The sequence below is a fragment of the Hevea brasiliensis genome, chromosome 10 (assembly GCF_030052815.1).
Source record: "Hevea brasiliensis isolate MT/VB/25A 57/8 chromosome 10, ASM3005281v1, whole genome shotgun sequence".
Taxonomy (NCBI): Eukaryota; Viridiplantae; Streptophyta; class Magnoliopsida; order Malpighiales; family Euphorbiaceae; genus Hevea; species Hevea brasiliensis.
In genome coordinates, this window is record NC_079502.1 from 7768498 (window position 1) to 7840586 (window position 72089).

Below are 72089 nucleotides of genomic sequence, written 5' to 3' on the forward strand. Positions count from 1 at the left end.
TTAATAATATTATAAAGCTATTGCAAAATGAATTGTAATTTTCTAATCACCCATGAATATTTTATTCAAGAATTTTACTCGATTCCATAAGTTTCCAACAGCTAACATATTCTTAATTCAACCCAATTCAATATTCACATATTTAAACCTCCATCCTCAAGCATCAACCAATCATATAAAATTTAAATATCATAATTTTCAAATAATCTTATATGCCCATATGCTAAAAATCTAACTAAAATCCATCTATATTTTTCAAAAATATTCTACAATCACTCAAAAAATTCAACAAATACCATAAAATATCTCCAAATAATTTTACTTTCATCATATATTTTTCTTAGAATTTTTCTCCAATTTTTCCTATTTAAGAAACATTGTATTTATGCTCCACAGACAGAGAAATAATGAAAATAGTCTTACCCAAAGTTTATCTGTGTCTCAAAAATTCCAAAAATTTATGAGGAAGCCTCTGGAAGTTGAATAATCTCCATAGCCCACTGGAGCCACCACCGGAACCACCGTGCATGGTGGCCGGCCGCCGGTCGCCGGCGACATTTGCCGAATCTGATCATACCACCATGTTCCTCTCCTCTTCCTCAGTCCATAGGTGGTCTCGGATCGTCGATCCAACGGACGGATCGTCCTAGATCTGACGAAAAAGCTTGAAAAACCCGAAACTTCTCTCCTCCATATCTCACTCATCCGACCTCCATTTGCTGCAAAATTGGTATCAAAAGAAAGCTCTCGGAACAAGCTTTCCAACGCCACCTGAATCGCCTCGATCAGACGTCGGATGAAGCCGGAATCGAGCCGGAAAGTCACTGCCCACTGTGCTCGCGTTTTCTCTCTCTTCTCCCTCTCTTGCCTCCGTTTCTGACGGTGCTACCGGCCGGCTGGTGGCTCGCCGACGTCGCCCGAAGCCGCTTGGTCACCGGTCAGTGGTGGTTGACCCCTCACCGATCGGAAAGTGTAGAGAAAGGGAGAGAAGAGATGAGAGAAAGAGAGATGCGTGAGGGAGAGAAGGGGGGGGGGGTCTGCTGGTTCTGTTTGTTTTTTTTTTTTTTTAATTCTGGGTTGTTACATTCTTCCCCCCTTAAGAAAAATTCGTCCTCAAATTTTCGAATAAACAAGAGATAAGGAAAAGAAGATTATTAGAACAAGCACAATCATTACTCCTCCAGCTATGCAGAGATTGGTAAAACATTTATTCTTCAAACTTTTCATATAGTATATATGACATTCTATTGCTCTCTGATTCTATTATAGTGTCCTATTTGTCATCATCTCTATCTAGAGATGCTCTTATCTCTTGGCTATCCATTGACCATTCTTCTGACATCTCAGGTATTCATTATAACTTCATTACTCTCGACTTGATATATGATAACTTTAATTAACTTTGGCGCTTACCTCACTTTTATTACGCCCTAATGTGTCTCTTGGTGATTTCAGTCCTCATCCCTTTGTTTCAATAATCTCTGTTTTCCCTAATGACATAACTTATGTTCCTTGTTCCATGGTATCCTATGAGTAGCTTTCCTGTAGCACCTAATCTAGGCATCTTGTTCGAGATCTTCACTCTTCTTATGACCTCAGTGGTCAATACCTATAAATCTTCTCACTCCAATGGTATTTCAAATTTTTAATCTCTTTTGTGTCATTACTAAGGTACTTAGACCAACCTCTGTTCATCTTATGTAACTAGTCAGGTAGAGTCTCGTCCAAGGGCCAAGTGTATTATTTATCAATATTGGAAAGTGAAATGGGTCTCTCCTTCTAGGTAACAAAAGTGTTTATATTCCCTGATAACTCAATCCATGCGACTTTATCAATTCTCACTCCTCCTCTAGAATGAGAATATCTAGACTTTTTTTTTTTCTAAAACTTCTTAGTATGTGGCCTACTTCTGACACATTGGCACTTAGATTGAGGCTCTACTACTTCTTTAATCTATCATCTCATGATAACTTGTTTTAAACATCTCTTAGTGTGTTCCTAGCATACCTATTCTTTCTTATCCTCATCATTATAACTGGCTCTATCGAGCTTTCTTCCTGTCCTTTGCATCTTATCCACTTCCCTTTTCCTACTTCTGGTATTGTTGATATCTTTTCAACCTGCTGTACTTATTCCTTAATTTTAGTCTTATCTCACCCTCACACCTTTTCCTTCAAAGATGTCTATCCCATCATCAACTTTAACTTTCTTTTTATTTCTTAGTCTTATCTTGATTATTAGTTTCATTACTTCGAGAATTCTAACCTTACGATTTACTCCTACCCGCACATTCTTCACCTTGTGTAACACTTATAATTACCCACCAGCAATAATTTCATCTATTGTAACTCATCCACAATTAGTATTTCCTCCAGCTCATAGTTTAAAACAGTTGCAAGCCTTAGTAGCTAACTCAATTTAACTTCTGTCATTACTCTGATCGTCCTTTCATACTTAACATTAGGTATGCACTTATTGTCATTCTCATATCAGGAAATTGTGTATGAATTGGTGCCTACCAAACTCTCAAATAACTAGGTCTCCTTGACTCAGTCTCTGTTCCTTATATAACCCTCTAGAACCAATAGCACAAGCTAAACTTGAAAAGAAAGAAAAATATCCTCTTATATTCAACTACGCCGATTGTCCATATAATAACGTTTAACCTATGTTTGTTGGTCTTTCTCTTCAAATTTCATCATCTCTTAGCACAATTGTGCTCTACCTGTAAGGTATCATATGCATGAACCCTTTACCGTACCATTGTCCTTCCTGAAATAATATTTTATAATCTATTAACTTTACTTATACTCGACCTATGATTCATATCTATCATCGTTTATATTGTTCCCTTAACTTTTGTTGAATCCTGAAAGATTTCTCTCGCTAATAGATTCTTCCAACACTAACTCCACCCTTATCTATGGTCATTAATTTGATCCTTGAACTTTTTAGTGATTTAGAACCACCCAGACTTGTCACTTTTCATTCTACCCCTACTGTTGTCCTGTCTTTATTGCTTCACTACAAAGTGATTCTGTTGATCACACTAAAAATGTTTGCCTGACATTCATAACGAACCTCTAACTACCTTCTCACTATCTCAAAAGTCTAACCTAAAGCCTATGTGTTATTGTCTGTCATTCTTTTCCTCTCATCATACCTATTTGATCCCTTAGATTGACTTTTATTCAGCTTACTACTTACTAACTCCTTTGTCTCTGCCTAATTAGATAGTCCGCAATACCACTGCACACCTTCTAGCTTTTGCTCATTATTATTGTATTCCTCGCCTAATCTTCTTGATACTGTTAACAAGTTAAAAGAATCTTGCCCCATTGCTATCCACTTCACTTTAGGAATAAGGAATAGATAAAGTATGATCCGATCATGTAACTCCAAGCTCTATATTTTAGCCCCTGGCACTACCTCAATTACATCATGCTATGAGTATCACATTACTAGATTCCATATCTCCATCACTATTCTCACTAATGTGGTCCCATTTTGGGTTCTTTGTCCTTGTCATTTACCTTGCCAAGAATAACACTTAGCCTACCCTATATCTTAACTTTGTTCCTTTTATTATGCGCCCTTCAAGTTGTCCTTTCATTTATTTCTTTTTTCTTACCCAAAATAGCACTTGGCTATTCTATCCCTGGTTCCATTCTTCTTCCTAACGTGACAGCTGTACTTGCTAACTATATCTTTCAAAGTCTCTAACGCGTTATCACATATCTGTGCTACTCAGATTTGGTCCTTTGACCACTCTAGCTAGTACTTCCACTGGCATTTAAATTATATTGCATCTGCAATCAATTGTCCAAACTTTCATTCTATACTTTCTCTATCCATTGGCTTTCTGTGATTTATCTTCGCTAATTTATTACTCTTAATACTGTTATAATTAGATTATACTATTGTTTTGAATAATATGAAGTTAGAAAGGAACTCAGCAAATTACAGTCATACTTTTATTGTATGATCTCTATTCTTATCATTTAGCTTACTTAATACCCTTACTACCTCGAGAACTGATTCTGCAGCATTTTATTTATTTGTTATTATTATTATCATTATTATTATTATTATTTTATTTTGTTTATTTTGTTTATTTATTTATTTTTCTATGTTTACTCAATTCTCCAAAACTTAAGATTCCGGGCACTCAAACCTGTCATCCAATTCAAAGGATTTACATCCATCATAATCTTGATTATAAATGATTCCTATAATGGAACTTGTATCCTCTCCAGGATACCCAAGCCAGCTACTCTCTGCCACACTCTACAGTCCCATCTGAGACACTATTCCATAAGTCATCATTATCAGTAATAACCTTCGATCCCTTCTGAAAAGATAGGACTATACCCTAACTTGCTGCAACAAAGGTACTACATTTACCACCTTGCCAAAACCACGTCAAGTTAATGACTCTCTTATCATATCATAGCTCTATAAATCATCAATTCATAGTTTCGACTTTCTCTAGGTAGTAGGGTTGTACTTTACACCTTACTGATACACACAAGGTATACTATTCTCACTCTATAAGTGTCACCTTTACTTTGCAACTAATCCAAAACCTCTAGTCTGATGGCAACTCTTGATGTAACTCTAGCTCATGCTAGGGTAATTGAGTCACTGACTCTAGTTATCACCCAACTGTGACCTTTCAATATTCTAACTCTAGACCCCTAACCAGGAGTTCCCAACTCCTCTGCAGATATAGAACTCTGTTCTGGCATAACTGTACCAAAATAGAAGCCATCTCAAACACCCTCATTATGGAGCACCACGGGGATGCTCGTAGCTCTACACAATAATCTCATGTCGGTATTGTAATCTACAGCTTGCAAAGCAGACATCGAGAACATTGTATAGTTGCTACGATACGTCCTGACAGACTAGGTCTCTTAATCTCTTATCTCTCTTGAATCTTCTATTATCATAAACTTATTCTGACTGGGTCATCCACTGATGACTGCCAGTAGTGGTATCCTCATCCTTATCTAGGGCAACTGTACTTTCAAGACTCACCTTTATGTACTCGTGCCTTGCACGAAATGGGCACACCATTTAAACCCATACTGAAAAAAATATAGTATTTATTGGAGTACGTGCTTCCATGGTAGATCTCAATAAGTTTGCTAAATCTATTTCATGTTTCTATGTACTCCACGAAAATCAAGACACTAACTGAGGTACTCTTATATTTCCCGAGGTATAACACAGAATCTAGAAACAAAGAATTACAGAAAAAGACGAAACAGAATCCTATACTCCGCATATAACATCCTAACAAGACTCCTTTTACACTCCCAATTATATTATTTCCCATGAATCTAGAGCCTAAGCTCTGATACCACATTTGTCACGACCCAACCTATAGGCCGGACTGGCACTAGGACCTGGGCCGGCATAAAGCCCTCGAAGCCTATAGTAAGTCTTACTATTCTCAAATCCATAACCAAGACCCAAAACTTAGGCCCAACAAGTAAATAAAATAAAATATTTTTATTCGGGTCAACCCAACCCGACAGCCATCAAAATCTGAAATAAGGGGAGCCTCGCTCAACCCTGTTACCACCACTTACAAATTGTTTAATTACCACATAAATCTTCATTTATTAATCTCAAAATTTTAAATTAATAAGATTTCTAATAAGGTTCACACTATTACTAACACATGAGGAGTTCTAAATTTCAAATGTTGAAAAATAATAAAACAATTAAACAACAGATGTTAAACCTGCAAGGAAGAAAGCAGGTTGCTCTGTAAAAGAACTCCTCCTGTAGCCTGAAAAAATAGGTGAACAGGAGTGAGCGTTTGACTCAGAGAGTAAAATATCAATTTTAACCATAATCTCTATAACTATCTAAAACTAATGCACCCTGTAGAGTGAAATGCAACATCAGTAATAATTTCACATCATAACATCAAAAAGGTAATTTGGAGCACTCACACACCCAGTAATATCAATCATAATATATGGAAGCTGATCCCCTATACAGCTCTCTTAAATCTAATCCCTGTCAGCGAAGAACTCAAGCCAGACTTTCGCTTAATAAACCAAATTGGGTTCCCAGCGAAGAACTCAAGCCGTGTCTACCCCGAAGGACTGGGTCCCAGCGAAGATCTCAAGCCGTGTCTACCCATCCTATCTATAGTCAACACCACATCACACGCACGCCAATGCACGCACACTGCTCCAAATTACCACAACAACATCTATGGCACTTTAACAGTTATGAATGCAACATAAAACGTGCCTAGAGTTTAACTATATAGATACATACATATAAGTGATGTATGGGCATGCTTGAACATATAATAATAGTGAAATTACAATTAAAATTAATATTTTACTCACAGTACACCGATGACTATTGTGGCTGCTAGATGTAGGAAAATAGCTGACATCGATCACCTAATAATTAAATTATAAATTTATTAGTACTAAGTCAAAATAAAACTCTAAAGAGGCAATAGACAGCCTAATTTATGCCGAAAATCCGGCAGAGTTTTCCCTATACCTGGGACCTACCCAACCTGCGAAAAGGCTCAAATAACACTTCTAAATTCAACTCATATCTCATCATCATTATATGGCCCCTCCTGGGCCCTCCAAACCAAGCAATACTCAAAATCTGAAAAATTACGTTTTAGTCCCTATAATTGACATTTTGTAAAATTCCACTTAAACATGCTCTAAAAATTCTAAAATTTTGTCCCGCGGTCCTTAATAATATTATAAGACTATTGCAAAATGAATTGTAATTTTCTAATCACCCATGAATATTTTATTCAAGAATTTTACTCAGTTCCACAAGTTTCCAACAGCTAATATATTCTTAATTCAACCCAATTCAATATTCACATATTTAAACCTCCATCCTCAAGCTTCAACCAATCATATAAAATTTAAATATCATAATTTTCAAATAATCTTATATGCCCATATGCTAAAAATCTAATTAAAATCCATCTATATTTTTCAAAAATATTCTACAATCACTCAAAAAATTCAACAAACACCATAAAATATCTCCAAATAATTTTACTTTCATCATATATTTTTCTTAGAATTTTTATCCAATTTTTCCTGTTTAAGAAACACTGTATTTATGCTCCACAGATAGAGAAATAATGAAAATAGTCTTACCTGAAGTTTATCTGTGTCTCAAAAATTTCAAAAATTTATGAGGAAGCCTCTGGAAGTTGAATAATCTCCATAGCCCACCGGAGCCACCGCCGGAACCACCGCGCACGGTGCCCAACCGCCGGTCGCCGGCGACATTTTCCGGATCTGATTATACCACCATGTTCCTCTCCTCTTCCTCAGTCCATAGGTGGTCTCGGATCGTCGATCCAACGGTCGGATCGTCTTAGATCTGACGAAAAAGCTTGAAAAACCTGAAACTTCTCTCCTCCATATCTCACTCATCCGACCTCCATTTGCTGCAAAATTGGCATCAAAAGAAAGCTCTCGGAACAAGCTTTCCAACGCCACCTGAATCGCCTCGATCGGACGTCGAATGAAGCCGGAATCGCGCTAGAAATCCGCTGTCCACTGTGCGCGCATTTTCTCTCTCTTCTCCCTCTCTTGCCGCCGTTTCTGACGGTGCTATCAGCCAGCTAGTGGCTCGCTGGCGTCGCCCGAAGCCGCTTGGTCGCCGGTCAGTGGTGGTTGACCCCTCACCGGTCGGAAAGTGTAGAGAAAGGGAGAGAAGAGATGAGAGAAAGAGAGATGCGTGAGGGAGAGAAGGGAGGGTCTGTTGGTTTTGTTTGTTTTTTTTTTTTTTTTTTTTTAAATTCTGGGTTGTTACATTAAGTCTCTCCTCCTTTATTCATCTCTTTCGTCCTCTTTCTCTTTATTCCTGTTTCCCTCTCTCTCTACTTCAGTCTCCCTCCTTTATCTTTTTCTATTGGGTCTCTCTCTATTTCTGTGAGAAAGACAAAGATAAAGACAAAAGAACTAGAAATGATTATAATATTTAAGGACTTATTTATAAATCAAAGTGTAAAGTATACTTAAATATCAAATATACTTGTAAACTTTTAGTATTCAGTGTCCGAATTTTTCTTTTTTGACACTTAAAGGACATGTAATTTCAGTCTTTGCTACTTAAGAGATATGTGTTTTTAGCTTTTTACACTTGAGTCCCAAAATAATAATAATAATAATAATAATAATAATAATAATAATAATAATAATAATAAAATTACTAATGTGGCACTGACTTATCATGCCACATCAACACCACATTTGCCATGTCATCACAATGTCAAGCATGCCTACTACATCAACAAATATTTAACACTGTTAGTCATTTTGCTCCGTAAGTACTAACAGTGTTAGGCCACAAGTCATTACGTGGAAAAAGGAAAAAAAATCTCAGGCCAAGTATTTAAGTGCACTTTTCCGTTAATTTAATTAGTTTAATGGTACTAGAGTTATCTTTAAGGCCATAAGATATTAAATTGAAGTCATTAGGCAATTATATATAAAATCGAAAAAAAAAAAAGAAATCCAGCATGTGGAGACCAAATGTATATCATTAATTGACCTCTAAGTTGTCCACAATTCATAATAAGAAATTATGGACGGGCATTCTCATCAGAATCTTGCATGAAACTGCCAATAGTATAAACAAATATCAAAGCAAGAAGGCTTAATTACTTTCATTGTATAAAAAAAAAAGCAAAAAAAAAGCTTGATTAATTACCTACGAGTCTCTAAACCTACATTGTACGTTTTTTATTATTAATTTAAAGCCCCAAATCTTTCCTCTTAAAGACTTTCCTCTTAAAGACAGTTGCAAGGCTTAGTTGTTGTTGTTGTAGCTGCTCAAGTTCCAAAGGAGATACTATTTCTAATAACTAGAAGGTTGCATTGTTGTAACAATAGATTGAAAAGGGGTCTGATAAGGCAAAATTAACTTGCAGTGCATATAACATAAGGAAATTTCTTGTATGCACTTGATGGTATACACCCATTTAAGGCTAATTACTAGATATACTAAGAGCACTAAAAAATAGTGCTCCCTTAGATATAATAAAATAATTTTTCTTTATTTATAGAAATGTGAGACCTATGTTTATAGAGAGAGGGTGCATGTGCATCAGGTGTACCTAATAATCTCTCCTCATCTAATCAGAAATTGATAGGTAATTTAAAATCATGGTGAGCCTAACTAAAAACATGGTATGACCTATTATATATAGGAAATTTTTTGTACGCACCAAATGTATTGATGTCCCAAAATATGTCCAAGAGGGGGGTGAATTGGACTCTAAAAATAATTTTCGGTTCTTGCTCAAAACCTTTGAAAATTACAGCTAGGTTCAACTCAATTGACTAATGTGAAATATGAACAATACAACTCTATTGACAAGTTGATTCAAAGTTAGACTATATGTAATCAGTATACTGATCCAACAGATTATATTAGCATTTAGTAGAAATTTCAGTATTCTGAATGTGTTCAAAACACAACAAACAGAGCAGTACACCAGATATACTAACTGACAGCAGATCAAACAACAAGCAGATTAAATCAGATATCAGCAGATTTAGCAGTAAACTAATTTTCTCAGTTTGCAACAAGGTTAACAGCAAATGGCCTCAACTTTCATATCAGCAAAAGCATATCAATCATAAAGTTAAAATGCATAAATGTAAAGAGCAAGGGTTGAGAAAATGAACACTGAAATTTTATAGTGGTTTGGCTCAACTAGCCTACATCCACTATCTCAAAGATCCCACTTTGAGTCTTCACTTCACTATTCTTCTCTTTTAAAGGCAAGAGACAAAAAGCCTTTTACAAATCTTCTCACCAAAACTTTTACAAGTAGCTTCATACTTCTACCAAGTGTTATCCCAAACACTTTATCACAATCAAGCTTCAATAGGTGCTTGAATGACCTCTCATAAATGATAATAATGTGTTTAAAACTCACTCTCACTCAATACAACAGAATCTATAAAGAAGAGATGAGTAAATAAGCTAATGATGAGCAATAAAAACACTTTGAGCACTTTGAATGAAAGTTTTTATGATTTTGAACAGTGGAGAGACTTTCATTAAGTGCAAAATGGCCAAGGGTAGGTGTATTTATAGCTTTTGAACGTTTTTTACCGTTTGAAAACTCATTTGAACGTTACAATTACGAATTTTAAGAAAATAGCCGTTATTTTGTCTTTTTCTGCGATGTTGTGCAGAGTTGAGACAGTTAGCATACTGTAGAAAATAGCAAACTAATTAGCATACTAAACAAGTAGCAAACCAGTTAGCATACCAGGAAAACTTTTCTGCATAACTTTCAAAACTATAAAACTTTACACCAAATCATAGTCAAATATTTTTAGGCCAATAATGATATTTAAAAGAGAAAATCTTTTGAGGGATTGAAAATAAGCATCATTGACTTTTACTCCTCAATTCTTTTCACATTCAATCCTAAAAGTTAAACTTAACTAGTTAAACTTAACTTTTATACTATATGTACCTTCAATTCTGATTTTCAATGCAGCCTTGGAAAGTAACATTTTCTTCTTTTATCTCCTTTGATTCGTCCTGTGTTATCTTTAGAATGTCACCCTTTCTTCAAAAGCACAAATCCATCATAAAATCCTTGTGTCTTTTTCTTTGTTCTTTGAGAAGCACAACACTTAAAACAATGTTAGTTTGATTCTAGTTGAGTTTTGGTATCATCAAAATCTATGCTCTTTTGAGCTTGTGGGGTCAACAATCTCCCCCTTTTTGATGATGACAAAACTCAATTGAATCACCATGTAAATATTAACAAGTGTGTGTATATATATGAATGTATATGTGAGAATAACTCCCCCTATGTATGTGCTTATATCAACAATTAATCACAAATAACTCCCCCTTAATAATTTCAATGAAATATTCATAAGCATTTTCTTAAGGAGTCAAGTGTGACTAAAGATACTAACTAAATATGCACAATATGCACACTAATCACAAACTATATATCATTCACAAGTTATATCAACAATATGCACACTATAAAGTTATATCAACAATATACTAATCACAAACTATATCAACCACAAGTAATCACAAACTATATCAACCATAAGTTGTACCATCAAGATTACTCATTCATTTTCTCTCCCTTTTTGTCAGCATCAAAAGATAATGGGAGAAATCATGCACATGTGTATAAATCAAAATTCAGTTTAAGTGCATTGAATAAACAGTCAAAACAGTAACTGATATAGCAAACTAATTAAAGTTCAGAAAAACTAAAAGTAGCAAACTAAGTAGCAAATTAAGAGATAGACTGTTAGACAAAATTCAATCAGTAAACATGCAGTATGGTTGTTTATCCTTTCAGCCTAGAGCTTCTTCTGATTTGCCTTGGAGCAGCCATCTTCACCTTTTTTGGCTTGACAGGTTTATCACTCAAGGTTTAAAGAATTTCAGCAGCCATTTCAGTTCCTGATGTTAAGGGAATAACAGGCTACTGCTAACTCGATTGCAGCAGAGTACAGATTCTCACAACTTTTTGCCAGTTTTAGTCTTTTTGCCAGATGGTTTACCAGTTTTCTCTTTCTGCTTGCTTCTTTGTTCCTTTTGAGCTGTTTTTGCCTTTTCTTTTTCAGGTGCAGCAGGAGCAGGAGTCTGTGGTTCTGTCTCAGATTCTGAGTCACTCATATCCTTCCCTTTTCCTTCTTTGCTACCTCCATTACCATTTCCATCATCAGAATCATCTTTATCTTTTTCAGTTTCCTCTTCTTCCTCTTCTTTCTTCTCTTCCTTTTTCTCTTCTTCTTCTTCTTCTGTTTCTTTTTCTTCCTCTTCCTCTTCTTCTTCTTCTTCCTCTTCTTCCTTTTCCTCTTCTGTTTCCTGTTCTTCCTCTTCTTCCTTCTCTTCCTCTTTTTCTTCTTCTTTCTCTTTTTGAGGAACAGAACCAGTAGCAGCCTTACTGGTTTCTCCAGCTTCAGTACTTGAAATACCCAGATGAACTTTGATTTTAAATAATTCTTCCACAATTTTATACATCAACATCAAAGTGCCATCAATTTTAGAATCAAGGGCATTCATAAGAACAGTTTGAAATCCTCTAAATTTCTGTATTTTTTTAAGTTCAATTTCAACAAATTCCCTCAAGTTGTTCATTTCTTCCAGAATTCCTTCAACATTAACAGTACCGCTTGCACTATCCTTGGAACTAGCACCTTGTTCAAATCTAAGTTTTCTTCCATCGTCATCTTTTTGCAGACTTGTAATTGGGATCATATTTATCCTAAGTTTCTTAGTTTCCAGAGGTATCCCAAAGTCTCTAAACAGACCATTAAGAAGATGAGCATAGGTTAGCTTGTAAGGTGGTTTCCACTTCATAATTTGCTTCAGCATAAAGTAGGCAAGATTAAATTCAATTTGATTCACAATATGACAAATTATGCAGAGATCAAGAGTACTTAAATAGTTTGGACTGCCAGTTCTAGGATTTAGCACATAGATGACAAAGCTATGAAGAATTTTGATGTGTTGGTGAGCATGGGTAATGCTAGTCTTATCTTTTACTTCCCCTTTAAACACTTCAGCCTCAAAATCTCTTTTATTAAATCCACCAACAGCAAAAACTTTTTTGTGAGAACAAATTTTATTCCCACTGTTTGGAATTCCTAGGGCTTTGGCTAATCTGTCTACTGTCACTTCATAGACTTTTCCTTTCATTTTCACCTTAAAAGATTCATCTCTATCAGAATCATCAACTCTTAAATTCTTATAGAATTCTTGAACTAAATCCACATATACTCCTTCAGTGACAGAGCACAATTTGTCCCATTTTTTATATTCAAACAGAGATTGTAAAGGAACAGAGATTTTAGTAAAAGCAGGCCAGTGGATGTACCTTGGTTCATGAATGGCCCTTTCCATATGCATAACTAGAGCTTTTGAAGTCTTTTTCTTTTTGGTTCCTTTTTCTTGGACAGGCTCACTAGTTCTTTTCTTGGGCTTTTCTTTTGATTTTCCAATTACTAGAGGAGCGTCTTTTTGAGGAGGAGGAGATGCAGGAACACTTGAATTAGTGGAGTCCGAAGATGATGAATATGTAGAGATTTTTGCTTTGCCTTTTCCTTTTGCCCGCGCCATGACCAACCCAGAAGAAAATTAGGCCGAAGGGATAGAGAAATCTAGGTTCACGAATTTAACAATGTGAGCAGCCAATATATAATCGTTCGAAGCACATCAACATATTTCTAGCATAATGTAGCACAATGTCATATGAAAAAAAAAACTGACAGTAAGAAATATTCGGGTTCTTAAGAATCAATGGCAACCGATTCATGGCTTTGCTATATAGCACATTTTTACGCAATGTTAATGCTTCAAAATAAGAAAATTTAACAGCTCATTGCGAAAGCAAAACAAACAGAACAGTCACAAAAAAATGTAAAAACACGATTCTATTAATGTTTTAGATTCAATACCTAAGACTTGTAGAGACAGAGAATGCGAATCAATACCAAATGCGTCAGAAAATTTTAATCCAACGAGAATCACTTTGAATGGCTTCTTTTGGCAGATTTAGAGAAATAACAAGGAATGAATAGAAAAATTTTCGGGGATTTTCTAACTTGGAATAACCGATTTGATTCACAGCCAATGGGTTTCGGAAATTTTTAAGGAAGATGAAAAGAGACGATGGTTTGGAAGGTTGCGAGCGAAATGGGTTAGCAAGTGGAGCGAAGACGCGTTCGTTCGGGTTTTGGGAGGTGAAGCGACGAAGAGAGAAGAAATTTTGAACTTTAAATCTGAAAAGACATAAATGGAGACATTTGCAGAGAAACGGGTACCGTGTACCAGTGGAGAAGCAGAGAGAAGATTGATGGTTCTGAAAAAATTTTGAGTCCCGCGCTAGTTTATATGTCAAAAGTCTATTTTGCCCTTAAAGCACATAGAGATGCAATGTTCTAAATAGAGGGGTATTTAAGTAATATACTCTTTAAACATGCAGAATAGGAGCTCGGAAAGTAAAAATAATTTTTTGAGTATTAGTACAATCAGACCTGACTTCCAGTTTGCCAACGAAAAGTTAGGAGCAGTGGTAAAGCATTTAGCAATCAAGACAATTAGCAAACAAATTAGTATGCCACTGTGATCAAATTCTGCAGAATACTGTTCATATCATATCAGACCCAAAATTTTTCAAATTGCACCAAAAATATCAGAACACATTTTTAACACTACAAACCAACATATATCACTTCATTTTCATTTAGAAACATGAGAATGCATCAAAACTTAATTAAGAGCATCAATCATACCAAGTTCTCTTCTTATTTTGTAAAAAATTTCCTCATTAAGTGGCTTTGTAAAAATGTCAGCAAGCTGTTTTTCAGAAGGGACAAATTCAATTTGAATATCGCCATTTTGAATATGATCCCTAATAAAATGATGTCTAATTTCAATATGCTTGCTTCTAGATGTTGGACAGGATTTTTTGATAGGTTTATAGCACTAGTATTGTCACATCTTATGGGAATGTGATCAAATTTAATTTCAAAATCTTCAAGCTGTTGTTTCATCCACAAAATCTGTGCAACACAACTTCCAGCTGCAATATATACAGCTTCTGCAGTAGAAAGTGCAACAGAGGTTTGCTTTTTACTGTGCCATGAAACTAATACATGACCTAGAAATTGACAAGTTCCAGAAGTGCTTTTTCTGTCCAGTCTACTACCAGCAAAATCTGAATCACTATAACTAATAAGATCAAATGATTCACATTTTGGATACCATAAGCCAATGTTGTGAGTGCCAATGAGGTACTTAAAAATTCTCTTAACTGCTACAAGATGAGATTCTTTTGGAAATGATTGAAATCTTACACATAAACATACACTAAAATGAATATCTGGTCTAGATGCTGTCAAGTAGAGTAAAGAACCAATCATACCTCTATAGAGTTTGTTATCTATCTCTTTACCTTTTTCATCTCTCTCCAATTTAACTATGGAGCTCATGGGAGTTCCAATACTTTTCATATCTTCCATTTTGAACTTCTTTAGCATATCATTTATGTACTTAGACTGATTTATAAAAATTCCATCTTTCATTTGCTTAATTTGCAATCCATGGAAGAAAGTAAGTTCACCCATCATACTCATTTCAAATTCACTTTTCATCATATTGGAAAATTTTTTACAAAGAGAATGATTAGTAGCACCAAAAATGATATCATCTACATAGATTTGCACAATAAGCATGTCTTTTCCTGGTTTCTTAATGAAAAGAGTAGTATCCACTTTTCCTCTTTTAAAATCATTTTGAAGCAAAAATTTACTAAGTCTTTCATACCATGCTCTAGGAGCTTGCTTCATACCATGCTCTAGGAGCTTGCTTTAAACCATAAAGAGCTTTAGTAAGCTTATAAACATGATTTAGAAAATGAGGGTCTTCAAAACCAGAAGGTTGAGCCACATAAACTTCTTCATCAATATATCCATTTAAGAAAGCACTTTTAACATCCATTTGATAAAGCATGAAATTCTTAAAACATGCAAATGCACATAACATCCTAATAGCTTCAATTCTAGCAACCGAAGCAAAGGTTTCATTAAAATCAATACCTTCCTTTTGGTTGTATCCTTGAGCTACTAGTCTAGCTTTATTTCTAATTACATGTCCTTTTTCATCCATCTTATTCCTAAATACCCATTTAGTTCCAATAACAGAATGCTTTTTAGGTTTAGGAACAAGTGTCCACACTTTATTTCTTTCAAATTGATTTAATTCCTCTTGCATAGCAACAAGCCAATTTTCATCATTTTGAGCATCATCATATGTTTTGGGTTCAAATTGAGAAACAAAAGCAACATTACCAAAATATCTTCTAAGTTGAGCTCTTGTCATCATTCTTTGTGATGGACTATCAAGAATGTCATCTTTGGTATGATTTCTATGGTACCTCCATTCTTGTGGAATATCTTGATGTTGAGATTCCTCAATTTGTAGTTCTTCCACATTTGGTTGGGAGTTATCTTGAATTTCAACATTTGTGGAGCAAGGAAGTTCTTCTTCTTTGTCATTTTGATCATCCTCCACTAATTCTTTTGAATCAATCTCATCTTTATTTGAATTCTTTGAATTTAGAATCTGCTCAATTTCATCATCACAAGAATCTTTCCTTTGCAAGGAAGTGTTAGCATCATCAAAAAGTATATGCATTGATTCTTCCATGGTCAATGTTTTTCTATTGAAAATTCTATATGCTTTGCTATTTGTTGAATAGCCTAGAAATATTCCTTCACAAGATTTAGCATCAAATTTCTTGATATTGCTGTCTTTGTTATTCAAAATATAACATTTGCAACCAAAGACATGAAAATATGCAATATTGGGTTTTCTTCCTTTCCATAGTTCATAAGGAGTTTTCTTTAAAATAGCTCTAATGGAAACTCTGTTCAAAATGTAGCATCTTTGTATTCTGACACGCTTAAATATTTTAGTAAACTGTTTTCATTCAGCATTATTCTTGCCATTTCTTGCAAAGATCTGTTTTTCCTTTCAACAACTCCATTTTGTTGTGGAGTTCTAGGAGCTGAAAATGTATAATAAATACCATTTTGAGAGCAAAAATTTTCAAACAAATTATTTTCAAATTCTTTTCCATGATCACTCCTCAAAGATGTAATGCAATATCCTTTTTCATTTTGAGTTCTTTTGCAAAAAGCTTCACATATATCAAAGGTTTCATCTTTATGAGCAAGAAAGAAAGTCCATGTGAATCTTGAAAAATCATCAATAATTACAAATGTATATGCCTTGCCTCCTAGACTTCTAGGTGTGATTGGACCAAAAAGATCAAGATGTAATAATTCCAATGGTCTAGATGTAGTTACAACATTTTTTGATTTAAAAGATGATTTTGTATGCTTACCAAGTGCACATGCTTTGCATTGAAATGCTTTTTCAAATCTTAACTTTGGAAGTCCTCTAACAAGGTTCCTTCTAGAGAGTTTAGCAAGTGTACTCATGCTAGCATGTCCTAATTTTCTATGCCATAACCATGCACTATCATCTGAAGTCATAAAACATGTTTCACAATTTTCTTCAAGACTTATTAAATCAAGTAGGTAAATATTATCTATTCTAGCACCAGCAAACATAACATTATTTCCATGAATCTCACAATGTGTAGAAGTAAAAATGACTTTAAAACCATTATCACATAGTTGACTAACACTTAAAAGATTATACTTTAATCCTTGAACTAATGCAACATTTTCAATGCAAGGATTTTTACCAATAGTTCCACATCCAATAATTTTAGCTTTACTTTTATCACCACATTTGACATAACCTTCTTCTTTTAAAGTAAGAGATGAAAACTTGCCTTTATTTCCTGTCATGTGCCTAGAGCAGCCATTATCAATGTATCAATGTTCATTTCCAGATACTCCTTAGCGGACACTGAAATCGCTTAATCGTTCTTAGGTACCCAAGCAACTTTGGGTCCTTGTGTGTTAGTAATATTAGGTAGGGTTCCTTTAGGCACCCATATTTTTTTTGCCTTAAAGGTTCCTTTCCTAATAGGACAAGCATTAATCATATGACCTTTATTATTATAATAAAAGCATGTAATACTTGGTTGAGAAAAGGAAGTAGCTTTAACAAAAAATTGTCTGTATTTTTCATATTTCATAAATCCATCATAACCAATTCCAAATTTTTCATTTGTGGATCTTTGATTCCCAAGAAGTATATCAAGTGTTTCTTTTCCTTTTGTAAATTTAATTAAATCTTTTGTCAAAGATTCAACTTTTGCTTCAAGAATTCTGTTTTTCTCAAGAAGTTGTTCACACACTTCTTTTGATCTTTGTAGCTCATCATTAACTTCCTTAAATAATTTCATTTGTGATTTGTAAAATTCATTTTCCTTTGAAGCCATACTCAAGGAAATATTTTTTGATCTTAAAACACAATTTTCATGAACTAAAATTTTGCATTTCTTTTTAAAAGTTCTATATTTATCATATGGTTTTACAAATGCAAGTTCTAATTCATCAACATTAGAAAGTTCAAGATTTACCTCATTTTCACTATCTTCGATGTGTGAGCTTTCACCTTTTTCTTTAATTTCCATCATACAAGTGTTTGCAGCTTCTTTGTCACTTGTTTCATCATTTGATGAAGAGTCACTATCACTCCATGTTGCTGCCATTGCCTTTTTGCTTTTATCCTTTCTAAACTTGTTTTTCTTTTTCAATGTAGGACACTTTGGCTTGATGTGGCCAGGTTTGTTACACTCATAACAAACTATTTAACTTGAATGATTTAGAGTCTTTGGAGCATATTTCTTTGTGAACTTCTTGTATTTGCTTCCACCTTTTCTAAATGCTCTTTTGAATCTTTTGACTATCATTGCCATATCTTCATCATCATCACTTGAAGCACTTGAATCATCACTTGAACTATTTTTAAAAGCAACACTTTTCTTTTTCTCATTTACATTTTCGGATATGAAGGCTATACCTTTCTTTTTCTTTTGATCACCCTCTTTCTTATCTTTCTTATAGATCATCTCATGTGCAATGAGAGAACCAATTAGCTCATCATAGGTGTATTTTCTGAAATCCTTGGTGTCTTGAATAACAGTAGTCTTTGCTTCCCATGACTTTGGAAGAGAACTCAAAATTTTCTTTACAAGTTCTTGTTCCTCAAATCTCTTTCCAAGAGCTTTAAGAAGATTGACAAGATCTGTAAATCTGGTACTCATTTCAGTAATAGTTTCACCAGGTTTCATCTCAAATAACTCACAATCACGGATGAGGAGGTTTGCCTTTGACTCTTTCACCACATCAGTTCCTTCATATGTGACTTCTAGTTTGTCCCATATTTCTTTTGCAGTTTGACATCCTGAAATACGATTATACTCATTAATATCAAGAGCACAATGAAGAATGTTAATAGCCTTGGCATTTGTAGAAATTTTCTTCCAATTATCATCAAATTCAACTTCAGCTTTAGGAATTTGTACAGTTCCTTCACTGATTTTATAAGGAATATAAGGACCATCTTTAATTATTCTCCAAGCATCAATGTCAACAGATTCTATAAAGTTTCTCATTCTAGTTTTCCAAAAGAAGTAATCTGTGCCATTAAAAAGTGGTGGTCTAGTGATGGAATAACCTTCAGCTAAGGGGGCAGGTATACCAGCTGAGTTTCTAGATGAACTAGCCATGTGTATGGATCACTCTAAGGGGTTTAATCCTCAAGCAAGAGAGACAAGCTCTGATACCAAATTGATGTCCCAAAATATGTCCAAGAGGGGGGTGAATTGGACTCTAAAAACAATTTTCGGTTCTTGCTTAAAACCTTTGAAAATTGCAGCTAGGTTCAACTCAATTGACTAATGTGAAATATGAATAATACAGCTCTATTGATAAGTTGATTCAAAGTTAGGCTATATGTAATCAGTATATTGATCCAACATATTATATTAGCATTTGGTAGAAATTTTAGTATTCTGAATATGTTCAAAACACAGCAAACAGAGCAGTACACCAGATATACTAACTAACAGCAGATCAAACAACAAGCAGATTAAATCAGATATCAGCAGATTTAGCAGTAAACTAATTTTCTCAGTTTGCAACAAGGTTAACAGCAAATGGCCTCAACTTTCATATCAGCAAAAGCATATCAATCATAAAGTTAAAATGCATAAATGTAAAGAGCAAGGGTTGAGAAAATGAACACTGAAATTTTATAGTGGTTCGGCTCAACTAGCCTACATCCACTCTCTCAAAGATCCCACTTTGAGTCTTCACTTCACTATTCTTCTCTTTTAAAGGTAAGAGACAAAAAGCCTTTTACAAATCTTCTCACCAAAGCTTTTACAAGTAGTTTCACACTTCTACCAAGTGTTATTCCAAACACTTTATCACAATCAAGCTTCAATAGGTGCTTGAATGACCTCTCATAAATGATAATAATGTGTTTAAAACTCACTCTCACTCAATACAACAGAATCTATAAAGAAGAGATGAGTAAATAAGCCAATGATGAGCAATAAAAACACATTGAGCACTTTGAATGAAAGCTTTTATGATTTTGAACAGTGGAGAGATTTTCATTAAGTGTAAAATGGCCAAGGGTAGGTGTATTTATAGCTTTGGAACGTTTTTGACCGTTTGAGAACTCATTTGAACTTTACAATTACAAATTCAAAAAAATAGCCGTTATTTTGTCTTTTTCTGTGATGTTGTGCAGAGTTGAGACAGTTAGCATATTGGAGAAAATAGCAAACTAGTTAGCATACTAAACAAGTAGCAAACCAATTAGCATACCAGGAAAACTTTTCTGCATAACTTTCAAAACTAAAAAACTTTACACCAAATCATAGTCAAATACTTTTAGGCCAATAATGATATTTAAAAGAGATAATCTTTTGAGGGATTGAAAATAAGCATCATTGACTTTTACTCCTCAATTCTTTTCACAAGCAATCCTAAAAGTTAAACTTAACTAGTTAAACTTAACTTCTATACTATATGTACCTTCAATTCTGATTTTCAATGCAGCCTTGGAAGGTAACCTTTTCTTCTTTTATCTCATTTGATTCGTCCTGTGTTATCTTTAGAATGTCACCCTTTCTTTAAAAGCACGAATCTATCATAAAATCCTTGTGTCTTTTTCTTTGTTCTTTGAGAAGCACAACACTTAAAACAATGTTAGTTTGATTCTAGTTGAGTTTTAATATCATCAAAATCTATGCTCCTTTGAGCTTGTGGGGTTAACATGTATAAATTAATTTATACACCCAGCCAATAAAAAATTATAATCTTATATATAATAGATCTTACCATGTATTTAGTTAGGGCACACCATGATTTTAAATTACTTATCAATTTTTAATTAGATGGGTGTATACTAGTTACTAAAGCATGTGATAAGCAAGTATACATTGTGCATAAGAATTGTAAAACCCAAAGGAACATAACTAACCTGGATGATCCAATGTGCACAAGCTAAGAATCTTGCAACACCCAATGCAAATACATAATGAGCTGTAAATGGTTCAATCATCTAATAGCCATTACGAGAAGATCACAACAAATTTAGTTCATGTAGTTTCAATAAACTGCTGTCAAATTCATAGTGAAAAATTGGAGTGGATACAAAAACCTTAAGTTGAGGCAGAAGTAAGACAGATTCCCAGAACACACAAAAAGCCCAGAGAATCTGCTAATGCTTAAATCTGGTGTATGCGGGTGGATTAACACAGCGACAATAGCAGAAGGCACAACCTATAGCAAGAATATTGAACAACACTTGCTGAGACAAAACAAATAAGTATGATAATGGAATAATTAATAATGCTTTTACCATGTAGTATAAGGGCATGTTGTCAAGTTCATTGATGTAGGTTGACTTCAACTTGAATTGTATCATGCATATAATCCATGCTGTTGAAATCAATGTGGCAAAATCTAGCACTGTATGGATGTCCGCTTCCAATATGGCGCTACAAACCAATCTTATAGCTAAAAATAAAGCTGTAAGTTGTTGGCTCTTAAGTGAAAGACCTGTACCAAGTTCAATACAATGGCTGCATGGTTATTGGAACAACCAAGACAATGCAATATTGCCCATAAATAAGGGATTATCACCCAAAAAAAAAAAAAAAAACCCTCACGGCTTGAGAAATTTTAAAATCAACTATTGTTTTATATGTTTAATATGTAGTATAATACAGTGTGATAAAGAATAATTAATAAAATAAAATAATACATATAATGATAAATTACAAGTCAGTTTTTATATTTTTTTGTGAAATAATTTAGTTTTATTACGTTAACAGAATGATCATTTTATTCAAATGGCAGCCGATTTGAAACAATTACATGTCAATCAAATTTTGTTTTCTTAACAGAATGGCCCTAATTCAAATTTTATATTCAAGTAATTATTTATTTTAATATAAAATTGTAAAATAAATATAATTAAATATTTAACTATTTAATTATTTAAATATAAAACACTAAATAATTAGAAAATGATATGCTTTTCTGAGAAGTTCAAAATAGTTAATAAAGATGTTCTTCTAAATACTATTTTTTTTTAAATTACGATTATTTTATTTATAGTGATATTTCAATAAAAAAAATTTATAAAAAATAAACTTGAATTTTCGAGAAAAAATTATACCAGAAAATTTATTTTCATTTGATTTAATGTAATTTATTTCATAGATATATCGTTAAAGTTATAATCTATTTATAATTTATAAATATTTCCAAGAAAATTATATTTTCATTGAATTTTTTATTTTATTTATAAAATTTATAAATTATAATTAAATTCTTTATTTTATATTTAGTAAAAAAATATATTAAATAATTAAATATATTTTTATTTAATAAATGATTGTCAGTATTGTCACGACCCAACCTATGGGCGGACCAAGACTAGGACACAGGCGACCTAAAGCCCCAGGGCGTAGTAAGCCTAACTATTCACTTAACCCAACTCTAAGGCCCATTTAGGAGCAATTTCAAGAAATCAACCGGACAGAGTTCGGCCATAAAATGGACCTACCAACGGGGAGTTTTTGACTCACCCGACCTGTAAACACAGTTAATACTTAATTGGGGAGCTCAGCTCACCCTCCACATACTCATCAGCATAAAAATAAATGGGAGCTCAGCTCCCTCATCCAATCCATCAAACATGCATAGAATATTAAGTTTACAAGTCCAAAATAATAATTTAGTTTACAGACCCATATCAAATAAACATTTCTAACACATGCGGAAATTTTAGAAATTTATAGAATTACACAAGCATGAATAAATAACCTGCGAGGGAGAAAGCAGGTTAGCCTCAAAAATATCCTCCTGTGGCCTGGAAAAATATTGAACAGGAATGAGCGTTCGACTCAGAGAGTAAAATATCAATTTTAACCATAATCTCTATAACTATCTAAAACTAATGTACCCTGTAGAGTGAAATGCAACATCAGCAATAAATCCACATCATAACAGTAAAAAGGTAATTTGGAGCACTCACGCACCCAGCAATATCAATCATATATATATGGGAGCTGATCCCTATCTGATTCTCTTAATTCCAAGCTGTGCGTGAAGAACTCAGCTCGGACTTCCACTTAATAACCAAATCGGGGTCCCAGCGAAGAACTCAAGCCGTGTCTACCCCGAAGGACTGGGTCCCAGCGAAGATCTCAAGCCGTGTCTACCCGTCCTGTCCATAGTCCACACCACATCACAAGCACGCCAACGCACGCACACTGCTCCAAATTATCACAACAGCATACATGGCACTCTCACAGTTATGAATGCAACATAAATTGTGCCTAAGGTTTATCTACATAGATATATGCATATAAGTGATGCATGGGCATGCTTGAACATATAATAATAGTGAAATTACAATTAAAATTAATATTTTACTCACAGACTTGACAACGGTCACTGTGGCGGCTGGGCGGAGGAAGAAGGCTGTCCCGGCTCACCTGACAATTACATTACAATTATTTAATACAAATGACTCAACACAAATAAAAAAAAGATCAAGTACGTCCTAAGTCGTGCCGAAAATCCGGCAGAGTCTCCCCTATACCTAGGACCTACCCAACCTGCAAAATGGCTCAAAACACACTTCTATATTCACAACCCATATATCCGCAACTCAATCACATCACACAGGCCCTCCTGAGCCATCAAATCAGTCATCCATCACAATATGTAAAATTTCAATTTAGTCCTTATAATTGATCATTTTTGCAAAAACTACCCAAACAAGCTCTAAAAATTCTAAAACTTTGCCCCGCGGTCCTTAGCAATATTACTAGGCTATTGCAAAAAGAATCATAATTTTCTGAGCTACCACGAATATTTTATGGATTTTTAATCCTATTTAAGCACTAGAAAATTATGAAAAAGCAAGGTTCGGGTTTACCTTTGCCGATTCTGACTCCGGGGACGCGCTCGGGACATCTGACAATGGGGGGTAGCCAAAACCTCGGTCCAATTCGGAGACTTTTCCGGTAACGGGTCTATGTGGCCGGAAATTCACAGACTCGGTCAACTGTCGAATTTCCGCGAATTGAGAATACTTACACGAAGCCCACAACACGGCGGTTAGTACATAAATTTTTCAGAATTTTCTAAGCTCATTTAATGCTTGGAAAAACACTACGAAATTCCGTGGGACCCACCGAAAAACGGTGTCGGAAAATTTTGAAATTTATATCCCCGCGAAGCTCTCGACGAGTGGAGCGCTCTGGTACTCTCGGTTTTCTCGTGGGGTTCACGGTTTGCGAGAAATCTAGCCCGAAAGTCAAAATGGGCTAAAACTTCCCGGGCAAAAATTGGACAAACCGCTCGTTGAATTTTGGTGTTCTTGGTGTCTATGGAAAGCTCTCGACGACTAGATGAGTTTAGACACAAGACCCGGTCCGATTGGTGGCCGGATCGGTCGGATTTTGGCCGGAAAGATGAAAGGTCGTGCGCGCGCTGCGCGTCGCTTCTGGAGCCATTTTTCGGCATTCCAGGCGGCGGCCGGCCGTGGGGGAGGGCTACGGCGGCGCGCCGGAGAGGTGGGGTGGCAGGGGAGGCGATGGCGCGACAAGGGGAGGAGGGAGGAGAGAGAAAAAAAGAGAGAAAGGGAGAGGGGTCGGACGCACGCGAGGAGGGGGAGAAAAAAAAGAAGACCGGTCCGATTTGACTGGTCCGATTCGATTCGGCCGGTTCGATTTAAGATACAAAATTTTGAATTTTTACTCTGCCTCGGGACCGAAAATGAGGTTCAAAAATTCCGAAAAAATTTCAGAAAACTCAAAAAAATTTGTAGACTCCAAATATATTTTTAGTTTTGCCACGTGGTCTTTAAATAAATTTTTAAAAATCATCAAAGTTTATATTTTCGGAAAATCGAACCCGATTTTTAAAATCCGAAAAAATCTCAAATAATTTCTTAAAATTTAAATAAAATTAAAACATCAATATTTGCCCAAAAATAATATATTTAAAAATCAGGGGTGTTACATTCTTCCCTCCTTACAGAAAATTCGTCCTCAAATTTTATACAAGGCAGAATAAAGTACATGATTACACATTGAACAGATAAGGGTACTTACTACGCATGTCCCGTTCTGACTCCCAGGTGCACTCTTCCACTGACTGACTCCTCCACAAAACCTTAACCATAGGGATCTGTTTTGATCTTAGCTGTCTCACTTGATAGTCCACTATGGCTACAGGTTGCTCCTCAAATGTCAAGTTCTCTTTTAGCTCTATTACCTCCGGCTGTAGTACATGAGAAAGATCTAGAATGTATTTCCTGAGCATGGAGATGTGAAATACGGGATAAACGTGAGAAAGGTTGGGTGGTAGCTCCAACCGGTAGGCAACTGCTCCAACTCTATCAGTAACCTCAAAAGGTCCAATATACCGAGGTGCCAACTTGCCCTTCTTTCCAAATCTCATCACTCCCTTCATCGGAGAAATCTTCAGGAATACATAGTCGCCTACTGGAAACTCCACATCCCTCCGTCTGGGGTCTGCATAACTCTTCTGCCTACTGAAAGCTATTTTCAATCGTTCCCTGATTAAAGGAACTACTTCTGAAGTGTACTGCACTAGATCTACATCATGCACCTTCGCTTCTCCCATTTCCGTCCAACACAGAGGAGACCTACACTTCCTTCCATATAATGCCTCATAGGGTGCCATCCCTATGCTGGAATGGTAACTGTTGTTGTAGGCAAACTCCACCAAAGCTAGCTGATCATCCCATTGACCTCCAAAATCCAAAACACTCATGCGAAGCATGTCCTCCAGTGTTTGGATTGTCCTTTCGGACTGTCCGTCTGTCTGAGGGTGAAAAGCCGTACTAAAGTTCAACTGTGTGCCAAGTGCCTCCTGCAACTTCCTCCAAAACTGAGAAGTGAACTGGGGCCCTCTGTCAGATATTATGGAAGCCGAAACTCCATGCAATCTGACTATTTCTCGAATGTAGAGTCGGGCGTACTGTGCCACAGAGTACGTAGTCTTCACAGGCAAGAAGTGAGCTGATTTGGTTAGACGGTCTACAATTACCCATATCGAATCATATCCTCGCGTGGTACGAGGCAACCCAGTCACAAAATCCATAGTAATCATTTCCCACTTCCATTCTGGGATAGGGAGCTCTTGCAGCTTCCCTGACGGTCTCTGATGTTCAAACTTCACCTTCTGACAAGTCAAGCACTTGGACACAAAGTCTGCTATGTCTCTCTTCATGCCATTCCACCAGTAGCTATCTTTCACATCATGGTACATCTTGGTGGAACCTGGGTGGACATTGTACAGTGTATAGTGTGCCTCTTGCATGATTTCATTTCTGAGATTGTCCACATCGGGCACACATATCCTAGAACCCTGTACTAGGGCGCCATCATTGGCAAATCCAAACTCACCACCTTCACCTTGTTGTACTCTTTCTATGATTTTCATCAATTGTTGGTCTCTGTGCTGGGAAACTCTAACTCTGTCTCGCAAGTCTGGCCTCACTGAAAAATGAGCCAATAATACCCCCTCATCAGAAAGATCTAGGATTAAACCTTGATCCATTAACTCATGTACTTCCCGAATCAACGGTCTTTTCTCTGCTGAAATGTGTGCCAAACTGCCAGAAGATTTTCTGCTCAAAGCATCTGCTACTACATTGGCCTTCTCAGGGTGGTACTGGATAGTGCAATAATAATCTTTCAGAAGCTCCATCCATCTCCTCTGTCTCAAGTTTAAATCCCTCTGTTGGAAGATGTACTTCAAACTCTTGTGGTCTGTGTATATCTCGCACACTTCACCATACAGGTAGTGTCTCCAGATTTTTAGTGCAAAGACTACAGCCGCCATTTCCAAATCATGGGTGGGGTAGTTCTGCTCATGCCTCTTCAGCTGTCTTGAAGCATAAGCCACTACTTTTCCATTCTGCATCAAAACACACCCTAGGCCAACTCGAGGTGTCACAAGACACCTGTATCCTTCACCACTCATAGGTAGTGTCAACACAGGGGCGGTGGTTAGACACTCCTTAAGCTTCTGGAAGCTCCTCTCACAGTCATCTGTCCAAATGAATGGAACATTCTTCCGAGTTAACTTAGTTAAGGGAGCCGCTATCCTGGAAAAATCTTGCACAAAACGCCTATAGTAGCTAAACCTAAAACTTAGCACCTCGTTGATTTGTAGGCCTAAGCCAATCGATTCTGACTTCAATTTTCTTAGGATCCACTTGAATGCCGTCACTAGAAACCACGTGTCCCAAGAATGAGATGCTTTCTAGCTAAAATTCACATTTTGAAAATTTGGCATATAGCTGGTGCTCCCTCAAAGTCTGCAACACCATTCTCAAGTGCCACACGTGTTCTTCCTCGGTCCGAGAGTATACCAAAATGTCATCTATGAATACGATGACAAAACGGTCCAAAAATGGCTTGAACACCCTGTTCATCAAGTCCATGAAGGCTGCTGGTGCATTAGTGAGTCTAAAAGACATCACCAAGAACTCATAATGACTATATCTTGTCCTGAATGCCGTTTTGGACACGTCCTCATTCCTGATTCTCAACTGATGGTAGCCTGATCGCAGGTCTATCTTGGAAAAGAATCTAGCCCCTTGAAGCTGATCAAACAGATCGTCGATCCGAGGAAGTGGATACTTGTTCTTCACAGTCACCTTATTCAGCTGTCTGTAGTCAATACACAACCTCAATGACCCATCCTTCTTTCTCACGAATAGAACAGGAGCGCCCCAAGGTGAAGTGCTCGGACGTATGAAACCTTTATCCAACAGCTCTTGTAGTTGCTCCTTTAACTCTTTCAATTCTGCTGGGGCCATCCTATAAGGTGGCATTGATATGGGGCTTATACCCGGAACAACATCAATGTAGAACTCTATTCCCCTTTCTGGTGGCAACCCTGGAAGCTCTTCAGGGAAGACATCCATGAATTCTCTGACAACAGGAACATTTTCCACGTTGACACCTTCTACAGATGTATCTCTCACCAATGCCAAATACCATTGGCATCCACGCCTCAACATTTTTCTAGCACTAATTGCTGACACCAAGTTATATGGAGCCACGCTCCTCTCACCATCAAAGCTAAACTCTTCCACACCAGGTATGTGGAAATGCACCTTTTTGTTCCTGTGGTCTAAAGTGGCATAATGAGTTGCCAACCAGTCCATTCCCAAAATTACTTCAAAATCAATCACTGGTAGAGGAACCAAGTCTGCTGGGAGGATCTTTCCATCCACCACTACTGGGCTACCCGGAAAAACCATATCTACATCTATGTTGTCACTAAGTGGGGTAGCTACCGACAAAGGACATTCTAAGGTTGTAGGGTTTTTACCCAACCTCATGGCAAACACAGGGGAGACAAATGAGTGCGTAGCACCCGGATCTATCAAAACACGAGCCTCATAGGAACAGACCAGAAGAATACCTGCCACAACTACATTTGAAGCTTGAGCATCCTGGTGGGTCAGGGTGAAAACCCGAGCTTGACCCCTACCCTGAGTGGCAGAATCCTGATACTGACTTCTATCTCCTGATCTGCCTCCAAATCCACGGCCCCCTTGTCCTCGGCTCTGTTGGCATCAATCGATCGTCGCCATGCCGGAAGCACCTGATACAATCGAGGAACATTTGTAATCGAACCTTGTGACCCCATCGTGGCTCACCAACACGGGCATTCCCTAGCAAAGTGACCAGTTGGCCACACCAAGCATACTCCTAAACCCATCATACAAGGTCCTGAATGTCCTCTTCCACACTGTGCACAAGGTGCCAAAGAGGATCTGAACTGCACCAGAATCGCTGTACTCGAATCGTGACCACTGCCGATCCGCACTGGTCCGAACCCTGGATTTGTGTCTAAAACCACTCCTCTTATTCCTCGCTTCTTCCTCTCAGAAATAGTCCGCCACCACTATCCGTAGTACCCATGTGGGGAACACCTGAAGAACCCTCTGCTCTGTTTTTCTTTGCTCTTCCACTGTCATCCACAGCATAGCTAATCTCTATCTGTCTGGCTCGATCAACCACCACATCAAAAGACTAATCCGACATCATGGCCAGGTTTGCATACCTCCTGTGAAGCCCCTTTAGGAATCTCTTCACCTTTATAGTTTCTGTAGCTACTGCTGTAGGGGCATACCTGCTCAACTCAAGAAATTCTATAGCATATTCATCTACAGACCTGCCATTCTATCTTAAGGCCTCAAAGGCCCACTGCTTTTGATCCCTGAAACTTTCTGGCACAAACCGATTGATGAACAGTTCCACAAATTGAGTCTACGACAAACCCTCTATCCGAGGTAATATATAGTCATTCATCCACTGTCTAGGTATAGGCCCCATGACATGCTGCATACACTCTACAAGTCTTCTATCAGTCAACTGCAACTCTATTCCTGCCTGTCTGCAGGAATCCAAAAATCGATATGCATCGTCTGACACATCATAAGTACCAGGCACTAACTTCTTGAAATTTATTATCTGTTTGTAAGGTTCCCCTCTTGGTGCGGTGGACTGCTGCTGTTGTGGAGGGTGGACCATATATTGCGCCATCATATCGATGGTTCTTCAGAACCCACTAGAGCATTGCCATGGGGTCCATGGGACCTGTGCCATGAAAGACCGATCTCGACGAGGCACCGCTTCTTCTACTTGAGCAGCTCTAGGCCTCCTACCCCGCCTCCTCGGGGCAGGCGCCTCATCCTATGCTGACACCTCGTCAGGCACATCTAGTTCTGATGCAGTGGCAGCTCTCCTGCTTCTACGCATTTTCTTGAAATTCAGCAGTATTAGCCCACAAAATTCAGAACTGCACATTACATAGCTCTATAGACTCATATTTACACACAATATATGAAGCAGAAACTAGAAGCAAAGATGACAATGCAAGACGAATGTGGACCCTATTTTTCCGCATGTAACTCCTAGTAGACTCTTCCTAACACTTTAGATGAACATTCCCTAAGAATTTGGAGCCTAAGCTCTGATACCACATTTGTCACGACCCAACCTATGGGCCGGACCGGCACTAGGACCTGGGCCAGCCTAAAGCCCCCGAGGCCCATAGTAAGCCTAACTATTCACTTAACCCAACTCTAAGGCCCATTTGGGCCCAATTTCAAGAAATCAACCGGACAGAGTCCTTATAATTGATCATGTAAAATTTTAATTTAGTCCTTATAATTGATCATTTTTGCAAAAACTACCCAAACAAGCTCTAAAAATTCTAAAACTTTGCCCCGAGGTCCTTAGCAATATTACTAGGCTATTGCAAAAAGAATCAGAATTTTCTGAGCTACCACGAATATTTTATGGATTTTTAATCCTATTTAAGCACTAGAAAATTATGAAAAAGCAAGGTTCGGGTTTACCTTTGCCAATTCCGACTCCGGGGACGCGCTCGGGACGTCTGACAATGGGGGGGTAGCCAAAACCTCGGTCCAATTCGGAGACTTTTCCGGTAACGGGTCTGTCTGGCCGGAAATTCACAGACCTGGTCAACTGTCGAATTTTCGTGAATTGAGGATACCTACACGAAGCCCACAACACGGGGGTTAGTACATAAATTTTTCAGAATTTTCTAAGCTCATTTAATGCTCGGAAAAACACTGCGAAGTTTCGTGGGACCCACCAAAAAACAGTGTCAAAAAATTTTGAAATTTATATCCCTGCGAAGCTCTCGACGAGTGGAGCGCTCTGGTACTCTCGGTTTTCTCGTGGGGTTCACGGTTTGCGAGAAATCTAGCCCGAAAGTCAAAATGGGCTAAAACTTCCCGGGCAAAAATTGGACAAACCGCTCAATGGATTTCGGTGTTCTTGGTGTCTATGGAAAGCTCTCGACGAGTAGATGAGTTTAGACACAAGACCCGATCTGATTGGTGGCTGGATCGGCCGGATTTTGGCCGGGAAGACGAAAGGTCGCGTCTTGCGCTGCTGCCGCTGGAGCCGCTTCCCAGCGCGCGCCGTGGGGGAGGGCTGAGGCGGCGCGCCGGCGAGGTGGGGTGGCAGGGGAGGCGGCGGCGCGGCAAGGGGAGGAGGGAGGAGAGAGAAAAAGAGAGAGAAAGGGAGAGGGGTCGGACGCGCGCGGGGAGGGGGAGAAAAAGAAGAAGACCGGTCCGATCCAGTCCGGTTCGATTCATCCGGTCTGATCCTGTCCGGTTCGATTAGACCGGTTCGATTCAAGATACAAAATTTTAAATTTTTACTCTGCCTCGGGACCGAAAACGAGGTCCAAAAATTTCGAAAAAATTTTAGAAAACTCAGAAAAATTTGTAGACTCCAAATATATTTTTAGTTTTGCCACGTGGTCTTTAGATAAATTTTTAAAAATCATCAAAGTTTATATTTTCGGAAAATCGAACCCGATTTTTTAAAATCTGAAAAAATCTCAAATAATTTCTTAAAATTTAAATAAAATTAAAACATCAATATTTGCTCAAAAATAATATATTTAAAAATCAGGGGTGTTACAAGTATTTATATAAATAATTTTATATTGACAAAGAATATTTTTATATTTAAATAATTATATATTAAAAAGAGTATATTAGATATTTAAATAATATTTATATTTAGATAAATATATTTTATAACAAATTATACAAAATTAAAAATAGATAATTATTTAGATATAAACAAATAATAACTTTTATCAACAAAACAAAATTTAAAAAAATTTGAACGACATAATTGTTTCATATTAATTAGTAGTAATTTAAGCGGATGAATTATTCATTTAACCTAATAAAACCTTAGGCAATAAATTTTTTCTCATAAAAAATATAAGAATTGATCCGTAATTTATATATTTTATCATATATAAATATAATATATATAGCTGTTAAATGTTTTTTATTTATATTTTTTACTTTCTAAAAGTAAGAAATAAAAAAAAAAAATGCCACTTGTTTGCATATTGAAACTTTTTGATTTTTTGTAACAATCCAAAATGACTTAATTGCCAACTAACCTCTTACATGTCAACCCGCCACCGCCATTCCAACCGTTGGCATAAGGGGTGGGCCAAAAAATTAAATTAGTAGGTCAAAAAATTTTTTTTTTAATTTAAATAAAAAAATTATATAAAATAATAAATTATTAAATAATAATAATTATTATTATTGCAAATTTTTATGATAAAAATAAAAAAATAATTTTGTAAAATAATAAATAAAAATGAATATTTTGAATAAAAGCATGCTGTACAAAAAAGTAATTCAGTCTTCATCTCATTAAATAATTATTAAACTCTTGAAGTTATAACTTTATAAAAGCATAAAATAACTTTTCTTTATGATGGTGTAAATTGATGACTTGATAAATTTTTTATCATTATATTTTCTTTATTTGGAAGATATCATCCATATTCAAATGTAATTATAGTATATTTCTCATAAAATAAAAAAAAAACCCAATTGATAGAGAATTAAAAAAAAATAAAAAAAGAAAAAATTGTGATTATTATGAATATGAAAAATGAAAATATGATGAAAAAAATAGCTAGTTAAGGCCTCATTGAAATACAATATTAAAGTCTTTTCTTTTTTTTTTTTTTTTATTTCAGTTTACCTAAAACTCAGACTCAAATATATAGAGAATTTTTTTTAATTTGTCTTTTTCATTTGATGGTACATCATCTTTTGTATTTTTTTTAAATTGAATGAATTATTAATCTTTTAATAAATTTTTAAATGGGTTTATTAGTAATTTTTAATTAATTTTCATATATATAATGTCAAGAAAGCCAAGTATTAATCACCATAAATGCAGCGTAGAGAAAGATCACAAATATAGACAAACAAAACAAGTTTTCAAAGCTCAAAGGCAACATGTCCACAGATTCCATTGTCACCATCATATCATTTACAAACTTGATAGCACGGCTCTTCTCTCATCCCTTCTTCTTCAAAATATAGAAAAATTATGACTCCTAGAAGATACTTTTTAGGAATCACAAGCTGATATAATTATTCATCAGTTTTCTACAACATGACTGAAGTTTAGCTAAGAATTTCACATAATTTATACCTCCTAATTCAAAATAAAAATAGCTATTTATAGCTATAATTAATGTAAAATATTTCAAAATGGTGTCCCCAATTATTTGTGTATTTTTCATATTTAAAATATATCTAATAATTACTATATATCTTAAAATTTAATAGTATAAATCAATGAGCTTTGCCAATTAATCAAGGGTAGCCTAGTTGGTTGATCAGACTATTAGATCGGTAAGAAATGAAGAGAACTATCTGGAATTGAAATCGTTTCTAAGCTTAGGCTTATGAGTCCAAAAAATTACATAAACATAAATTTTAGTAGATCAAACTGAACAAAATCAAATAAGTTAAAATTTTTAATAGATCGAACCGAATTAGAAAGAAACCAAAATTTTAGTAGATCAAATAGAACCAAATTAAATAAGCCAAAATTTTTAATAAATCAAATCGAATTAAAAATAAAAATTCGACCTATTGATTTGGGATTCATCTAGTGCTTAATTTTAAGCTTTTCATACCAAATTTCAGAGATATATATATATATATATATATATATATATATATATATATATATATATATATATATATATATAATCCATAGCAAAAATAACAAATAAATAAATAACCATGGATAAGAAATTGAAAGCCATGCAATTAGAACATCCAGAAATTAAAGCAGAACAAAATTCTGAAGAAAAAAAATTGAATATGTATATATATAAAAGATGAAGTACCAGAACAGGTCTTCTGGGTGGTGAGCTTATATATCAACACCAAAATCCCAGCAGCGTGGATTGCTTCAGAAGCCATAAAGAAATGATTATGATCTCTCACTGCAAACTTCAAACCCACCAAACAACCCAATCCAATCAACACTCCAACCAAGCTTTTCACCTTGATTGATTGTCTTCTCATCCACCCATGCACTACAGTCGCCGGCGAGCTCCTTCGACCACCCCATCATCCCTCCTTTCTACAGAGACCGGAAGTACCAAATTAAGATTTGAATACTGTGTCTGATTTGTGGGGACTCTCACTTTGAAGCCGTTTCGGAAAGACACGGAGAGCGCATGCAGTGATTGTTGTGCAGTACGTGGCATTTACCACGTTGCCATGTTAGAAGCCAATGATATTATGAAACGTGTCCCTCTTTTATGATAGTATCCGGGATTGCATGGTTTGCCCGTACTGGATTCTGATTTTGACATTATTTTTTTTTAAATAAGAAGATTTTGACAGTTTTGGGTGTTACACCATTTGAATGCAAGATTAGTGTTTGTGGGATCAATTTTTTTTTTCTTTTATTCATACTTAAATTTAAAATTTTATATTCAATCGGAGTAAATTATATAAAAAAAATAAAATTTGTAATTTAAAAATAATTTAAAATTATTAAATTAAAACACATTAATATTTTTAAAAAATAAAATATTTAATGATATAAAAAGCTTCGAGCATTACAAATATTATAACAGGACTCTACTCATATAAATTAGATATAAAATTTATTATAGATAATAAAATTTACCATTTTTTAATATTATAATATTAAATTTTTTTGCTTGATGATATTTTAATAAAGGATAAAAATCTTTCTTAGTGATTACTGGTTTTTTATTTAATTTATATATATATATATATGTATATATATTTTTAATAGAATATCATGTGACATTATTTTTTATAATATTACCATATAATTAATATTAGATATTATTTTCTATAATAATTATTTTATTAATATTATAATAAATAATTATTATTATAAAATAACTTATAATATATTAATATATATTAATTATATATATATATATATATTTATATCTATATTATATAATATAGATAAATTTTAATTATTTCTATTACAAAATTTTTATTGAAAAATTTGAGAGATGAAAATAATAAAAATAAAATTTAAAATAATTAATAAAAATAAAAATATTATATTATTTTTATGTATTAAAATTAAAATAAAATATATAAATTATAATTATTAATAGCCACGTGCTGGTAATTCTTATCTAACATATGAAATTTTTTTAATTATTTTTATTATATAATTTTTATTAAAAAATTTGAGAAATAAAAATAATAAAATAAATTTTAAAATAATTAATATAAAATTTAAAATATTATATTATTTTTATATATTAAAATTAAATATTATATATAAATTAAAATTATTAATAACTACGCGTATTATCAATTTCTTAGTTTAATTTATAAGGTCAATTGACCTCATTGAGTTTAAAAAAAAAAAAAAATCTATAGCATATATTAACAAGGGGCAAATTTAAATGCATCTAAGTAGGGTCAATTTGACCCACTCAATTAAAAAGAAAAATTCCTAACATGGTAGAAAGTGGACAAAAATAAGAAAGTGGACAAAAATACTTATTTTTCACTCAATTTATATTTAATTAAAAAAAAAACTAAAAGGAAAATAAATGTCATATTTCACTTCCATTTTCTAACTGAATTGAGGGAAAAGTTGGAGAAATATTTAAATTATAAAAATATCTCTATATTTTAATTTTTTTTAAATTATAAATTATAACCGTGCAACACTTTACTATAATTGGATAATTAAATAAATACAAAAATTGGTGCTTTATTTTAGTAGCCATTTATAAAATGAAAGTGTAATTTTGGTGCTCTTTGGCTTTAGTTTGGTTGGCTCACTATAAATTTACATTTTGGTTCTTCGGTTTGGCCGATTTGATTTGTTTCAATCTGAATCCATCGTTTATATATCTCTAAAAATATAATTATAGTAATTTAATATTATAATAATAAATATTTAAATTTAATTCATTATTAAAAATTAAAATATTATAATAATATTTCATTATATAAACAGAGCAATCATTGATGGTGATGATGATACAAATCTATCAAAACGACCGATTCCAATTGAATCTGGAACGCTGCCTTAATAAATATTCTAGCTCTTCCTTGTCGAAAGAGTCAACACCATACCCTGCTCATTTATTTGGAGATAATGCAAGACAACTCTGCCATACGCAGCTCACACATTTTGCTCTAATGGATTCTTGACCACAAATTAAAAATAAAAAAATTTTAATTTAATTATATTAAAATTATTTTTAATGTTATAAATTTTGAATTTAAATTTAATTAAAACTAAATAAAAAATATATAATTTCTCACCAAATATTTTAAATTTTTATGGCTAGAATATCAAAATTTTAAATAATTTTTGGTATAGAAAAGTAATGCATAAAAATAAGGACTTGATCGTTATCCAAACTTAAAATAAGGATTAAGATGTAGATTTTACTTAAACCTCAAGGACTTGACTACAAATTAAAAAGAAAAATACAGGATGATACGGTTCATCTCATACATATTTTGCGGTACCAATGAGTATGGCATGGAAGCAACTGTAAATTTCTTTATTTAGATAATAAGGATATATATGTTATGTTTGAGTCGATCATCAGGTTTATATAAGAAAAATTTTACTAATAATCTTTTCTTTTTTAGTTGATGATGAATTTTTTTTACTTAAATTCGATTAAACATGAATAGAAAATACAAAATATATAGTAAGATTTATTTATCAAATGTATAAATTTTATAAGTTTTGTTAGCATAATTACAGCAATCAGCATGATTATAGGAGATTTGTGTAACATAATTACAGCAATCAGCATGATTATAGGAGATTTGTGTAGCATAATTATAGCAATTATTATTCTTGTCCAAATTAGTTCATATTCTCATGTATAAATAGATGTAATATCAACCTATTTGGAATCAAATATCTCGTGCCCAAAAATCGAAAGATCTCTTCTCATCTTATTCAAGTTCTAATCTTCGAAAATCCACTCCCATCATTGGAAGTGCTATTCAAGAGATTTTTTTTTAGAGACTACGCTCTGGGTTTGGATAAAAACTCTCATTTTGAAAGCTTGCTCTTCGATCCTCACATCTCACATCAAATCGCAATCAACAACTCAAAATTCATCAAATCAATTGGTCATTTGCATCCTACCATAAAATGCAATAAAAATGCGATATTGTCATGGAATTCGATCATTATTCACAACATCCCCCCACAAGCCTCCCAGATAAAATTCAAATTCTCTAAAGAAGAATGTCTCAATCTTCCCCTCTTCCTTCCTTCCATGGCTCTTTCTTCTTTCCTCATCAGTGCATCACCATGAGAGATCTTGGCGGCACTATTCAAACAGTCTTCTCTCTTCTCCTCTAATTGCATATTGATTATTGACTTTAATATTTTTTTTTTGTTCCTGTTGTCTTAATCTCTTAAATATCCTTAAAATCTTCTTATTCTCTTGTAACACTACAAACCCCAACCACAATCCACAATCCCACACATCAATAAAATACATAAAAATGTGTCTGTCATGTGTCTCCACCTCATATCCCTCTCTCTCACTCAATCTTATTCTATAATTTGGCACTCAATCTTATTTAGTGTCAATTGTGTTGAAAAAGGACCAAAAAATGTTTTTTTTCTCAATGGTGTGAGTGGGTCGATTATTTTTGAGCTACATCTTACTTCTTCCTCGTTGATTTTGTGTCTGCAGCCCTAATCCCCTATTTCTCCATTCACCAATGGCATCTTCTGCTTTGTTTTAAAATCTAATTCAATTCAATATTCTTAAATTATTCTCGTGGATTAGGAGTTTTTAAGTTTGAGTCATTTAATTGTTTAAATTGTCACTTTAAACAACAACACATATCTTTTTTTTCCATAATAATACTACTTTACACTTTCCTTTTTAATTTTTCATTCCTTTGGGTCCTTTCCTTCCTCTTTCATAAATATGTTTTAATTTTTATTTTGTTATTTATATTGATTTATTTATTCTTTTTTAATATTATTTTTTTGAAACATCGATCGTTAGTTCACAACAAACATCATCCCAAAATTTAAAAAAAAAAAAAAACTTTAATCTCTTGTGACAAATTAATTCTCATGGAATAATGATGCATGGCTCAGCTTAGTCTTTTCTTTGTCTTTTCTTCTTCAGCAACTCACACAACAAACACCGTTCATCACCTCCTCTTCTCCCCATATTCTCTTTGAGAGCACGCAAAGCATTTCTTTCTTCTTGATTCCGTTCTTCTTTCCTGGGAGAACGCCTCATGTCGTCAAAAAAATTTTTGGGAAAAATGACTTTTTCTAATTTTTAATGTTTTGTTTCTTTGTTCGATTGTTCTTCTTTATTCCTTTTCTAAAGTTGTTTTTTTTGAACTTGTTCTTTTCCTTAAACCTTCATAAACCAATTTCAAAAAAACTCATACTTGGGATTTAGTTGATCTTCCACCAACAAAGACTCTATTGGTTGCAAATGGTTACAAAAAAAAGATGTTAAAAATGCTTTTCTTCATGGTGATTTAAAGGAAGAGAGGTTTATATGCATCCTCCCGGTTATCATTCTCCTCCTAAGGTTTGCAAACAACCTTATAGCCTATATGTGGATTAAAAAAACCTCCTGGCCCTGGTTTGCATTTTCTTTCCACTCCACTCAACTTCTTTTCTCTCTCTCCCTCTTGATTATTATTCATCGAGCCCAGTCGGTGGTGTTGGTCTTGTATGTGTTCTTTATGTATATGATGTGATTGTATTCATTGAGATTTTAGAGTTTTAACTTATATTATTACACATTTTTTGAAATGCAATCCTTTTCTTCATTACTTGTATTCTTTCTTCTAACAAGTTTGTATCTTGAATTCATGATACACGGTTTAGACAAGATTTTGCCGTGACAGTAAAGCTCAGGAGAGAGGCGTGGGGTGATCATTACTTCCAGAGGAGTTTCCTTAGACAGGGATAAGTTTAAGCTCTCAGTCATGTCCACCGGCTCATTGTTTGGTGTTGTGAAGTTAAATCCCTGAAGCAGCTTAGCCATTCCCAGTTTTATCACTTGCATTGCAAAGTTGAGGCCTGGACAGGACCTTCTTCCAGATCCAAATGGCAGGAGCTCGAAATTTTGACCCAAAACATCCACGTTTGCATGGGTTGTCAGAAATCTCTCTGGCTTAAACTCTTAAGGATTTGGCCATACACTCTGGTGTCGATGCAGTTTCCACAAGTTTGTCAAAAAACGAGTACCCTTTGGAATATGGTATCCGCAGAGGGTGCAGTCTTCCATTGCCTCGCGAGGAACTGCCAGTGGGCCTGCTGGGCACAATCGCAATGTTTCTTTGATGATTGCTTTGAGGTACACTAAGTTTTCAAAGTCAGATTCTTCTACGGGTCTGTCCCTCCCAACTTTCTGGTCTATCTCCTCTTGAGCAAGCTGCAATTCCCTCCTGTTGTTCAACAGATTGGCTAACATCCATGTCATGGTGATGGATTTTGTATCGGACCCACCAATTATAAGAGTTTGCACGATTGAATTAAACTGGTAACATTATAGCTGAAATATATAATTGCATGTATATTAAAAAAAGAAATTTGTTAGAAAATAAAAAATACCAATACTGTTGCTTTGATGACAGTTTCACGAGAATTGCCAAACATGGAATCATCCACAACTGCAGATAGCAAAACATCTATGAAATCCTGCTTGGTCTCCACCTTACCGTTGAGACTTCTCAACTCATGTTCTTGAATCCAAACGTCCATAATGGAATCAAATTCCTTCATAACCTTCTTCATAGCTTTAACAGGCCCCACAAAATCCGTCCATCAAAGAAATGGAATCAAGTCTGAAGGAACAAAAGCACCTGCAAGATACAAGTAATCCCTTATTATTTGTCCAATGGGGCGTCCCTCTTCATCACATCCTTTATTTTCATCTTCAAAGTATCGCTTCCCAGCCACAGTTGTTGTGATTATATTCATCGTCAAATATTCTGGCAGTTCGCTCATGTCAACCTTGACTGTGTTGTTCTTGTTTTCCTTGCATTGCTTGAATAAATCATTGATGAGGTGATTCACTTCAGATGCTCTAACATCCTTGAACAACTTGAGCCTGTTGGTGGAGAGAACCTCCACGATGGTTAGCTTACGCACATCGCGCCAATAGGAACCGTAAGGCGAGAAGCCAAAGGCTGCATAGTTGTAAGCTAGGTACTTTGATTGGCTTGATTTTGGGCGTGAAACTAAGAACTTGTCTTTTGTGGTATAGAACTCCTTCATTATATGCTGATTGCTGATCACAACTGTGCGGTGAATCCCCATCTGGATGGAGAAGATAGGGCCATATTTATCAGCTATATCACCCAAGATCCTAGCAAATGGTTTCCGAGCACCAAGTTGATGAAGGTGACCTATAATTGGCAGTGCACCAGGCACTTGTGTGGGTAAAGAACTCCCCTTACTGATGTATTTCTTTGCCCTCCATAGGTTATGTCAATACCATATTTTGGCCGACCTCCGAAGTCAAGGGACTTTAAAATTGACATTATTATCCGCTCTCAACCGATGTCCTTTGATCACAAATGACTTTTCCAAACTCACCGACTGCTCAACCATGGAATAAACTGATCCCACACTTAGTTAATTATTTTCCTATCTCTTATCATATGGGTTCGAATCAATATTGGGTCTTCGGACCATTAAGTCTTGCCTATTGATGCTCCCAGATCTCTCTGTACAAATATTGTAGAACTTCATTCGACTAATGAGGTGATCGGACTTCTCGTTTGAAGACCCCAGATTTTTCCTTAAAACAAAGTTAAGTTTGCTATCCGGTCTAATGATGATTCTGATCTTAAGAGTTCAAGTCAATGTCAAGTCTTTGCAATTTTAATGTTCTAAAGTTTTACCCGGTATTTGGTCATGGCTTAGTCCGATCTCATGCTTACGTGTAATGTTTTTCCGATTTCTTATACTCTGATTAATAATCGCTTTCAAGTTTAATGTTCAAATACGTTCAAACAATTAAGTACTCATACAATTTAGACGCTTTCCGATCTCATTAAGAAATTGAACAAAAAGTATTTCTATTCATTTCAAAGTCAAATATATATACAAGTCATTCAGCAGGTGAATCACCCCCAAGCCTGCTCCCCAGGTACATCATCCGCTCTTTGATTCTCTCTCTCTCTCTCTCCGGCTCCTCGTCGCTCTCCTCTTCGGCCTCTGGAATGAGTTGATTCATCCAGGAGAAGTCCTCCTCAGGATAGCGCTTCCTTAGCTCGGCCAGGAGATCATTATGGGCATTCACATATGCTCCAGCCTCTTTCGTTGTGCTTTCCTCTTCCTTGGCCTGGAGCTCCTCCTCCTTCGCCCGAAGCTCCTCAGAAAAATGAGCGAGATCGGCAGATCAACCAGCCCGAGAGTCTTCAAGTTCCCGCTCCACCTCTGCTATCCTCTCTTCGTAATGCTTCATCCGATCTTCCATTCTGGCGATGTAGTCATTAGCAGAGGAGAGTTGAGCTTGTGCAGCTGAGGCATCCTGGACCGCCTTAAGAATCTCCCTCCTTAAGGCATGGGCTTTCTCTCGGATAACATGTTGATTGGCAATAGCCTCCAAACCCAAGCTCATTGTCTGAGTTAGAATATCATCGATGCTCTCCTCTGCCAATCTGTTCCGATCTTCTTGGAAGCAGATAGAGGTGCCCATGACTTTGGCTAAGCTGGGGTTCCCTCAAGTAGAACGATTCCTCTCTAGTGATTGGATCAGGAGTTGAGCGCTCCGAGAAAGCGTCTTAACAGTAGGACCAGAAGACTCCCTTTTCACATTGGAAGGGATCAGAGGAGGCAGGGGAGGCAAAAGTTCGATCTACTGAGGAGGAGGAATGACGACCTCTATTTCTGGGATCAGCTACTCCTGAGCTCGGGGAGGGGAGCTCGGTTCCTCTACCAATTCTAGCTGAGGAGTCTGAGCAGCAGTAATAGTGGCTTCCTTCATTGCCCGTACCTTTCAGGAGACCTCCCTCTTTCGCTAGCGACTCTCCTTAGAAGCGTCTCCACCAGCCATACCTGCACAGAGAAGAAGTCAGTGAGTTCGCTAAGATTCAGAGGCTAGAGATATGGATTGTACCAGGATCAAGGTCAGAGAGTTGAAGCTTGTAGTCTTCATCAGTGATCAGTCGCATCATCCACCACTTCAGTTCGGCCATAACCGCATCTAAGCACGAGAATTTGTGGGTGGATGCCTGGGACTTTAACTCTTTCACCATGGCATCTTCGTTCTTATTTAAGGTGATCTTCTTCGGAATTGAAGCGACCAGGTGTTGCCAACTCCGTGGGATACCCTCAAAGCCATTCAGAATCTTGCTCCACAATATAAAGAACTGGTTCTTCTAGTTCTTCAGCGAAGAAGGGAGATTGGTGAAGAGTCCAAAGTTTAGCTTTGCCTGAAAGAACCAAAACTCATCATCCTTCCTTCTGGCAAGCCTGTGCAGCTCGACAAAGACTTTAGCCATGGGCTCCAATTTCTTAGCTCTGCAGAGACCCCTGAAGGCTACTAAAGTCTGCCACGAGTTCGGATGTACTTAGGCTACCGAAACATGGTGAAACTTTAGGACGACCTTGTAAAATTCGTCCAAAGGAAAATGGATTCTGGCCTTTAACTGCTCTTCGTATAACATGATGAGATTGCCTTCATCAAAGAAGTGATTGGCCCGAAGATCGCCATGGTATTTGATTAGCTCAAAAGAGTCGATCCACAGATTGTACTCTTGGCTTATAGATTGGAGATCGATTTCTCTCAGGACCGATGGCAACTCATCAACTGGTAGGTTTTCTCTTCTCAAAGATGCTCCTCACCTCTGGCCCGTGGTTGGATCAAGAATAGAACAATGGTCAGATTGGGCGCCCGCTGGCCCGCATCGCCTTCTTCCGAGGTCTACAAAATATGGATGGAAGGCAGGCTTGCAGCTCTTTGACCCTCGACACAGCTCATTTTCAGGAAAACAAAAGAAATTAACTAAGAAAAGAATCAAAATCCTTACTGGAATGTGATCGGTGCCTGAAAAACTTGAGAAAACGAGAGAAAACGCTGGGATTGCTAGAGAGGTTCTGAAAATGACATAAGGAAATGACTGATGCGCCTCTCCCCTATTTATACCCGTATGAGCATTAAATGCTCGCGAAGTCCCAAGTGACGCATCGGTTAGTGGAACCGCCACGCCTCCTTGACACGTCACAAGAAGGTTCCAGAAAACATAATAAAAATCGAATAAATGAGATCGGTTAGCCGAGGTCTTCGGATTGAACAAACTTTTGAAACCATGGATCGACTAATGGCTATTTGTTTAGGGATCAGATCGGATATGCATATCAGAGATCGAAAAATACCTAATGCAATAATAAAATAAAAACCTTTAAATAAAATTCCATTTCATTTCCAAAAGATCGGATTACATCATTTGGGCGATCTCAAGAGATCGGATTACATCATTGGGGGAATATTTAAAGATCGAATTACATCATTGGGCGATCTCTAAAGATCAGCACTACATTTTACCTAGTTTAGGACTACTCCAGATAATGGCCTATGTCAAAGCCTAGTCTTGTGGCTGAATCAAAAGATGTGTTTGATCAGAAAGCTAGCCAAAAGTATTGGATAGAGGTGCAGCTCAGATAGGGTGACTATGACTCTCATGATAGTGAACGGAGTTATCATCGATGTCATTGACCAGAATCGAGCTACAGTCGGGACGCCCGATGTGGTTGGGGGCCAAATGAACTTCAAGAGGCGATCACCGACATTAAGATTGAAATTAGCAGTCCTCTTGCTCGGGATCGGTCCACCGATTATACCGGTAGACCGATTCGAGATCGACACGATCATCACTTTTGATCTTGATCGATAAATTAGTCTGGTTCTCTCACTGTCATCAGATAACGTCCTTATAGTCATAAATTTTCAGGCGAAGGGCGAAGAAAACAGTCAGGAAAAGATCAAAAGTAGCCACCATAATCAGAATTATTACCAGAGAAGCTAGACTTGGAGAAATGGAGCATTGAAAAACTAAAGGAGGAAAATTGAAGTATGAAGGAGATTCCTCGTGGGTGCATATATATAGGGCCTGGGCATTTATTGCATACAGAAACTGAAGCGGATGCATCAGTAACTGAAGATGTAACACCCCTAAGTTTGGTAGTGCATCATCATCTTCTGACCATGTTTTTTGTCAATAAAAGAAGAATAAGAACTACACTCGATGAGAGAGAGTGAGGAGACATTAATAATATAATATAAAATAAAATAAAAATAAAAAAAAAAAAAAAAAAATAAAATAAAAGAAATGCAACTAAGTTAAGAGCCGAGAACCCTAACATGGTGACTCAGACCGAAGTCACTCACACAGTGGACCGACGACCTGCTCCCACGGACTCTGGAAACCCCGAAATTTTTTTAAAGAGACACCTATTACCTATAAGTATATAAATATCATAAAATATAAAAAAAAAAAAAATATAAAGTAAGAAAAAAAAAAAAATCGAAAAAAAAATAAAAACCTAAAATGTAAACAAAAATCGGAATGCACAAGGTGAGGCATAACACATGTTAACACCCTTTTTGGTCTTTTTGTAAAAATAAATAAAAAAACAAACACAAAAAATAATAAAAAAATGGTGAATTAAATGATTGATTAAATGTATATTGTGTAGGAAATTGTTTAGGTGATGTATACTTTATATATGTAAAAAAAAAATGATAAAGGGTTTATGGAATAATGATGTTAAAATGTGTTGGTTGTTATGGCAGTTTGAATGTATGTATAGTGGTGTGAAGGTTGGACATGTGAAAGCTTGATTATGGAGTTAAATTGTTTTAGTTATTTTCTACTTAAAAATTTAATTCAACATTATAGTTTAAATTGTGTGAAATGAGTTATGAATAAGTTTTGATTACTTTGGGTTTTGGAATATTATTTGGAAACTTGTAAATGGAAATTTTGAGATAAAATGTGATTTATGTTTGTATGAAATATTTGTGATTTGAAATTGTTTTTTGACAGATTTGTGTTGAGAAACATGTTGGAGTTGAGATTTGGAAATATATATTGAAGTTTTTTTTATTTTTTTTTTGAACTGTTTTTATCAAAAAAATATATAGCACAAAAAAAAATTTTTTTTTAAATAAATCAAATGTAATAGTTCTATTTAAGAATTAATTGCTTTGACTAGGCAAGTCAGATAAAGAGGAAAAATCTAGAATGGGAGTGATCGGGAAATGAGGGGGGACCCAATACGAGAGAGATCGGAAAAGGAAAGGGTCATAATAAGGAGATCAGAAGAAATAGAGATCAGAAAGTGCGGAGAGATTAAATAACTTTCAATCAACGCTCTTCATAATCAGAGCCGAGTTAGTTAAAGCGTTGTAGGCGTGATCAAATCTTCACCACACGCCTCATTTGCAGAAATGCCTACCTAGCTAACAGACGCCAAAATAGTTATGGCAGTCCTGTACATCTCGATCTCCACTGATGATCATAATTGTAAGGACGAACTCGGAGCCCCTGGATCAAAAAGCAGACGACAAGTTCGACGCTTTTTATTCCCAGCCTTTGGATCCATCTTGTAAGGCAAGACCCTGAGCGGTTGGATTAAGAGAAGAAAGGACGGATATTCTGAACGGAATCCCAACCCTCCATTTTGATTCTCTTTAATTCTGAGACATCAGATTATGTCCTTTTGAATCTAAACCCTCCGTCTCCCCTGGTGAGATACTGACCCTTCATTGTGAGCACCCGTTCCCTATAAATACCTGTATGTAATATTGTAGAGGGGACGGATAAAAAAAGGTGGTGGTGATTATAGTGGAAAGACTCTGAAATTTGATTCAGTCTTACTACTTTGCCATTTTGAGCTTTCGTAGTGTTGAGAAACTTTAGAAACCAGTTTTCTTAAGTATCTTCATCAAAGGAGTTTTGAACCCTAAAATTTTCATTTTCAGTGCTTGTTCATTACTCTGTAAGACCATTTTCGTTCAGTTTCATCCTCACCACCCTAATATCAGTATATTACTCTCCAAGCTCAACTTCATTCTGACCTGGTTCCCTTTACTTTGAGTAAGTACTAGTCTTTCGGCCGTTAGCTTTCACCACTACAAGATTTGTGGATTCCGGAGTCATTCCGTCCTTCTCCTCAACTTCCCACAGGTAAGCGTCTAAACTATTATTTTGTTGAATACCCTTGTTTATTTTCTCCAGCTTTCTTTTGAAATTTCTTCTATATCCAATTGCACTAAAATCTCAAAATAGATTGTCCAGGCCAATAGTTATTTCTTGTGTCTTCTTTTATTTCATTTGCAAATTTCATTTAGTTTTCATTTCCTTCAAGAGTAGACGTTCAATTCACAGGCAATTTATAAATACTCAAAAGAACGTAGGCAGGGGCATTTCGATAAGAGAGTTTTCGATCAAATAAAAATGACAAAAGGATAGGTGTAACAAAAGGTCAAATAGTAGGTCAAATAAATAAGTTATGAGGTCAGGCTATGAAATGAGCCCAGGTGATAATATAATAGAGCGAGAATCGAGATAGGATCGGATCCCAGACTAGTGATTAAAAGAGATCAGATATCGCTAATCAAAGAGTTCTGATAAGGCGATCACATAGGAGATCGGTGAGAAGTTCAGTCTTGCATCCACTCTCTAGTTATAAGGCTCAGTGGGTTAGGAAAAACTTTGCACGGGTTTCTTGTGCCCTCGGTCATCAGAATCCTTAGTTCAAAGTTCTTACGATATGCAATTCTAATGAATACTTTAAAAGATTGGGGGAAGAGTTCTTACCCGATTCTCGTCGAAAATTTTAATAAAATGTGGAGATCGAGGGAGAGTTCTTACCCTAGATCCTTCACTTAAAACTTTAAATAGAATACTTTAAGAGATCAGGGGAGAGTTCTTACCCGATTCTCATCCAAAATTTTAATAAAATATGTGGAGATCGGATGAGAGTTCTTATCCGAGATCCTTCACTTAAGCTTTAAACTGAATACTTTAAGAGATCGGGGGAGAGTTCTTACCCAATTCTCAGCCAAAATCTTAAAAAATATGTGGGATCGGAGGAGAGTTCTTATCCGAAATCCTTCACTTAAACTTTAAACTGAATACTTTAAGAGATCGGGGGAGAGTTCTCACTCGATTCTCAGTCAAGATTTTAAAAAATATGTGGAGATCAGAGGAGAGTTCTTATCCGAGATCCTTCACCTAAACTTTAAACAGAATACTTTAAGAGATCGGGGGAGAGTTCTTACCCGATTCTCAGCCAAAACCTTAATAAAATATGTGGAGATCGGAGGAGAGTTCTTATATAAAATCTCCCTCTCAAACTCTTAACAAAATATATCAAAAGATTGGGAGAAATTTCTTACCTGAATTCTCTTAACTAAAATCCAAATTAAAATATCACAACTTCAATATACAAAGTAACCCCTAAACAAAAATCCGCTACACAATGCCTACTCACTAAGGGTTATTTCATGTACTCATGTTCTCGGGCAGACCTGAATGGTGAAATATCAAATATTCCTTTTATTCATACGAAGGATTAACATCGTCACTCCAAACCCCCCCCCCCCTCCTAATTACCAATTTTAATTTATAAAGAGCACAATGTTAAATCTGCTTACTCTCGTTGAGGGACGAGGTGGGGTGCCTAACACATTCTCTACCCGTATACAGACCCCGAACCTAGAATCTCTGTTTTCGAAGTAGTTTCTTTTTAAATTTACCATCACAAATGGTTTTCTTTAATTACTCTCAAAATTAAAGTGGCGACTCCTCACTTTTTCCACTTCGATGAGAACTCGTCTAGGCGACCGCAAAAACCCTTGTGACAGGTTATACAGAAGGACTAGAGCTAGGACACCTAGAATTGCTACAAAATTTGAAGAGAAATCCATGGTGGGAGGATTCGTTTTGAGTGGTGGAGATAAAGGAGGGAATTGAATTTATAACGTTGAGAAGTTATTCAGTACGTTTTATGTAGATGTACATTTTTAATAGTTGTTTAAGATTTATTTTTATTATTTAAAAGAAATTGACTTTTATAAATATAAAATATACCTTTTCTTGTAAATTAAAAGTATTTAATATTTTCTATTAAAAAAAAATATTTTATAATTTAATATATGTAGCCCCATGAATTTATTGTTAGCAGGAAAATAAAGGAAGTAATTCCTTGCAATGTAACGCTTAGACAATGCCTAGACAGTTGTTGGTCTACTTTCTGGATAAAATCCTTCGAGATTTTTTTTTAATAAAATAAATTTTCATTTCAAATAGGATGATAACGGTAAAATACTCACAAGAAATTATTATTATTTAAATCTAAATTTAATTATGACACGACCCAATCTATGGGCCAGATCAGCACTAGAACTTAGGCCAGCCTAAAGCCCCCGAGGCCCGTAGTAAGCCTAACTATTTCTCAACTCAATCCTAATGCCCATTTGGGCCTAATTTCAAGAATTCAACCAGACATAGTCCGGTCATAAAATGTATCATACAACAGAGAGTTTTTGACTCGCCCGATCTGTGAATATAATAATTTAGGGAGCTCAGCTCACCTTCCACATACTCATAATATTATAAAATCCAATGGAAGCTCAGCTCCCTCATCCAATCCAGTCATGTATGCATTTAATAGATTTACAGATTTAATATAACAATATATTACAATCCCAAACTAATTAAAACACTCCTAACACATGCGGAGTCTAAAATTTTATTAAATTATACAAAATACATTAGATATTACTAATTGACCTGCAAAGAAGAAGAGCAGGTTATTCACAACAAGTAATCCTCCTGTAGCCTGAAAAAATAAGACGAATAGGAGTGACCGTTCTACTTAGAGAGTAAAATACTAATTTTAACCACAATTTCTATAGCTATCTAAAGCTAATGTATCCTAAGGAGTGTAATACAACATCATCATAAATTTCATACAAATCACATCATAATAGTAAAAAGGCAATTTGGAGCACTCACACACCCAATAATGTTCAAACAATACATATATGGGAGCTGATCCCCTATAAAGCTCTCTTATTCCAACCTCTACCAGCAAGTGTCTCTCAAGCCAGACTTTCGCTTAATAAGCTAAATACGGGGGCCAGCGAGTGTCTCTCAAGCCGTGCCTACCCTGACTTATCCACAAAGGATCAGCTCCCAGCGAGTGTCTCTCAAGTAGCATCTACCCGTCCTATCCATACCCAATACCACACACCACACGCACGTCAACGCATGCACACTGCTCCAAATTATCATAAACAACAATCATAGCACTTCATCAATTAAGAATGCAATATAAAACATACCAAGTGTTTAACTACATATATATATATTTATAAATAATGCATGAACATGCCTGAACATATCATAATATTAAAAATATAATTAAAATTAATATTTTACTCACAGACTTAAACCGAGGTCACTGCGGTGGCTGGGCGGAGAAGGAAGGTTGTCCCGACTCACCTGACAAATTTCATTGCAATTTTTAATATATTTGACTCAATACAAGTTTGAAAAAGACCAAAGACACCCTAAGTCGTGCCGAAAATCCGGCAGAGTCTCCCCTATACTTAGGACCTACCCAACCTATAAAAGGGTTCAAAATGCACTTCTATATCCACAAGTCACTCATCTACAACTCAATCACATCACATGGCCTCTCCTGGGCCCACCCAAACAGTCAACAACTACAATTTAGAAAATTACAATTTAGTTCCTATAATTACCCTTTTTTGTAAAAACTGCCCAAATGAGCTCTAAAAATTCTAAAACTTTGCCCCGCGATCCTTAGCAATATTATTAAGCAAATGCAAAAGGATTATATTTTTCTAACCTACCACGAATATTTTATGGATTTTTAATCGTAATCAGGCACTAGATAATTAAGAAAAATGAGGGTTCGGGTTTACCTATGCCAATTCCGACCTTGGAGATGTGTTCGGGACGTCTGAAAATGGTGTGGTAGCCTATACTCTCAACACGGTTCTAAAACTTTCCTGGTAATCTGTTTGCTCGGCCCGAAATTACAGACCTGAGAAACCGTCAAATTTTTATGAATTAAATGTACCTACGCAAAGCCCATAACATGGGGGTTGGTATATATTTTTTACAGAATTTTCTAAACTCATTTAATACTCGAAAAAATACTGTGAAATCTCACGGGACTCATCGAAAAACGGTATCAGAAAAATTTGAAATGGGTATTGCCGCAAAGCTCTGGACGAGTGGAGCACTCCGGTACTCTCAGATTTTTTGTGGGGTTTACGGTTTTCAAGAAATCTAGCCCGAAAGTCAAAATGGGCTAAAACTTTCTGAGCAAAAATTGGACAAACCGCTTGATGAATTTTTGTATTCTTGGTGTCTATGAAAAGCTCTCGACGTGTAGATATATTTTGGGACAAGACCCGGTCCAATCGATGGCCGGATCGGCCGAAAATCGACCTGGGAAGCCGAAGCATTGTGAGACGCGTTGAAGGGACTGTGCACGCATTTTTTTGAGCCACTGGAGCATCGGCCGGCGGTTGGGGGGGCGTTCCTGGAGGTGCGCCGGCGAGTTAGGGAGGGAGGGCACGGTGGGGCGGCAAGGGGAGGAGAGAGGAGAAAGAAAAAGGAAAGGGAAGGAGAGGGAGTTAGGCGCACAGAGGAAGAAAAGAAAAAGAAAAAGAGGGCTGGTCTGATTAGACAGGTCTGATCTGGTCCTATTCGATTTGGCCGATTCGATTTAAGATACCCAAAATTGAATTTTTTACTCTGCCTTGGGACTGAAAACGAGGCCCAAAAATTTCAAAAAAATTTTAGAAAACTCAAAAAAATTCGTAGGGTCTAAATATATTTTTAGTTTTGCCACGTGATCTTTAAATAAATTTTTAAAAATTATCAAAGTTTTATATTTTCGAAAAATCAAACTCGATTTCAAAAATTCAAAAAATTTCAAATAATTCCCCAAAATTTAAATAAAATAAAAGATTAATATCTACCCATAAAATAATTAATTTTAAAAAAATTAGGAGTGTTACATTCTTCTCCCCTTACAGAAAATTCGTCTTCGAATTTTTACACAAGGCAGAATAAAAGAATAGGATTACATATTGAACCAATCTGGGTACTTACTACGCATGTCTCGCTCTGACTCCCAAGTGCATTCTTCTACTGATTGGCTGCTCCACAATACCTTAATCATAGGGATCTGTTTCGACCTTTGTTGACTCACTTGGAAGTCTACTATGGCTACTGGCTGCTCCTCAAACGTCAAGTCTTCTTTCAGCTCTACTGTATCTGGTTGTAGCACATAAGAGGGATCTGGTATGTATTTCTTGAGCATGGAGATGTGAAATATAGGATGAACATGAGAAAGGTTGGGTGGTAACTCCAACTAATAGGCAACTGCTCCAACTCTATCAGTAACCTCATAAGGTCCAATATACCGAGGTGCCAACTTGCCTTTCTTTCCAAATCTCATGACTCCCTTCATCGGAGAAACCTTCAGGAATATGTAATCGCCTACTGCAAACTCTATATCCCTCCGTCTAGGATCTGCATAACTCTTCTGCCTACTTAAAGCTATTTTTAATCATTTTCTGATTAAAGAAACCATCTCTGAAGTGTACTGTACTAGGTCTACATCATGCAACTTCGCTTCTCCTATTTCCATCCAACACAGAGGAGACCTACACTTTCTACCATATAGCGCCTCATAGGGTGCCATCCCGATACTAAAATGATAACTGTTGTTATAGGCAAACTCCACTAAGGGTAGCTAATCATCCCATTGACCTTTAAAATTCAAAACACACATACGAAGCATGTCTTCCAGTATTTGAATTATCCTTTTGGATTGCTCGTCTGTCTGAGGGTGGAAGGCGGTACTGAAGTTTAACTGTGTACCAAGTGCTTATTGTAGCTTTCTCCAAAATCGAAAAGTGAACTGGGGCCCTCTGTCAGATATTATAGAAGTAGGAACTCCATGCAATCTGACTATTTCTCGAACATAGAGCCTGGCATATTCTGCAACAGAATAAGTGGTTCTCACAGGCAAAAAATAAGCTGATTTAGTCAAACAATCTATAATTACCCATATCAAATCATATCCCCGCGTGGTATGAGGCAATCCAGTTACAAAATCCATAGTGATCATTTCCCACTTTCATTCTGGGATAGGGAGCTCTTGCAGCTTCCCTTATGGCCTCTGGTGTTCAAACTTCACATTCTGACAAGTCAAGCACTTGGACACAAAGTTTGCTATGTCTCTCTTCATGCCATTCCACCAGTAGCTATCTTTTACATCATGGTACATCTTGGTGGAGCCTGGGTGGACATTGTACAGTGTATAGTGTGCCTCTCGCATGATTTCATTCCTGAGATTGTCTATGTCGGGCACACATATTCTAGAACCTTGCATAAGAGCACCATTATTGGCAAATCCAAACTCACCACCTTCACCCTGCTGTTCTTGTTCTATAATCTTCATCAATTGTGGGTCTCTGTGCTGAGAAACTCTGATTCTGTCTCGCAGGTTTGGTTTCACTGAAAAATGAGCCAATAATACCCCTTCATCTGAAATATCTAAGATCAAACCTTGATCCATCAACTCATGTACATCCTAAATCAACGGTCTCTTCTCTACTGATATGTGGCCAAGCTGCCAGAAGATTTTCTGCTCAGAGCATCTGCTACTACATTAACCTTCCCATGATGGTACTGCATGGTACAATCATAGTCTTTCAGAAGCTCCATCCATCTCCTCTGTCTCAAGTTTAAATCCCTCTGTTGGAAAATATACTTAAAACTCTTGTGGTTGGTTATATCTCACACACTTCACCATACAGGTAGTGTCTCCAGATCTTTAGTGCAAAGACTATAGCCGCCATTTCAAAATCATGGGTAGGGTAGTTCTGCTCATGCCTCTTTAGCTGCCTTGAGGCATAAGCCACTACTTTTTCATGCTGTTTCAAAACACACGCTAAGCCAACTCTGGAGGCATCACAGTACACGGTATATCCTTCACCACTCATCGGTAATGTTAACACAGGGGCTGTATTTAGACATTCCTTAAGCTTCTAGAATCTCTCCTCACAATCATCTATCCAACTGAACGAAACATTCTTTTGATTTAACTTAGTTAGGGGAGCTGCTATCCTGGAGAAATTCTGCACAAATACTTATAGTAGCCAGCTAGGCCCAGAAAACTTCGCACCTCAGTGACTGTTGTAGGCCTAAGCCAATCAGTTACAACCTTAATTTTCTTGGGATCTACTTGAATTCCTTCACTAGAAACCATGTGTCCCAAGTATGAGATGCTTTCTAGCCAAAATTCACATTTTAAAAATTTGGCATATAGCTGGTGCTCTCTTAAAGTCTGCAACACCATCCTCAAATGCCACATATGTTCTTCCTCAGTCCGAGAGTATACCAAAATGTCATCTATGAATACGATGACAAAAGAGTCCAGGAATGGCCTGAACACCCTGTTCATCAAGTCCATGAAGGCCGCTGGCGCATTAGTGAGTCCAAAAGACATCACCAATGTAACACCCTCACATTGGATACTCCTATGTAGTCTACTATTCCGGCGCCTGATGTTTGCCTGGACAGTCAAGATGTCTGAAATTATATCTGTGACATCTAGAAAAGTCATAGATAAAAATAAATAACAATTATAAGAAGGGAAAATGGAAATGAAGAAATCCAAGCATAATGGTTAAATGAGCCAGGGGTCACAGCGATGGGTGACCGCACCGGGAAGTGACTACGAGATCAGTCAAAACCCTAATTTTGTACTGGACATTGTGATACCGCAGTCCTAGGAAAAATTGCAAAGATAGGGGAAATATGAAAATCACAGAAAAAGGTGGAGAACCAGATTAAATAATTAAGTCAGGATTTCAGAAGAAACACTGAATTATTGGCAAATCGGATTAGACCGGCGAGGGGTAAATTGGTTAATTCACCCTTAAAGATGACTCATGACCTAACTATCCAATAAAATCTGAGAAATAAAAATTTTGAAATGTATAATTAAATTGAGAAAGTGGGGAAAAAGAAAGGAAAATAAAAGAAAATAAAATAAAGAATAATGACATCATCATGGATGACATCACGTATGACTTAATAAATAATTATCAATTTTTTACTTAATTTGACTAAGTCAATTTAGGATAAATACACATAAAAATAACAAAATAAAGAAATCTATTTTTAGTCTTCTTCCTCATGGGATGCCGCCACTCTCTCTCTCTCTAATTCTCTCACAATTCCACCATTTTTAACCCTTAAAAGCTTGATTTCTGCTCTATTCCTCACCATAAAAACCCTAAGCTCCAATATTAAAGTTTGATTTTAGACTTTGGTAGAGTGATTAGTAACTAAAAGAAGAAGAAAAGAAGGAGATTTGGAGAATTAGAGAATCCATAAATCAAGGTATGTATAAATTGGTTTTAAATCTTTAAATACTACTTGAAATTGAGTTGAGATGCATGGAAATTGTGAAGAAAATGAAAATAATCTTGCATGCATGATGAGTAGAAAATTCGGCAGCCATGATGTTAGGAGAGGTTGAAGTGTTTTAGTTCAATTAATTATGTATGTAGGCTCAATTAAATTGGTGGAAGTAATTTGTAAGCTTTAATTTGAATGTGTTACAAAATTTGTGAAATTAGGGTTTATGGAACTTAAAAATTGAAAAAAAAAATTAGGGGTTTTGAAATTGAACTAAATTGACCTAATTGGGACTCAAAATGGTCAATTGGGATGTGTTTGAATGGTGAGAAGTAAAGTCAAATTCGGATTGGTAGGGATCCAATTCTAGACAGCCTGACCTTGGTCCACCTAGGGGATCAAAACTGTAATTCTGCCACTCCAATTGGTGTGAGGCCAATTAGAGATGAAAGTAGACACATAATGCCACAATTTTTATGCAGAAATCCTGCCCTAAAAGTGACATTAAGTTAGTAAACAATTAGGTCAAACTAAGAATTGGCACACTACTACTGTACAAAAATGACCAAATGAACAGTGTTTGTTCATTTGGCCATAACTTGGTCTAGGCAGGTCCAAATGACCTGATTTTTGAACCATTAGAAAGCTATGACATAGTACTACAACTTTCATGAAGAATATAAACCCAAATTTTGCCCATAACCAAGTTAGATTGTCAACCAAATTTGGTTGCTCAAAACTGCCATAACTAAATTTGGTACCCAGAATCTGGGTTTGGACTAATCCAGCCAGCCTTAGAAAAATAGGCATAACTTGAGCTAAAAAACTTCAAATGGAGTGATTCAAAAAGAGAATTAAAGCTAAGACAATAAGGAACAACTTTGGTGAAGGACATTTAGCCAAATTCCCATAGTAATCAGACCAATGGAACAGTAGAAAACAGTGACTCAAAACTGAATTTTTGGATTTGCACCTAGGGAAATTAGAAATTGAATTGGCAAACAATGCCAATAAAATTGACAACCAAAATGTGGTATATGAGTGCAATTAGAATTAATAAACCTATTAAGCATGCAAAAGTCAATATTTTGACTTGAATAGTGCAATGTATAGTGACCCAAAATGCAAAATTCAAAGGATACTATTTTAAGTAAATTTAAGACTATAACTAAGTAGGCATGAAATAAATTATTGGATTAATTATGAGATATGATACTGAAACACTGTAAATTGTGTATTTTAGTTGAAAAAGAGTCTGAAAAGGGATCCTCGAAGAAAAAACGAAAGTGGAATAAACTAAGTCAACAAAAGAGGTTTGTGTACAACTAGTTTTAAATTGTTCATGTTTTGCATATTTTATTTGATTAAATGATTTTAGTTTCTTTATGTATTATGTTTACCAATTAATGAATTTATTTCAATGATTATTGAAATATGTTATGGTACGAATGAGTTTAGTTTTGGAAAATGAAATTAATTATGATTTTATTTTGTTATGAATTGAATGAAACTGGCTTCAGAAAAATTTTGATTAAATACGTTTATATGGTTTACATGGAAAATTTGAATTGAAAAATGGTTTATACTTAACATGGAAAATGGATTAAATATGTTTTGAATTGTGATGGGTATAAAAAAAATTATTGGATATTGAAATTGATTTTGAATTGAATTGTATTATGATTTATGCTCACAAAAAGGACAAAGAGATTTATGATGTGTTTTATATCTCACTATAGATGCCTGACTAGGTTATTACCTGTCCCTCATTTGTTGAGGAGATACTGGAGTTAGCTTTATTTTGATTACCATGGTACGTGCACATGCTTAGATTCTCCTCTTATTAGAGGTTAGATCTAAATTTCTCATGGCCGTTTCGAAAGTTACATTGTTGTGGTGTTGTAAACTGCACGATAATTCGATCTCCCCAACCATAGGGAGTTAAAATCACGATCCGACCTCCCCGACCATAAAGAGTTAGAATCGCTTTGAAGATGTCCCTTACGGATTAGTCCGGCATAGTTAGTGAGAAAAAGAATGGTTTTGGAAAGTGAGAAATGGTGATTTTAAACTGTTATTTGAGTAAAATTGATTTGAAAGAGACTATTTGTTTTGTAATAACTATTTTCATAGTTGATGGAATCGTTTTAAATGACCAATTATGATTGGAAAGATTTTAATTATTGACTAAGGTCACTTAATTATTTGATTTGTACCATTGAAAATATTGACTTGATTTTATGATTTTTGAAGAAATAAACATTTCCAATTTTTGTTCTGAATTGTCATCGTATATATATATTTTTTATATATACTTTAAATTATAGTTGTGCACTACTGAGTTCACCACTCAGCGATAGCTTTGTATGCTGTCGCAGGTGAAAGGAATATAAAGCAGCTGAGTAAGATTCCTTGAAGACCCATTGAGACTAGCTCCGGGTATATCATAAGTATACCCTAGTGTATCAGATTTTGATATATTCATGTAATTATATGTATGTAATTTTATTTGAGCAATTGTATAAAAGCTCTTGTAAAATATTTTGATATGTAATTAAATGTAAATTATTGTAATGTAAATTTGATATTTTATTTACCTGTATAGTTTTGTAATATTAATTTTATTACCTTAATGAATGTAATAGTCAAAATTCTTTCTGAGTTTGATAATGAATGAATTGTCTCCTTTATGATGAGTTTGACTTGAAAATTGAATTGAGTTGCTTGTATTAATTTGGGAGATGAAATTGAGTTTATTGGAGTTGTGGTTGAGAAAATATATTAGAAGTGTTTTTTTTCTTCTTTTCAGGTTTTGAAGAACTGTTTTCTCAAAATATAGCCGGCACTCTGTCGAAATTTTGAAAAATTTTCGTAACATCAGATTTTAATCAAGGATTTGATCCATGACCAAAATTTCAATTAAAGGCTTTTTAATAAATGTCCAACGTTCCCACCACTATAAAAATAATCGAAAATTCTTTTAAAATCTCTTGTAGTATATTTAATGGGTTATCGATAGGCGAAGTATGGTAATTCATTAGGTGTACTATGGGAGCATGTTATGCCTTACGGAGGGGTAATGTGTGACAACCAAGAATCATAATGACCATATCTTATCGTAAATGCTGTCTTGGATACATCCTCATTCTTGATTCTGAATTGATGGTAGCCTAATCATAGGTCTATTTTGAAAAAGAATCTAGCCCCTTTGAGCTGATCAAACAGATCATCGATTCGAGGAAGTGGATACTTGTTCTTCACAGTCACCTTGTTCAGCTGTCTATAATCAATACACAACCTCAATGACCCATCTTTCTTTCTCACAAATAGAACAGGAGTACTTCAGGGGGAGATACTTGGATGGATAAAACCCTTGTCCAAAAGCTCTTATAGTTGCTCATTCAGTTCCTTCAATTCTGTTGGACCATCCTATAAGGCAGCATTGATATGGGGTTCGTACCCGGCACAACTTCAATACATAACTCTATTTCCCTTCCTGGTGGTAATCCTGGAAGCTCCTCAGGGAAGACATCCATAAATTCTCTGACAATAGAAACATTCTCAATGTTAATACTTTCTATAGATGTATCTCTCACTAATGCCAAATACCCTTAAAACTCATGCCTCAAAATTTTTCTAGCACTAATTATTGACACCAAGTTATATGGAGCCACGCTCCTGTCACCATCAAAGCTAAACTCTTTTTCGCCAGTTATATGAAAGTACACCCTTTTGTTCCTGCAGTCTAAAGTGGCATAATGAGTTGCCAACCAATTTATTTCTAAAATTACATCAAAATTCATTACTGGTAGAGGAACCAAGTCTGCTAAGAGGACCCTTCCATCCACTACCACTGGGCTACCCACAAAAAGCATGTCCACATCTATGTTGTCACTAAGAGGGGTAGCTACAGACAATAGGCATTTTAAAGTTGTAGGGTTCCTACCCAATCTCATAGCAAAAACAGGGGAGACAAATGAATGCGTAGTACCTGGATCTATCAAAACACGAGCCTCTTAGGAACAGACTAAAAGAATACCTGCCACAAGTGCATTAGAAGCCTGAGCATCCTGGTGGGTCAAGGTGAAAACCCGAGCTTAACCCTTACCCTATATTGCAGAATCCTGAAATTGACTTCTACCTCCTGACCTACCTCTAAATTGACGTCCTCCTTGTCCTCGACCTTGTTGGCCACTGAACTGACTGCCTGCCATGCTGGAAGCACCAAGATATAATTGATGGGGAACATTTACAACAGAACCTTGTGACCCCATATGTGGCTCACTGAACACTGGACATTCTCTAGCAAAGTGACCCTGCTGGCCACACTGGAAACATGCTCCTGAACCCATCATACAAGGTCCTGAATGTCCTCTTCCACACTGGGTGCAAGGTGCTAAGGAGGATCCTAAACCAGAACCAGAACTGTTGTAACCCTAACTATGACCACTGCTAGATCTGTATCTTGGTTTGAATCCTCGAGATCTGTGTTTAAAACCACCTTTCTTGTTGTTTTTACTCTTTCCTCTGTAGTGACTTTGGCCTCCACTATCCGTGGTACTTATGTAAGGAACACCTGAAGAACCCTCTACTCTATTCTTCTTTGCCCTTCTACTGTCATCTCCTGTATAGCTAATTTCAATCTGTCGGGCTCGATCAACTACCACATCAAAAGATTGATCAGACATCATGGCTAGGTTTGCATACCTCCTATCCAGCCCCTTTAGGAACCTCTTTACCTTCATACTTTCTGTGGCCACTGCTGTGAGGGCATATCTACTCAATTCCAAAAATTCTATAGCATATTCATCTATGGATCTACCATTCTGCCTTAAAGCCTCAAAGGCTCACTGTTTTTGGTCTCTGAAGCTTTCTAGCACAAACTTGTTGATGAACAGTTCCACAAACTGGGTCCAAGATAATCCCTCAATACGAGGTAGTACATAGTCTCTTATCCACTACTTTGGCACTATCCCCAATACATGCTGCACATACTCTATAAGTCTCCTATCAGTCAACTGCAACTCTATCCCTGCTTGTTTGTAGGAGTCCAAAAATCGATAGGCATCATCTGAGACATCATAAATACCAGGCACCAACTTTTTAAAATTAATTATTTGTTTGTAAGGTTCCCCTCTTGGTGCAGTGGGCTGCTGCTGTTGTGGAGGGTGGACCATATATTGTGCCATCATATCGATCGTTCTTTGCAATCCGGCTAGAGTAGCTGCCATTGGGTCCATGGGACCCTGGGCCATAAAAGACTGTTTCTGAACTGGTGGCGGCTGCTCTTCTACTTAAGCAGTTCTAGGTCTCCTGCGCTGCCTCCTCGGGACAGGCGCCTCATCCTGTGCCGACAACTCATCTGGCACATCCTGTTCTAGTGCAGTGGCAGCTCTTCTACTTCTACGCATTTTCTTTAAATTCAACAGTATTAGCCCACAAAAATTCAAAACAACATATTACACAGCTCTATAGACTCATATTTACACACAATTATATAAAGCGGAAACTAGAAAAAAAAATGATAATGCAAGGGTGAATGGGGACCCTATTCTCCGCATGTGACTCCTATTAGACTCTTTCCAAAACTTTAGACATATACTCCCTATGAATCTGGAGCCTAAGCTCTGATACTATACTTGACATGACCCAACCTATGGGCCGGACCGGCACTAGGACCTGAGCCAGCCTAAAGCCCCCGAGGCCTGTAGTGAGCCTAACTATTCCTCAATCCAATCCTAAGGCCCATTTGGGCCCAATTTCACAAATTCAACCAGACATAGTTCGGCCATAAAATAGACCATATAATGGAGAGTTTTTGACTTGCCAGACCTGTAAATACAATATATAATAATTTGGGGAGCTCAGCTTACCCTTTACATACTCATAATATCATAAAATCCAATGGAAGCTCAGCTTACTCATCCGATCCAGTCATGCATGTATTTAATAGGTTCACAGATTTAATATAACAATATATTACAGTCCCAAACTAATTAAAACACTCCTAACACATGCGGAGTCTAAAATTTGATTAAATTGTACAAAATACATTAGATATTACTAATTGACCTGTGAAGATGAAGCGCAGGTTAGTCACAATAAGTAATCCTCCTGTAGCCTGGAAAAATAAGATGAACAAGAGTGAGTGTTCGACTCAAAGAGTAAAATACCAATTTTAACCACAATTTCTACAGCTATCTAATGCTAATGCATCCTAAGGAGTAGAATGCAACATCATCATAAATTTCATACAAATTATATTATAACAGTAAAAAGGCAATTTGGAGCACTCACACACCCAATAATATTCAAACAGTATATATATGGGAGCTGATTCCCTTTATAGTTCTCTTAATCCAACCTCTGCTAGCAAGTGTCTCTAAAGTCGGACTTTCGCTTAATAAACCAAATGCGGGGGCCAGCGAGTGTCTCTCAAGCCGTGTCTACCCCGACTTGTCACATCCTACTCTTCTGTAAAGCATAACATGATCCCATAGTATACCTAATAAATTACCATACTTCGCCTACCGGTAACCCATTAAATATACTACAAGGGATTTTAAAACAATTTTTGTTCATTCATTTTTTTTTGATGGTAAATTTTTCACAAATTTTAAAAACCTTTAATTGGCACTAAATTACAAATCAAATTTTTCAGTAATTAAAATTTTCGTAATTTTTACAAAAATTCTGGCAGAGTGCCTACTGTATTTTGAGAAAATAGTTTTTCAAAACCTGCAAAGAAATACACTTCCAATATTTTTGCTCAACCATAACTCCATTTCAAATTATTTCTCAACACAATTCAATTTCAAAAATGTATAAATCATTTGCATCAACTATCTCAATTCATTTTCAACCCAAACTCGTCATAAATGAAACCATACATAAATTCAAACTCAAGAAGAAATTAAATAGTATATTCATTAAAGTACTACAATTAATATTACAAATAATTTTTATTTCAATTACACTCTAAAATAACATTACAAAAGTTCTTGTACAACTGCTCAAATAACTTATATACATATAATTACATGCATACATCAAAATTTATGTACAAGGGTATACCTATGATATACCCGGAGCTAGATCCAATGTGTCTTCAAGGAAGCTTACTCAACTGCTTTATGCTCTTTCAACTATGACAGCATGCAAAGCTATCGCTGAGTGGTGAACTCAGTGGTGCACAGCTATAATTCAAAATGTAATACAATACACATTGACAAAATTATAACAATTCATTTGGAAGTCTTAAAATTCAACAAAATTCCAAAAGTTAAAATCTTCGTTGCTAATACTATAAATCATTTGTTAAAGTGACCTTGATCAAGAAATTCAATTTATCAATCACAACTGAATATTTAAAGTAATTCCAGTAATTTATGAAAATAAATATTAATTTCAATAAAATCAAATATACATAAATCCTAATTGAAATCACAATTCTTTACTATTCAAAAACCGTTCTTTATCTCACTAACTCTGCAAGACTAATCCGAAAGGGCTATCTTTGGGGCGATTCTAACTCCCTATAGTCGGGGAGGTCGAATTGAGATTCTAACTCCTTATGGTCGGGGAGGTCGAATCGTCGTGCACAGTACATAACACAATAATGAAACTTCCGAAAGAGCCAATGAAAAACTTAGATCTAACCTCTAATAAGAGGAGAATCTAAGCCTGTGCACATACCATGGTATTCAAAACAAAACAAAGCTAACTCCATTGTCTCCTCAACAAATGAGAGAAACGGGTAATAACCTAGTCAAGCATCTATAGTGAGATATAAAACAATATTATAAATCTCTTTGTCCTTTTTGTGAGCATAAATCATAACACAATTCAATTCAATGTTAATTTCAATATCCCATAATTTTATGCTCATTACAATTTAAAACAAATTTTATCCATTTCCCATGTCAAGTATAATTCAATCAAAACTTTTCTAGAGGTAACTTTATTCAATTCATGACAAAATGAAATCATAACTAATTTCATTTTCTAAAACTAAACTCATTCATACCATAACACATTTCAATAATTGTTGAGATAAATTCAATATTTGATAAACATAATAAAATAAGAAATAAAATCATTTAGTCAAAAGACATATGAAGAAACATAATCAATAAAAACATTAGTTATGGACGAACCTCTTTGTTGACTAATTTACTCCACCTTTTGGTTTTTCCTTAAAGATCCCTTTCCAGTCTCTTTTTCAACTGAAACATACAGTTTACAGTGTTTCAGTACCATATCTCATTGTAAATCCATTAATTTATTTCATGCCTACTAGTTGTAGCCTTAATTTTGCTTAAATTGGTATCCTTTGAATTTTGTATTTTGGGGTTACTATTCATTATACTATTCAAGTCAAAATATTGACTTTTTCCTACTAAATAGGTTTATTAATTCTAATTGCACTCATATACCACATTTTGAGTCATGTTTTTATTGGCATTGATTGCCAAATTCAATTCAAAGTCTATTAGGGTTAAATCTCAAAATTTCAATTTTAGGTTACTTGTTTGTACTATTCCATTAGTCTGCCTACAGTGGAAATTTGGCCAACTTTCCTCCATCAAAGTTGTTTCTTAATGTCTTATCTTTAATTCCATTTTTGAATCACTTTATTCGGAGTTTTTTTAGCTCAAGTTAAGGCTATTTTCCTAAGGCTGGCCAGATTTGTATCTACCCAGAATTCTGGGCAGGTTTTTGGTTCTGGCAGTTTTGGGCAACCAACTTTGGGTGGCAAAATGACTTGGTTATGGGCAGAATTTGGGTTGGTGTTCTTCATAAAAGTTATAGTAATATGACCTATCTTTCCAATTCCACAAAATTTATGTCATTTGGACTTGTCTAGACCAAGTTATGGCCAAATGAACAAACACTGTTTATTTGATTATTTTTGTGCAGTGGTAGTACAAATTAGTTGGATTTGACCTAATTGTTCACTAACTTAGAGTCACTTTGTGGGCATGGTTTCTGCATTAAAAATGAGTCATTATGTGTCTATTTTCATTTTCAATTGGCCTCACACCAATTTGAGTGGCAGAATTATAGTTTTGGTCCCTAAAAGGGACCTAGGTCAGGCTGTCCAGGATTGGACCCCTACCTATTTGAATTTGGTTTTACTTCTAACCATTCAAACACATCCTAATTTGTCTCAATTGACCATTTTGAGTCTCATTTAGGTTAAAGTACATCAATTTACCAATTTCTTAATTTTTCCCCCCAAACCCTAAGGGTCAAGAACTCTAATTTTTCTACTTAATTCAATTGATGCAATTAAAGTGTATAAGCATCATCTACACCCTAAATCAAGTTTAATCACACCTTTAATTGCATCAAAATCAATCAAACCCTAACTTCCTGACATTGGGCAAAATTCATGTGGATGGGGATTGTCGACACCATATTTTGGCCGATCCCCAAAATCAATAAAACTTTGAAACTGACCCCTAGTACTAAGTCTCCTTTTGACAGCTAATCACATTTCCGATCCCTCTTTGATATACAGTCACATTTTCGATCTCTCCTCACAAAGAATTGAATCAATGCTAAGTCCTCACATCAGTCAAAGCCTTACCAGTCTATTAGATCGCTCACCGATCTCTCAAACCCATTGTCGAATCTCCGGACCAGTCAAGTATATTCCTGATCTCTGTTGGCAAACGAAATAAACTGACAATAGATCTCTTCTTACCAGTTTTATTGCCGATCTCTCTTTCAAAAGTTTAAGAATGATTAAAGGTTCCATACCGGTTTAATGATGACCCCGATCCTAAGTGTTTAAGCCGATTTTGACCAAGTCCCGGATCTCATGCTCATTGTGCTTTTCGATCTCTCACACTTAGGTTAATAATCATCTTCAGTTATTTCAACATACTCAGACAATCAAGTGTTTAATAATTTAGAAATTTTCCGATCATAACCATTCATCGAACAAAAAGGGCATTGCACTTCATTTCATTTCAAAAATTTGTACAAGTCATTGATCACCCCACTGATCTACATTTGCTCATTTTCTCTCTCACCCTCGGCCTCCTCTTCGCTTTCCTCCTCGCCTCCGGAGCAGTCGTCCATCAAGAGAAGTCCTCCTGTAACGCTCGAGCTCGGCCAAGAGATCCTTGTGAGCATTCACATAAGCACCGCTATTCTGTCACCATCTCTTCATCTTTTGCCTTAAGCTCCTCGAAGGTAAGCGACGCGCTGGACTTCTCTAAGAGCATGATCCCTTTCGGCGGAACATGAGTTATCCTCATAGTACTTCATGCGCCTCAATTTGAGATATGTAATCTGAGCGGATGAGAGTTGGGATCGGAGGGATGCCACCTCTTGACTCTTTTCTCGACCTCCTTACCCAGCGGTGAGCCTTTTCCGTTCACGAGCACTCTACATTCAAACTCATGGATCGGGTCGATGTCGTCAAGATTGTCCCCGATCCTCCGCGGATAGAAGACCCCAAGACTTTGGCAAAATCGGGTTCTGTTGTTCTCAAGCAATTAGCGGCTGAGCGCCACGAGAAGGGGGCCTCGCAGAGGTCGGTGCTTGGAGCAAGCGGAGGAGGTGGAGCGGCTCTTCTCGTCGAGGAGGAGATCGGACAGCTTCTGCGATCGGCGGTCCCGAAGGTCGAGGCGGGTCCCCTTGTATCTCCCCAGGTTCATGGCGGGTGTTTGAAGTAGTGCCGAACGCTTCATCTCTTTTACTTTCCGGGAAATCTCTCTTTCTTTCTTTCGCTTCCTAGAACCCTCACCACCCGCCATACGCACAAAGAAGAGGTCAGTGAGATCGCTAAGGTCCTGAGATCTGAGATGTAGAAAATACCAATGTCGAGGTCAGAGAGCGGAAGTTCGCGATCTTGGCCGGTGATCAGCTGTATGGTCCAATGGTGCACCACATCTAAACAGAGAACTTCGAGTGGATTCTTGATTCCATCACTATTAGGCTTTCCTCCTTGTTCAAGGTAATACGCAATCAAGGGCCCCGTGCCACCAAATACGGAAGTCCTCAAAGCAGTCGATTTTTGCTCCTCGAATGAAGAAGCGGTTCTTCCAATTCTTAAGGGAGGAGGCGGATCGGTGAAGAGCCCACAATGAGGCTTAAAAACCCTCATTGTCCTTTAGGCGAGTTAGCCTGTAGTTCAACACCTTAGCCGTAGGGTGATTCCCTTAGCTCACTAAGATCCGCCACGAGTTAGGGTGAACTTGAGCAATGCACACTCGGTGATATTTTAGGACCTCCTTGAAGAAGTCGTCGGAGGAACCCCTTTAACTCGTATACCATAACCATGTCATTCTCTTCAAAGAAGTGATCGGCTCGATGATCGCCGTGACCGGATAAGTTAACGCATTAATCGGGACGAATATTGTACTCACGATTGCGGATCGGTTCTTGCAAGATCGATGGCCGCCCATAGGAAGATTCTCCCTCAAGAAGGTGCATGCCTTGATGGTGCGATCCGCCGAGACCCTAGGAGGTTGTTGTGCGCACCACCTCTTCTTCATCGACGACCACTAGAATCGAATGGAAGGAGGGCTCGTCGCTCTCGACCTTCTACGCTCATTTTCAAAGGAAATAAAGAATTTAAACTAAAAAGAAGATCAAAGCCCAAGAACTTGAGAAAATAAGAGAACTTTGAAGTTATGAGCAAGAGACTGAAAATGACATACAGGAGCAAATGGCTAACCCGTCACCCCTATTTATACTCGTCCGAGCATTTAATGCTCACGAGGTTCCTCGGTTAGCGGGACTCGACACGTCTCACGCATATTCCCAAGATCCCATAAAGAGATCGATTAATTATAGAGCGGCAGATTCAGGTGTTTCAAATTATGGATCGGATAAGTGTCATTCAGGTAAAGAATCAGATCGGATAATCATATTAGGGCTCGAAAAATAATTAATAAGATAATAATTGACAAAATAAAATCTTTATTTCCAAAAGATCGGATTACATCATTTGGGCGATCTCAAGAGATCAGAATACATTTCCAAAAGTCAGATTACATAATTTGGGCGATCTAAAGATCAGAATACATTAGAGATCTGATTACATCAAAAGGCCGATCTCTAAAAGATCAGCGGAACATCCTATCTAAAGAGGCCTGCGTCAATAGTCAACATTGTGACTGATCCAAAGGGTGTCGCCGACCTGAGCTTAACCCGCTGTCGGAACACCCAATGTGGTGAGAAGCCGAATAAACTCGGAAGAGCAATAACATCGACAATTTGCTCGGCCAAAATCGGTTCGCCGATTATGCGGTGGAACGACGATACGATCGAGATCCGCGATCCAGATCGATTAATTGGTCCAGTTCTCTCACCATCATCAGACAAGGTTATGCGATCACCAGGATCGTAAATTTTCAGTTGAGGAATAAATAAGTCTATCGGGAAGGGATCAAAAATCACAATCATGATCGGAATGACCGCCGGAGCACCTAGAACTGGAAAGTGAGAAGGAAGAGAGGAAAATCAGATGAAGGAAAGTCTTTTTCGTCAGGGGTATATATAGGGGAAAACAGGCATTTATTGCTGAATCGAGAGGAATTAATGCTTTGACCGGACCAGGGCTGATTAAGGGATCGGAATAATAGAGATCGGAAGATGGGAGATCAGCATGAGAGATCGGAATAGGAGCGTGTCAAGAAGATCGAAAAGGGGGAGGGATTGGAAGACAAAAAGAATAAGACAAATCCCAAATAATCGAGGTAGTTAAAGCGTGGCGACGAGATCTCCCGCCTATGAATCGCCCGCAATCTTTGGGTGCGAGTATGTCATGACATCCTAATCTCCACCGTTGATCTCACTTGTAAGGATGAACCGGAACCCTTGGATCAAGAGAGAAGACGACAAGACCGTCTTTCGCTCTTAGCCCTCGATCGCTCGGACAAGAGGATTTGAGACCGTCAGTTGAAAGAAGAAAAGGACGAATATTCAAGAATAATCTCACTGCTCATTTTGGTTCTCTTTAATTCTCAAGCATCCGATGATGTCCTTCAAAATCCTCCATCTCCTCAAAATAAATCCAGCACCGATTCCTATAAATACCAAGGGGGACGGAAAAAAGAAAGAAGGTTGTTATTATAGTGGAAGAACTCTGAAACTTAATTCAGTTTGTTACTCTGCTATTTTTTTTGGAGTTTTCGTAGAAAAAACTTTTGAAACTAGTTTTCTGAAGTGTTTTCTTGCAAAAGGGATTCTTGAATCTTAAATTCTTCATTTGATTCGTTCATTATCTGTGGCACTCCCACTTCTGTCTTTGTTATCCTCTATTTCCATTCATATTGTCTAAGATAAACTCCACTCAAGATTGGTTATTATTACCTGTTTACATTTTAACAAAGAATACTTCATTTCGAGGCAAACCATAGTCCTCCAATCTTGCTACTTTTTGCGATTCTGTAGTTGGTTCAATAGACTCGACTCCCTACAGGTCAGTGTTAATATCGCCATTTTATTAAGTCTACTTCTCGTTTCACATATTTCCTTTTGTCTTCTTTCTTATGCTTGTTGTTTTCTTTAAGTTCATGTCACGCTAAAAAATACAAAGAAAAGATATGCTCTAGTTTACTCCGTCCTAACCCACGCTTTTGTTAATCTTTATTATTTCGAATGCAAGTCATCTAGTCGAGTTACGTAGAAGTAGCTAGGCAAAATGTAGTGTTTAAAGTGTCTCTTTTAAAAAAAGAGGGTCTAAATAACACGTCAGGGAAATAGCAAAATTGAATCACTAGGCTGACATGGAAGGCGATCGGCATAATGCCATAAGGCGGAATAAAAAATCAAAACTCAGATAAGTAAAAGTGTACAGATAGGATCGTAAAGTGAACTTAGGGAGGTCAAATTCACCTTATTTAGTCTCAAAGTACCAACGAGTTAAAAGAAGTCTTATTTCGACCTTTGGCACCTTTAAATACTAGAACTCTTAAACTTAGACTCCTATGATATATGGCTGTGTCCAAATTTCGAAGAGGTCGGAAGAGAGTCTTTATCCGTTCCTCAAACAAAATTTTTAACAAATAGTTTAAAAGAGATCGGAGGAGAGTTCTTATCCGATTCTCAATCTAAAATTTAAAATAAATACTTAATAGAGATCGGAGGAGAGTTCTTATCCGGTCTCAACTCAAAATTTTAATAAATATTAAATAGAGATCGGAGGAGAGTTCTTATCCGGTCTCAACTCAAAATTTTAATAAATATTAAATAGAGATCGGAGGAGAGTTCTTATCCGGTCTCAACTCAGAATTTTAATAAATATTAAATAGAGATCGGAGGAGAGTTCTTATCCGGTCTCAACTCAGAATTTTAATAAATATTAAAGAGTTCAGAGAAGAGTTCTTATCCGATTCTTAAATTAAATTTTAATAAAATATTTCTTTCAAATAAAATTAACATACAACAGTAACTCACTAAGGTTGTCTCATTTACTTATGTATCTGGGTGATCCAAATTTAGTGAAAAATCAAATGTTCCTTTAGTCAAAAGGATTAACATGTCCATTCAAGCCCTCCTAAGTAATGCAAAATTAAATCTACTTACCCTTATTAAGGGACGAGGTGGGGTGCCTAACACCTTCCCCACCCATTTACGGACCCTGAACCTAGAATCTCTGCCTAGAAGTGGTTTCATCTCAATTTATCTTCATAAACGGTTTTCTTTAATTTCCCTCAAAATTAAAGTGGCGACTCCTCACTCTTTCCCACTTCGGTGAGGGTTCGTTCAGGCGACTGCAAAATCCCTTGCGACAGGGATGAGCATGATTTGTTTCATTTGTTTATTAATTTCTAGTGTAATTTAACTACTTAATCATGAATTAAAGAATAAATTTGAAAACTAACCACTAACCTCTTGGTAGCTCTTTCACTCTTCCAATTCCCACTTCCTTTTTGAATTTTTCTCTTCTACTCCTATTGCCAAAGCTTGATTATAGATTTTTAACCATGAAATTTAGGGGATTTATGGGTTAAATTCAAGCTTTAAAAGCTTAAAACATATGGCTATAGAGGAAAACTAAAGAGAGAAGAGAGGATGAGGAGAGGGACGGCAACTAGAAAATGAAGATGACCATTTTTTTTATTTTAATTTTATGCATTTATCTTGCTTTTTGACTTAGTAAAAAATTAGAATAATTAAATTTTATTTTTGACATCATGGGTGAGGTCACTAAGATGAGGTCATAATTCATTTTCTTTTCTTTTTCCTTTTCCTTTATTTTTCAATAGTTCTTTAATTTAATTCTATATTCCAAAATTTTCATTACTCCGATTTTATTGGACAATTAGGTAGTGAGACACCTCTAGGGGTGAATTGACCAATTTGCCCCTCGCTAGTTTGATCCGGTTTGTAAGTAATTCGATATTTCTTTCGGAGCTCTGACCTAATTATTTGACCTACTTATTAGCTCTTTTCTGTAATTTTCTCTTTTCCACTAGGTTCGCGATAGTCCTTAGGACAGCAGCGTTACAATTTTCCATTCAAAATTAGGGTTAGGATTGACCTTGCAGTCATTTCCCTGGAAGGTCACCCATTGCTGTGACCCTCGGCTCATTTAACTTTTTATGCTTGTTGTCTTTATTTATATTTTTCCTTCTTTTAATTGTTATTTATTTTTATCTATGACTTTTCTGGATGTCACAGATATAGCTCCAGACGTCTTGACTGTCCGGGCAGACATTAGGCGCCGGAACAGTAGACTGTATAGGAGTATCCAATATGAGGGCGTTACACGACTTATCCATGAAGGATCAGGTCCCAGCGAGTATCTCTCAAGCCGCGTCTACCCGTCCTATCCATACCCAATACCATACATCACAAGCATTTCAACACACACACACTGCTCTAATATATTTGACTCAATACAAGTTTGGAAAAGACCAAAGACACCTTAAGTCGTGTCGAAAATTCGACAGAATCTCCCCTATACTTAGGACCTATCTAACCTATAAAAGGATACAAAATGCACTTCTATATCCACAAGTCACACATTCACAACTCAATCACATCACATGGCCCCTCCTAGGCCACCCAAACAGTCAACAATTACAATTTGGAAAATTACAATTTAGTTTCTATAATTACTCCTTTTTGCAAAAATTGCCTAAATGAGCTCTAAAAATTCTAAAACTTTGCCCCACTGTCCTTAACAATATTATAAAGCTAATGCAAAATGAATTATATTTTTCTAACCTACCACGAATATTTTATAGATTTTTAATCGAAATCAAGCACTAGATAATTAAGAAAAATGAGGGTTCGGGTTTACCTATGCCAATTTCGACACTAGAGATGCATCTATGACGTCTGAAAATGGTGGGGTAGCCTATACTCTCAATTCGGTTCTGCAGCTTTCCTGGCAGTCTGTCTGCTCGGCCTGAAATTGCAGACCCAAGCAACCGTCCAATTTTCGTGAATTGAATGTACTTACGTGAAGCCCACAACACGTGGGTTAGCATATAATTTTTACAGAATTTTCTAAACTCATTTAATGTTCGAAAAAAAACTGTGAAATCTCGCAGGACCCATTGAAAAACAGTATCGAAAAAATTTGAAATGGGTATTGCCGCGAAGCTCTCAATGAGTAGAGCACTCCGGTACTTTCGGATTTTTTGTGGGGTTTACGGTTTTCAAGAAATCTAGCCCAAAAGTCAAAATGGGCTAAAATTTCTGAGCAAAAATTGGACAAACCGCTCGATAGATTTTTGTGTTCTTGGTGTCTATGGAAAACTCTCGAGGTGTAGATGTGTTTTGGGACAAGACCCGGTCCAATCGGTGGCCGGATCGACCGAAATCAGGCCGAGAAGCCGAAACGTCAAGCGACGCGTTGAAGGGACTGCGCGCGCATTTTTTTCGGCAACTGGAGTGTCGGCCGGTGGTGGGGGGGTGTGTTCCTGGAGGTGCGCTAGCGAGCTGGGGTGTCACGCCCTCACTTTAGGTAATCCGTACATTCTACTGTTCCGATGACTAATGTTTGTCCGAACAGCTAGGATGACTAGAACTACACTCCAACTAAAGTGAGGAGGCATAAATTGACTGAATAAAGACCAAGTAAAATTAAGAAAAAATAAAAGAAGTGAATTGCAAATGAGTTAAATGAGCCGATACCCTAGCGATGTGTGACTTAACAGGAAGTAGCGTTGAAGACAGTTAGTAGCCCTAAACCCGAGGGAAATCCCGTGAAATAATTTCTGGGATGCTAGAGAAGAGTTACGGTGCCCTAGGTAGCATTAGAATGTCAAGAAAAAGTTAGGAGAATTTTTAAGATCGGTACAGACAGTTTTGGCTCCTTAAGTCAAACGGAGGGCATTTTGGTCATTTCGTCTTCAGAGATGATTTTTGACCAACTTGTCCAATTGAGTAAATAAATTATATGACATAAAATATGAATAAAAAGTGATGAAAATTAAATTAAAAATGAGTAGAAAAGAAAAGAAAAGGAAATGAAATAAAAATCACATTAATGACATAAGCATGATGTCATAAATGAATAAAATTAAAATCCTAACCAATGGGAAATTGTCAAGCAATTTAAAAGGGGATAAATATCATTAAATTGAGACAAAAATAAGAAAAAAAATCTGCTCTCCTCCTTCCTCAAACAGCTGACTTCCATAGGTGACCCTCCCATAAAAATTTTCAAGCTTGCTAGCTTG

At 36.3% G+C, this 72089-nt stretch overlaps 1 protein-coding gene and 1 pseudogene across 1 annotated transcript; both read right to left on the minus strand.

Moving 5' to 3' along the window:
* Positions 1-20797: 20797 nt before the first annotated feature.
* On the minus strand, positions 20798-34099 carry LOC110633167 (uncharacterized). Its single transcript, XM_058129120.1, is given in 4 exon segments — positions 20798-21239; positions 21242-21299; positions 21379-21578; positions 33810-34099. Coding segments are annotated over 4 exon segments (579 nt in total). The 5' UTR covers positions 33991-34099; the 3' UTR covers positions 20798-21099.
* Positions 34100-38729: 4630 nt separating this feature from the next.
* Positions 38730-47882, minus strand: LOC110652250 (cytochrome P450 CYP82J17-like; annotated as a pseudogene).
* Between the last annotated feature and the right edge of the window lie 24207 nt (positions 47883-72089).